At 33.5% G+C, this 72089-nt stretch overlaps 2 protein-coding genes and 1 long non-coding RNA gene across 13 annotated transcripts in view; 1 reads left to right on the plus strand and 2 right to left on the minus strand.

Annotated features, from left to right (window-relative positions):
• Positions 1-35859: 35859 nt before the first annotated feature.
• On the minus strand, positions 35860-55373 carry LOC112294524 (uncharacterized). 10 transcript variants are annotated; one of them, XM_024545058.2, is made up of 44 exons: positions 55231-55373; positions 54385-54547; positions 53398-53450; positions 53138-53204; positions 52818-52897; positions 52483-52619; positions 51591-51659; positions 51163-51237; positions 50678-50834; positions 50198-50312; positions 49788-49833; positions 49293-49415; positions 48970-49041; positions 48374-48499; positions 47880-48083; positions 47428-47478; positions 47050-47132; positions 46672-46768; positions 46238-46333; positions 45683-45796; positions 45435-45521; positions 45095-45193; positions 44763-44867; positions 44453-44598; positions 43893-44089; positions 43533-43636; positions 43277-43362; positions 42689-42908; positions 42118-42381; positions 41933-41990; positions 41295-41512; positions 40964-41032; positions 40470-40674; positions 39261-39910; positions 38889-39062; positions 38612-38657; positions 38348-38431; positions 37990-38036; positions 37724-37801; positions 37350-37411; positions 37092-37192; positions 36836-36945; positions 36577-36645; positions 35860-36354 (listed from the first exon to the last, which is right to left on the minus strand). In XM_024545058.2, the coding sequence occupies exons 2-44, from the start codon at positions 54513-54515 to the stop codon at positions 36271-36273; spliced, it is 5259 nt and encodes a 1752-aa protein (XP_024400826.1). In that variant the 5' UTR covers positions 54516-54547; positions 55231-55373; the 3' UTR covers positions 35860-36270. The 10 variants fall into 10 exon arrangements, with proteins under 10 accessions (XP_024400826.1, XP_024400824.1, XP_090100177.1 ...); XM_024545056.3 differs by lacking the exon at positions 55231-55373 and having other exon boundaries at positions 43563-43636; positions 54385-55187; XM_090244051.1 differs by lacking the exon at positions 55231-55373 and having other exon boundaries at positions 36577-36636; positions 43563-43636; positions 43893-44071; positions 54385-55185.
• Positions 55374-58548: 3175 nt separating this feature from the next.
• LOC112294392 (uncharacterized) lies at positions 58549-59022 on the plus strand. Its single transcript, XR_002973341.3, has 2 exons — positions 58549-58684; positions 58859-59022. It is a non-coding gene; the product is annotated as an uncharacterized LOC112294392 (long non-coding RNA).
• An 8663-nt stretch (positions 59023-67685) lies between these two features.
• The window catches only part of LOC112294496 (uncharacterized), a 7694-nt gene continuing 3290 nt past the window's right edge, over positions 67686-72089 (minus strand). For both annotated transcript variants that reach the window (XM_090244053.1, XM_024544989.3), the window contains exons 4-12: positions 72054-72089; positions 70815-71499; positions 70569-70664; positions 70205-70385; positions 70000-70095; positions 69830-69896; positions 69480-69651; positions 68828-69256; positions 67686-68712 (exon numbers count right to left, since the gene is read on the minus strand). The exon at positions 72054-72089 is cut by the window's right edge and continues 217 nt beyond it. In XM_090244053.1, coding sequence (XP_090100179.1) covers positions 68271-68712; positions 68828-69256; positions 69480-69651; positions 69830-69896; positions 70000-70095; positions 70205-70385; positions 70569-70664; positions 70815-71499; positions 72054-72089 — 2204 coding nt within the window. In that variant the 3' untranslated portion in view covers positions 67686-68270. The remainder of the gene's footprint in view (positions 68713-68827; positions 69257-69479; positions 69652-69829; positions 69897-69999; positions 70096-70204; positions 70386-70568; positions 70665-70814; positions 71500-72053) is intronic.

The raw sequence follows: 72089 nt of genomic DNA on the forward strand, positions 1-72089 counted from the left end.
GACATCTCTTACTGTCATTGGAATCTTTCAATCCATGATTGTTTGGACTTTCTTAGAATCCATCATGAGACCATCATTTGAAATGATGTATCCTAGAAAATCAACTTGAGTAGTATGAAATACACACTTTTCCATCTTGGCGTAGAATCCTGCATCTCTAAGTTTTTGTAATACTTGATGAACATATATTTCATGTTCTTCGATGTTCTTAGAATAGATCAAGATATCGTCTAGATAGCAGACGACAAAATTGTCTAAGAATTCATGAAATACATCATTCATGAGATGTTGAAAAGTAGCTAGTACATTCGTGAGTCCAAAGGGCATGACATTATATTCGAAATGTCCATACCTGGTTCGAAACGCAGTCTTCCATTCATCTCCTTCTTTGATCCGTACTAGATTATATGCTCCTCTTAGATCTATTTTTGTATAGATCTTAGCTTGATTCAACTGGTCAAGGAGTCCTGATATCAAAGGTAATGGATACCTGTTCTTGATTGTGATCTTGTTGAGTCCTCGATAATCAACACACATTCGTAAAGATCCATCTTTTTTCTTTACGAATAGAATTGGAGCTCCTGCTGGAGATTTTGAATGGCGTATGAAATTCTTCGCTAAATTCTCGTCAATATATGTCTTAAGTTCAGCCAACTCATCTTACGCTAAACTGTAGATTGGTCCAAAAGGTGGCTGAGTTCCTTCCTTGAGGTCGATTGAACAATCATATGGACGATGCTCAGGAAGATTATCTGCACTCTTTTTCTCAAAAATATCTTGATACTCCTGATATTAACTTGGAATGCCACTTGAAGTCTTTACGTTTTCAGAAATAGGTGTAGCATAAATAGCAAAAGTAGATCCTTCTTTTGCTGCGTGTATAAATGCTTTTGCACCTATCAGTACGGGTTTTACTATACTAGACTTATAATTTTTTACTTGGTTGGTAGAACTATTAATAATGCTCTGAGAAAAGTCAAGTTTATGCGAATTCCAATCTATTCGAGGGTTATATTTTTCTAGCCAGGATAAACCTAAAATAACTGGATTGGACGGGGATTTAATTATGTTAAAAGCTATGTAGCTACCATGACCATCTATTGTTACTTTTATAGGATGAGTTTCATGAGTGACATCTCCAGAAGACAAGGGACGACCATCTATGACTTCTACATGTACTTGTTTAGGTTTCTGTATAAAAGGTATTTTACGACTTTTAACAAATTGTTCATCTAAAAAACATGCTGAGGCTCCCGAATCTAATAAAGCAGAGGCTTTGTAATTCTTAGGTCCTAAATATAAGTCTATTATAAAACAAGAAGAGGGTTCTGAGGAGAGGATAGGACCTTCATTAGGAATTGTACAAGGTTCCAGCTGCACGATCCCTATTGTAGCTGGACGAATCCGTTTTCCGACATGTTGTCTTCTTTGACCGCCGTACCCTTCATTTTATAGTTGCGTCATTTCTTTGGACAATGTTGAGCAGTGTGCTTAGGTTCTCCGCAATATAAACATAATCCTTCTTGACGACGACGAATCTTTTCTTGCTCAATTAGGGGTTTAAAACGTACCGCGTCAATTTGCATGTCTTCTACTTCCGAATGTACGTTTGGTAAAGATGTTGATGTTGCCATTGAGTAATAACGTTGAGGTTCCCGTGAATGATTTTCGGATCAAAATTTGAAAAGTTGATTATCACATTTTACCGCAAAATTGATTGCTTGACTCAAAGTTTGAGGATCAGGTAAGTTGAGCATCAATTTCTTTACTTCGTATTGCAATCCATAAAAAAATTGACTGATGAGTGCAGCATCATCCCACTTGATGTCAATTGCAAGTTGTCGAAATTGTGAAGCATACACTGTTACTGAGCGATTTCCTTGTCGCAGAATTTGGATCTTATTTGTTGCAACACGAGTTGCATCGTGTTCACCATACATAGATCGAAACTTCGCCAAAAAAGCTTTCAAATTGTCCAATATTGGATTTCGTTGTTCAAGAAAAGACAAAAACCACGATAATGTAGAACCAGAAAGTAGAGTGCCAATAAACCTGACTTGTGATCCTAGAGTTGGATAGCTTTGCGGTTGAAGTTCAATTGCCAATTGTACTTGATTGATGAACCCTCGAAACTTAGATCTCGTACCATCAAATTTCTCGGGTAAGGCAATTCTTGGTTCTCTAGTGCTTACAGGGTGTTGTACAATTGAAGAAGGAACGTGATTTGTTGTAGATGTTGAAGCAGCTCCGATCATCTCTATATCCCCACTTTCTGCTATTCTTGTTCTTTCCTGTATTGGTGAATAGAGTTGATGCATCGCAAGCATTAACTCCCTCATTTGCTCTTGCATTTGTACCATTGCACTCTTCATTTCAACAAGCTCTGCCATAATGACACTAAGAAAAATTTGTTTGATACTGCTCAAGACAAAAGAAAAGAAAGACTTGATAACAAAGAAGATACTAAGAACAATATTAGTTTAGAAGTGGGTAATCCGCAAACTTCTAATACGCTTATGTCTTGTCAAGAGAAAGGGGTAATCCACTCTTACTTAAGAAAAACAAAGCTTTGATATTGTAAGTGCACTCTTGTCAATCTGTCAAGGACAAAGACTCGATGAAGGAAAATATACACAAAAAGGCTATCTCGATATAATAAGTCAAAATATAAACAAGTATGTATATTAAAAGGAAACTAGAATGGCTATTGCCACAAGACAAGAAACTAAAGACTCTTGAACCTGGACTAGGAGCAAGAAAGGAGTTGACAAGAGTGAAGAAGCCTTCACTCTTGTCTCTATATATACTATCTAATTAGGGGCTACGTGGCGACGTTCTATAGGACCTCCAATATGTGTTGACTTTGTAGGACACATGCCTTGACTTACAAGGCAAGTTTTTCTACGTGTGGGCCACATAGTTAGCTTGATCTTCAAGCTAACAACATGTGTGGCACCTGGCCAACTTGTTGACTACGTTTCTAATCCAAAAAGTCAATTAAAGACACCTATGAAGTCAAAGCAGCATCTAGAAAGTTTCTAGGAAGCTTTTATATTAAATATTATAGAATTAACTTATTTTTATCTACTTTTACTTACTTCTACATATTTCTATATGTAATTATTAGCTTACATGAATATGGCCGTGAATCTTACACAAGATCAACAAAAAGAAAAAGATCCAATTGAATAATTAGATGCACCAATTGTAAAGAACTACTTCATACCAATTATGGGAGCTCCAAATCCAATATCTGTATCAAAAATATTATCAATAATGGAACTTAGTTCCTTTGTACAACTTTTGGCAGTAGCCCAAAAATGTCATTGTACATTGAATTCTTCATTACTAAGATATAGGTCTAATAATAGAAAAATTTGTGAAGTTAGTTTAAATCCTGATTTGAGAGCACCAACTATTCATATATCCATTGATGGTGTTTTTATTTTCGGAATTCAAATGGATAGTGGCTCTAGTGTAAATCTAATAAACGTCAATAAAATAGAGGATTTGGACTTAAAATAATTACTATCCATGACATTGATATTGAGAATGACAAATCATAATTAGATAAAACTAATGGATATCTTACACAGTATTGATATTGTAATCGCTAGAATCATATACAAGATTGATTATATTATTTTTTAATTACAGAGTTTCACATTATCTTATCCAATCTTATTGGGTCGATCGTGGCTATATCAAGCCAAAGCTAGGAAGGATTGAGGCCATATAATCTAACAAATTAAAACTACATAATTAATGAAGTTAGTACATTGGAATTAGAATTAGGTAGTTTTAATTTGTTAGATTATATGAAAGATTATGCGCCAGAGAAAAAAATCAAACCGGATGTTATTGAGGAACATGTGTGCCAATTCCTCAACTTAGGCACCAATAAAATATCAAAGGTTATCCAAGTATATAATGAGATTAAGGATATCGAGTTGGAAAACTAGTAGGTTTTCTTCTTAAATCATAAATCTTCTTTTGCGTGGTCATATATGGATTTGAAAGGCATTCCTATAGAAGTTTGTGAGCATCAAATTATTTTGGAGGAGAATACTACACTAATTTGTCAAAGACAATATTGATTCAATCCAAAATATTTCCTTGTGGTAAAAGAGGAATTAGACAAACTTCTTGATGTGGGTTTTATTTATCCAATTTTATATAGTGACAGGGTTGTACCAATTGTTATGGTACTAAAGAAGAATGGAAAAATCCGAATCTGTTAAGATTTTTATAAATTAAATGCAACTACTAAGAAGGATTATTTTTTTTTTACCTTTTATACATAGTATCTTAGATGTGGTAGCCAAGCTTGAATGTTATTCTTTTTTGGATGGATTTTTGAGTTACAATCGAGTTAAAATTGTAGAAGAAGACCAATTAAAGACTACTTTCATTACGGATTGAGGGACCATTGCTTATAAAGTTATGCCATTTGGATTATGTAATGCCCCAGCTATATTTTAGAGGGTAATAATACAAGCTTTTCATGATCATTTATGAAATTTAATAGAGATATTTTTAGATATTTTTTGTACATTTAATATGAAGGTCGATTATTTGGAATACCTTGATAAGTATTTGGATCACTATGGCCATTATGAGATCTCATTGAATTCGAAGAAATGTCAATTTGGGATACTGTCTAATAAATTATTGGGAGACATTGTCTCATTGGCTGATATTGCTATTGACCTGAATAAATTTACTTGTATATTGGCTTTATAAAAGCTTGAATAGTATCAGGTATTTGTGATTTTATCAGCCATGTCAGTTATTATTGACAATTTATTCATTTATTTGTAGTCATATATTAGCCTTTAACTAATCCCTTAAAGAAATCTAAGTCGGATGGATCTAATTCAATTTGGATTGAGAAATATATAATTGCGTTTGAAGAATTGAAATAAAAATTGGTATCTACACTAGAACTTGTTGTTCCTTGTTTTATGTTTATGTTGATACATCCATTGTTTCTATTGAATCCGTGTTGAGTCAAAAAGATGAAAAGGATTTAGAACATCCAATATATTATGCTAGTCAATAATTAGTTGCAGCGGAACAAAATTAAACTAAAACTGAATGAGAAGCTTTGAAAATGATTTATTTTGTTCAAAAATTTTGGCATTATTTGCTTGATTATAACTTTGTGTTTCATGTCAATTATGATACTCTTAAATATATAGTTAAAATCCTCAATTGAATGGATGTATTGCTCAATGGATATTACTACTTCAAAAATTTAACTTTACTATTAATATCAGACCAAGAAAGAAACATACTAATGCAGACCACATGTTCCATATATCCAATATATTGGATAATGAGTCCATAAATGATATCTTACTTGATGTGGAATTATTTGCCGTCGACATAATTACATCCAAATATAATGAATTGATTCAATATCTAATATTTCAAACATTTCCACCTACTTATAGTGAGAAACTTAAGAAACACTCGATTTTAAAAAATGCTCCATATACAATGATTGGTGATGTCTTATATAAGCAATGGTACAATGGAATTTTATGCCGTTGTATCTTTGAAAGTGAAGTACGTACCATATTGAAAGGCTACCATTTATATAGCTGTGGTGGACATTTTTTCAGTGATAGTACTACTCGTAAAGCTTTAATAGCTGGATATTGGTGGCCAACAATGTTTTTAGATGCACACCAATATGTCCAATGTTGTGATTCTTATCAACAAATTGGTTGACCTATTGGAACTTCTACTATGCCATTGGTACCAATTTTGATACAAGTACCATTTGAAAAATGGGATATTGATTTTGTAGGACCAATTGCTCCAGCCTCTAGTAATGAACAAAAAAGATATATTTTGGTAGCGACCAATTATGTAACAAAATGGGCTGAGGCAGTGGCAACAAAAACTGATAATATCAATATAATAGCCACATTTTTATATGAGAATATTATCAATTGGTTTGAATGTTCCAAAGAATTGGTTAGTGATTGAGGAATCTATTTTATTAATTCTTTGATTGCACCCTTAATAGATAAATATGAGATCAAACATCAAAAAATAACTCCATATCATTCTTGGGCCAATAGGCAGATTGCAAAGACCAATAGTGTTCTATGCAAAATTTAATTAAGACAATGTCTAGTGCGGGAATGGATTGGGATACCAAATTATTTTCAGCTTTGTGGATTTATTGTACTTTGTATAGAATTACTACCAATTCCACACCATTCTAATTGATGTATGGGCAAGAGGTAATAATACCAATTGAATTAAAAGTTCAAAGTTTGACAATTGTGTTGGATGAATATCTTGGTCACAAAAAATCCCTCCAATATTGATTTATAGAATTAAAAAAATTGGATGAAGTTAAGACTATAACTCTTCTAACTATAGAAGCTACACAACATTGATGTAAGCTTTATTATGATAGTAAATTATATCTCAAATTGTTTTTATGCAATGATTTGATACTTCTTTATGATAGCCAATTTAACAATTTTTTGAAAATTTTTTAAGTCCATTGGCATGGACCGTATAGTGTAGTAGAAGATTTTCTTAATGATTCAATTCAATTGGAAGATTTTATGGATATCCAATTTACCACACATATCAACGAAAATTAATTATAACTTTATTGTACATAAATCAGGGACGGGTTTCAAAAAAATGAAACGAAGATGGTTTAGTTATTAATAATAGATTATCTATACTCATGTCACGGCCATAATCATGTAAGCTAATAATTACATATAGAAATACATAGAAGTAAGTAAAAGTAGATAAAAGTAAGTTAATTCTATAATATTTAATATAAAAGCTTCCTAGAAACTTCTTAGACGCTGCTTTGACTTCATAGGTGTCTTTAATTGACTTTTTGGATTAGAAACGTGGTCAACAAGTTGGCCATGTGCCACACATGTTGTTAGCTTGAAGATCAAGCTAACTATGTGGCCCACACGTAGAAAAACTTGCCTTGTAAGTCAAGGCATGTGTCTTACAAAGTCAACACATATTGCAGGTCCTATATAACGTCACCACGTAGCCCCTAGTTAGATAGTATATATAGAGACAAGAGTGAAGGCTTCTTCACTCTTGTCAACTCCTTTCTTGCTTCTAGTCCAGGTTCAAGAGTCTTTAGTTTCTTGTCTTGTAGCAATAGCCATTCCAGTTTCCTTTTAATATACCTACTTGTTTATATTTTGACTTATTATATCGAGATAGCCTTTTTGTGTATATTTTCCCTCATCGAGTCTTTGTCCTTGACAGATTGATAAGAGTACACTTACAATATCAGAGCTTTGTTTTTCTTGAGTGAGAGTGGATTACCCCTTTCTCTTGACAAGACATAAGCGTATTAGAAGTTTGCGGATTACCCACTTCTAAACTAATATTGTTCTTAGTATCTTCTTTGTTATCAAGTCTTTCTTTTCTTTTGTCTTGAGCAGTATCAAACAAATTTTTCTTAGTGTCATTATGGCAGAGCTTGTTGAAATGAAGAGTGCAATGGCATGAATGGAAGAGCAAATGAGGGAGTTAATGCTTGCAATGCATCAACTCAATTCACCAACACATGAAAGAACAAGAATACCAGAAAGTGGGGATATAGAGATGATCGGAGCTGCTTCAATATCTATAACAAATCACGTTCCTTCTTCAATTGTACAACACCCTGTAAGCACTAGAAAACCAAGAATTGCCTTACCCGAGAAATTTGATGGTACGAGATCTAAGTTTCGAGGGTTCATCAATCAAGTACAATTGGCAATTGAACTTCAACCGCAAAGCTATCCAACTCTAGGATCACAAGTCAGGTTTATTGGCACTCTACTTTCTGGTTCTACATTATCGTGGTTTTTGTCTTTTCTTGAACAACGAAATCCAATATTGGACAATTTGAAAGCTTTTTTGGCGAATTTTCGATCTATGTATGGTGAACACGATGCAACTCGTGTTGCAACAAATAAGATCCAAATTCTGCGACAAGGAAATCGCTCAGTAACAGTGTATGCTTCACAATTTCGACAACTTGCAATTGACATCAAGTGGGATGATGCTGCACTCATCAGTCAATTTTTTTATGGATTGCAATACGAAGTAAAGAAATTGATGCTCAACTTACCTGATCCTCAAACTTTGAGTCAAGCAATCAATTTTGCGGTAAAATGTGATAATCAACTTTTCAAATTTTGATCCGAAAATCATTCACGAGAACCTCAACGTTATTACTCAATGGCAACATCAACATCTTTACCAAACGTACATTCGGAAGTAGAAGACATGCAAATTGACGCGGTACGTTTTAAACCCCTAATTGAGCAAGAAAAGATTCGTCGTCGTCAAGAAGGATTATGTTTATATTGCGGAGAACCTAAGCACACTGCTCAACATTGTCCAAAGAAATGACGCAACTATAAAATGAAGGGTACGGCGGTCAAAGAAGACAACATGTCGGAAAACGGATTCGTCCAGCTACAATAGGGATCGTGCAGCTGGAACCTTGTACAATTCCTAATGAAGGTCCTATCCTCTCCTCAGAACCCTCTTCTTGTTTTATAATAGACTTATATTTAGGACCTAAGAATTACAAAGCCTCTGCTTTATTAGATTCGGGAGCCTCAGCATGTTTTTTAGATGAACAATTTGTTAAAAGTCGTAAAATACCCTTTGTACAGAAACCTAAACCAGTACATGTAGAAGTCATAGATGGTCGTCCCTTGTCTTCTGGAGATGTCACTCATGAAACTCATCCTATAAAAGTAACAATAGACGGTCATGATAGCTACATAGCGTTTAACATAATTAAATCCCCGTCCAATCTAGTTATTTTAGGTTTATCTTGGCTAGAAAAATATAACCCTCGAATAGATTGGAATTCGCATAAACTTGACTTTTCTCAGAGCGTTATTAATAGTTCTACCAACCAAGTAAAAAATTATAAGTCTAGTATAGTAAAACCCGTATTGATAGGTATAAAAGCATTTATACACGCTGTCGTATTACGTGCTTTCCTGCTCGAGAACACGCCAGGCGTCTGGCTGTAGAAGGTAGTATGGAGATTTGCCGATAGTCAAGCAGTCTATCAGTTTTTGACTGCTGGAATATAAACGACTGCAATAATGTATTGTAAATCTATACGGATGCTCTTCTACTGCTTGTTGAAGTCTTTTTTTTTTGCCCCAGCCAATAGGTCTCTAGACGTTACAGAGAACCCCGAACAACTCAAACTGTTAATCTTCAATACCCCTTTGTACTTACGATCTTGTATCCACTGACTGTCCTGTTAGATTAACCCAATAAATTTCATTCACTCCGCATACTCAATCCTATAGACACCCCTTTAATCCTTCAATCATAGACGTAACTCGATTTTACAAAACAGTCAAGAGTATTCAAACCCACTTCATTTAAAAATCTCGATTCACCATTTCAACACTGACTTCAGCAGCGATTGCCTCAGTCTTTCCAAAACTCTACGAAGAAGAAAAATCCAAATTCTATGTCTTTCCTTCCCCGACCCGAAGCATGAAGCTCCTCTCTCTAATTCCCTTGATCTTTAAAAACCTCTAATGAAACCGAACTAGTAACCTTGCAAAAGCTTGAAAACTAGCTCCCCCCGATTCCCCCAAAAGAAAACAAAACCTCCCATCCCTAAAACTATATTCTCCCCTAACCTTATCCTCTGAACTTCTTCAATCTTCCATCTTAGATCCGGAATTGGCTCCCGCCGTCAGAGCTTAGATCTAAAATTGGCTCACGTCATCAAGGCCTTTTCCTCCGTTTTTACCTTTAAGAGATCCATTTACCGTAAACAACGTTCCCTGAAACGACACAGAGAACAGGACAGCCCGAAAAAGAATCGAAACCCAGTAATCAGGATCACATTGAGTCGCCTGACCAATTCAGGTTCCATATTGGGTAAGATGCCCGTAGTAACCTGGATGCTCGCGTAATTGGGTCAAATTGGTCTTCGCGTCAGACTGGCTGAGGCCCGTAGTAAGACCTGGATTTTCCCATAACTAGACTACATTGGGTTGCCCCACCAATACAGGTCTCATATTGGGTAAGAGGACTCGGATTGGATTCTCGAAATTGGATCCAATTGGCTCTTCAAACCCGTCGTGTGAATTGGTCCTTCTCATCCTGCTAACTCCCGTTATTAGAATCGAATGGAGCATTTCAGTATGCCCCGGCTGACTGTAACGGGGTGACTGAACCTGACCACTCAGTATTTGCGTTGGAGTTGGTCGATGCTCCCAATATTCGAGGTAACTGAATATTAATAAAATTCTCCTTCTTCTTTTTTTTTTTTTTTATTTTCACTGTATACTCGTGTTACAACATGACATCCACCCCCTCTAAACCTGTGCATCCTCCGGTACGCACCAATTTACCCAATTGCTGTTTGATTCAGAATATATCCCCTACGTCTTTGTCCAGTTCGTCTTCGTCACCTTCATTATCTAAATCACTTTCATCTTCTTGCTGCAGAATCTCTGTACCTTCATTAAGGTCTTTCATATTCATCTCTGCGTGTCTTCGTTTAAATATTTTTACTCGCTTCCCTGCAATTGGTATTTTCAATTTTGTACCATCTAACTTCCGTAATGAGTAAGTCGCATTATCATGAACAGTTGTTACAACATATGGTCCAAACCAACGTTTTGAAAATTTCCGCAAAGTACTATGTTGATTATCCAGACTATTGTCATAAACAAGTACCCAATCACCTTCCTCGATTGCTTTTGGTCTCAATCGATGTTGCTTATCGAATCGCGCCTTGTTTTGTAACCTTGCTCTTTTTAACCTTTCCAATGCTATCTGGACATCTTCCGTTCTTTGCTCCAATTGTCGAATCCTAATAGCCAGAAGTTCTTCTCTTGTCAATCCATCTTCCCATGGTAGCATACTCCAAGTAAGTACCTTTTCTTCAATCGACATAATTGGTTTTTGACCTGTCATAAGTTCTACTGGCATATATCCTGTCACCGAACTATGTGTTGTTCGATCAGCCCATAATGCAAATGACAAAAGCCGTGGCCACTCTTTAACTTTCCCATTACAAGCTTTAACCAATGCTTTCACAATCGGCGGGTGACCGCGTTCGCTTTTCGCATTCCCTTCCGGATTATAAGCAGTAGTCAGTGATAGTTTAATTCCACATTTTTCAAAGAACTTACGAGCTTCTTGTGCATTTAATTCTCCACGATCTGCAGTGATTTTTCCTACGCACCCGTAACGGCAAATGACATCTTCAAGCAAAAACCTACAAATTCCCTCTGTAGATTTTGTCCTCAATGCTCTTCCTTCTACTAGATTTGATAAATCTTCACGAGCTAAAACCAAATATCTCATCTGCCATAACCCAACCGGCATAATAACCAAATCAACAACCCATTTAAAATGAATAGCCAGAGGATACGTAGGATGAAGACCATCTCGATGTTGGATATTAGAATATGATTGACAGATTTCACATGACTCTACAAATGAGAGCACATCTCGATACATATTTTTCCACCAATATCGTTCCTTGAGTTTAGCAAAAGTAGCCCAGATTCCTCTATGCCCTGCCCACAAACTATCATGGAACTCCTTTAATAATTTTAGTTTTTCTTCTCTTTTGCCTATCACTTGTTGTGGCATCCCAATTCCTTTCTTCGGTCTCTTCCATAAGAATCCATCTCGAAGTAAAAATCCATATGCTTTTTTTCTTATTTGTTTGAATTTTTCTGTAGACCAATTCCCCTGCTTAGTCAAGGTATTCAAATAATGACCAATATCCAATAATTCTCCTTCATAAGATTCTTCAAGAAATAGCTTGTCTTCTCTGTTGAGATTCGATATTGAATAGAATTTCAATCCGACATCATCAATGTCTTCAACCATTTTGTCCTCCCTCTCGTATCTTGCTCGAGATAGCATGTCTGCTACTAAATTATCCTTTCGAGTGATATGCTTAAATTCTGGATTTAGTGACTTAATATAAGCAATCCATCTCAACATTGTAATATCTGGCGCTGAACAGTTAATAATCATTCCAAGCAATGGCAAGCAATCTGTTTCAATTACTACTACTGCTCCAATCAAATAGTCCTTTTCAGCTTTCATAGCCGAAACGACTCCCCAAAGTTCTCTTTTGACTTGCGAATATGCACGCTGACGAATACTTAAAACTTAAGCTCCAAATCGAACTGCAAATCTACTCCTATTCGAATCATCTTGACCCACAGCCCATCCAACGGCAATTGGACTAGCGTCTACAGTAAGAATCACTGGTCTATTGCACTTATAATCAACCTTCCTCAATATTGGAGGTGACATCAATAATTTCTTCAATCTTTGCATTGCCTGAATATGCCTTTCTTCCCATTCAAATCGGTAACCCTTGCATAACAGTTCATATAATGGATCCGCTATGTGAGCATAATGAGGGATCCAGATTCGATAAAATACACATGCACCTAAAAACCTGCGAACCTCTGTTAAAGAATCACAATCCTCTTTCATCCTTCCAATTACATCAACTTTAGTTGGATCTGGTTTTCTTCCGTAAGATCCACATAAAGTCTAACAATCACAACCTCTCCTACTCCAAATACGGACTTCATACCCGATAATGTAAGATGAACTTCTCCAAGCCGAGTTAAAATCTTTTCACAATCTTGTATATGATCAACAACATATTTGCGACACCCCCTCGTATCTAAAGTTTCATCCTTGTCTCCTTCTCTGCACCCTTTTATAGGAACATCATCCAGAAAAGGCATAGTCTTTTTCGGAATAAAATCTCTCAATACCTTATTCATTCCATTCATCATATGCGCAACTGAGTTGGTCGTGTCTTGAGGAAGAGTGCACATTCTAACCAATCCAATTGGTGTCCTCATTGTTGTCATATCTCTACTTCCTTTGGCAAGTTGAAATTGATCATAACCTGAATACAAGTCACCCATTGAATAGATCACCCTTCCAGCTAACGCCTCAATAAATTCATCCACAATAGGTCCAATTCCTGCATTCCTGCATTCCTGACAGTTACTGCATTTATTGGTTGCATATCTTGAATAAACCGTAGTGACCCATTCTTCTTAGGTACCGTAAATCATTGACTAGAATATGGCGCAAACGAGGGTTCTAATATTTTCATCTTTATCTTTTCTTTTAATAGCTCAACTAATTTAGGTAAATGTGCCCTCGGTACTGGAATCGGTCTTAGATTCCAAGGTACATGCGGTACACTGAAAATAACCATAGGTGTTATAATATTTGGATCCACACACCCAATTTCATGAGATTTGAAGGCAAACGATCTACCTTGTTTAGCCAACATCTTTTTGAAGCAAGTAATTTCCTCCGGCAATAAAGAACCATCAGAACCAATCTTCAATTCTTCAAGAGTCTCTTCAGTAAACTGATGTCCAATACTCATTGGATCTCTTAAACTTGCTTCTTTTGATGCTTCTCCTATTTGTTCTTTAGAATCTTTTGGTAATGGTCCGGCAACAGGCTTTACCTTCTTATCTGCCATTTTATATCTTGTCTCTACTGTGACTTTTGGTGCTTGAAAAGATTCAAGCATGGTATAAACCTCTCTCGAATGAATCTCAACAATCTTATCATTATCCCCTAACCCAATAGATGTAATCAATTCCAATGAATCTTCCAGTCCATTTTCTTCATAAACATCCAAAATCCTCTCATCATCTTGCAATGTACCTATCTTGCGTAACTGTCCTTCAATATTATATAATCTTTTTCTTTCTTTTCTTTTAAAATCATCAACTTTCTTATACATAATATTTCCATTCTCCAATATACCAATAAAACTCGCATCAAAGGCACCTTCATCTCGCGAGAGTACCTCCTCTTTTGTACCTCCATAATCTCGCTTTACTGTGGTACCTCTCCAAAATCCTTAAATCCTTCAACAATCTTTGGCAATGGTTTCTCCCTCAACCTATCTCGATTCTGTTCATGGTTAGGAGGTACTGTTAGAAATTGTACAGCTTTCCTCTCATCTTCGCTCCGTACCCTTGCATAAGTAGAACCATCGTCAAGTACTTTTGTTTCCATCCGTGTTGCCGTGATATAAGGTTGTCCTAAAATCAACGGATAAGACGTTGTATCTTGAACGAAGAAATGTTGCTCCGTCGCAACATCCCCAATCTGAATTTTGACATCTGGACAAGCTCCATATAATTCGCCTCGTGTGTTATTAGCTGCTCGTATTGCCCATCCATGTTCCATATCAATTGGCCATTTTTGCTTCTTATAAAGATCTTTAGACATGAGATTTATTTCAGAACCATGGTCCACCAAGGCAACTATTGGTTCTTCTATATCTCCTACCTTCACCAATACCTCAGTAGTTGTCCTTGCCCAATGCTTTCGAGTATAATGGCTCAAAGTTTCTATTTCCTTGTGACTAGAATCTTCGAAATGTACTCGTTGATTATACCCATTCTTTTCATTTGTTGGTTGCTTGTAACCAATATCAACCTCTTCTTCATCTCTACATATTCTTGCATCAATAGCATGACTCATTCCAGTTTCGCTCATTAATTGCCTCTTTCGCTTAATGCTGTCAATGATAACATCATGAAACTCCTTCTTTGCAATTCCCAAGACTTCTTTCAATGTGAATTCCACCTTATCGTTTAATATACGTTCTTCCAACACCCCTTTCAAATTTGTTGCCGCTTCAATGTCAGAAAGTAGCTTATAAGCAATTGATTTGTCCTTATCTTTTGTCTCCCTTGTTTTTTCTCCCAATGATGCTGAGGTATCCTTTACAGGCAATTCTTGTGAAGCTGCCTCCCGAGCCTTGTCTCCTCGAGTTTGCCTCTTAGAAGAATTTCCTTCTCTAGTATCATCAAAATTTCCTCGTCTTTTTTCTTCCATCAAAGCTTCATGTTGGCTCTTAGCAATATATGCATGAACTGAAAGAGACTCAACAGGATCCTCCGAACCTGTTCTTCCTCGTATTGTAGCTGCAGTTCTCAGGTAATTTCCCTTCTTGCATTGTAGAAACGGCAAAAGCCCAAAACTCACTAGTTTCCGTACTTCCACCAATTTCATCATCTACTCTAGCACCATAACTTGCACTTTCTCCTGCTGCTGTTTCATGCTCTTTTAGGTAATCTTGAACCAATGTTCTCATTCTTCCCTTGCCAAAATTGGTTTGAAGAAGATCCTCCCTATCTTTCAATGCTATCTTCCCATCTTTCCAGCAAATAATTCCCTGCCGTATCATATTATTAAATTCATTGCAATCTTTTCTAGTGTGTGAAGCATCATCACACCAAATGCATCTTTGTACATATCCTTGTTTTGAAACATTCTTCGAATTGTTTATAGAAGTATTCTCTTCAAGTCTTGCCAATTTGATTTGAAGATCTCGCATTCCTCGTATAATTTCTTCCATCCCCATATTTGCTTTCTTTGATAAGGATGTCGAAGGTTGAACTGTAGGCATTGTCGGTGGTGTTGTACGTACTGGAGCTTTGGGTGCTTGTACTGTTTTCGGAATATTGCTCCTATCCTTCCTCCTTTTTCTTTTTGTAAACAACCCCACCGCATCTTCAACGTTCTTCCACTTCGTTGTCAATCCTTCATCTTCTTCTTTGTCTTCAAGAAGGGGTTCTAATTTCTCTTGCAATTCTCCATCAGCAGCTTGAAGAAATAGATCAACTTTGTTCGGCTCCAATGTCAATTTTTCTACCTTCAATAATTGAGAGTACTGCCTCTCAAATTCCCTTAGTAGCTCTGTTGCTTGCAAATTCTTATTGGGCCGTTCAATCCATCCCAGAAACAACTTCTTAGTAGCGCGATCAGCATCTTCCAAGAAATATTCGTCTTTCAATGCATGTGAAAAATCCTCCCATGAATTCCCACAACGATCCGTAATCGATGTAATGTGGTCCCTTATCTCCGGTATCGTGGCAAGTCCAAATAGTGCAACCATTTTCTTCTCAAAAATCCGATTTAATTCCATTTCACGAACATAACATCTTAAATACCTTGAAATATTCCTCCCATCAAATTGATCAATTTTATTGACCATTGCTTGCAATGCTTTGGTTGCCAAAGCTTCCCTTCGATCATTGCTTTGCTGTTGCTCAATTGACAATGAGAAGGCTTGAAACAAACTAGCAATAGACGGATCCATGTGCATACCTTGTCCTTTAGAAGACTCCCCAACAGAAACTTCTCCCAAAAATCCTTCAAAATTTTTATTTTCGTTTACCATAAAAATAAAGATAAAATCAACCAAAATCCGATACCTTCCACCTCAAGCTTTCACGTCGGGTTCACCACTTATGTCGTATTACATGCTTTCCTGCTCGAGAACGCGCCAGACGTCTGGCTGTAGAAGGTAGTATGGAGATTCGCCGATAGTCAAGCAGTCTATCAGTTTTTGACTGCTGGAATGTAAACGACTGCAACAATGTACCGTAAATCTATACGGATGCTCTTCGACTGCTTGTCAAAGTCTTTTTATTTTGCCCCAGCCGATAGGTCTCTAGACGTTACAGAGAACCCCGAACAATCCAAACTGTTAATCTTCAATACCCCTTTGTACTTACGATCTTGTATCCACTGACTGTCCTGTTAGATTAATCCAATAAATTTCATTCACTCCGCATATTCAATCCTATAGACACCCCTTTAATCCTTCAATCACAGACGTAACTCGATTTTACAAAACAATCAAGAGTATTCAAACCCACTTCATTTAAAAATCCCGATTCACCATTACAACACTGACTTCAGCAGCGATTGCCTCAGTCTTTCCAAAACTCTACGAAGAAGAAAAATCCAAATTCTATGTCTTTCCTTCCCCGACCCGAAGCATGAAGCTCCTCTCTCTAATTCCCTTGATCTTCAAAAACCTCCAATGAAATCGAACTGGTAACCTTGCAAAAGCTTGAAAACTAGCTCCCCCCTGATTCCCTGAGAGAAAAAAAAAAAAAAAAAAAAAAAAAAAAAAAAAAAAACTCCCCTCCCTAAAACTATATTCTCCCCTAACCTTATCCTCTGAACTTCTTCAATCTTCCATCTTAGATCCGGAATTGACTCCCACCGTCAGAGCTTAGATCTAAAATTGGCTCACGTCATCAAGGCCTTCTCCTCCGTTTTTACCTTTAAGAGATCCATTTACCGTAAACAACGTTCCCTGAAACGACACAGAGAACAGAACAGCCCGAAACAGAATCGAAACCCCGTAATCGGGATCACATTGAGTCGCCTGACCAATTCAGGTTCCATATTAGGTAAGATGCCCGTAGTAACCTGGATGCTTGCGTAATTGGGTCAAATTGGTCTTCGCGTCAGACTGGCTGAGGCCCGTAGTAAGACCTGGATTTTCCCGTAACTAGACTGCATTGGGTTGCCCCACCAATACAGGTCTCATATTGGGTAAGAGGACCCGGATTGGATTCTCAAAATTGGATCCAATTGGCTCTTCAAACCCGTCGTGTGAATTGGTCCTTCTCATCCTGCTAACTCCCGTTATTAGAATCGAACGGAGCATTTCAGTATGCCCTGGCTGACTGTAACGATGTGACTGAACCTGACCACTCAGTATTTGCGCTGGAGTTGGTCGATGCTCCCAATATTCGAGGTAACTGAATATTAATAAAATTCTCCTTCTTCTTTTTTTTTTTTTATTTTTATTGTATACTCGTGTTATAACACGACAACGCAACAAAAGAAGGATCAACTTTTGCTATTTATATTGCACCTATTTCTGAAAACGTAAAGACTTCAAGTGGCATTCCAAGTCAATATCAAGAGTATCAAGACGTTTTTGAGAAAAAGAATGCAGATATTCTTCCTGAGCATCGTCCATATGATTGTTCAATCGACCTCAAGGAAGGAACTCAGCCACCATTTGGACCAATTTACAGTTTATCGCAAGATGAGATGGCTGAACTCAAGACATATATTGACGAGAATTTAGCGAAGAATTTCATACGCCATTCAAAATCTCCAGCAGGAGCTCCAATTCTATTCGTAAAGAAAAAAGATGGATCTTTACGAATGTGTGTTGATTATTGAGGACTCAACAAGATTACAATCAAGAACAGGTATCCATTACCTTTGATATCAGGACTCCTTGACCAGTTGAATCAAGCTAAGATCTATACAAAAATAGATCTAAGAGGAGCATATAATCTAGTACGGATCAAAGAAGGAGATGACTGGAAGACTGCGTTTCGAACCAGGTATGGACATTTCGAATATAATGTCATGCCCTTTGGACTCACGAATGCACCAGCTACTTTTCAACATCTCATGAATGATGTATTTCATGAATTCTTAGACAATTTTGTCGTCTGCTATCTAGACGATATCTTGATCTATTCTAAGAACGTCGAAGAACATGAAATACATGTTCATCAAGTATTACAAAAACTTAGAGATGCAGGATTGTACGCCAAGATGGAAAAGTGTGTATTTCACACTACTCAAGTTGACTTTTTAGGATACATCATTTCAAATGATGGTCTCATGATGGATTCTAAGAAAGTCCAAACAATCATGGATTGGAAGATTCCAAGGACTGTAAGAGATGTCCAATGTTTCTTGGGATTTGCCAATTACTATCGGATCTTCATCAAAGATTTCTCACGAGTTGCAGCTCCACTTACATGCTTGACTAGTAAAGATAAATTTCAATGGAATCAAGAAGCAGAAGCAGCATTTGAAGCCTTGAAGACATCGTTTGTCTCTGCACCAGTCTTATATCGTGTTGACTTTTCCAAGGCATTTTTTATGGAAACAGATGCATCAAATTTTGCCTTGGATGCAGTTTTATCACAAATGGGAACAGATGACAAACTCCATCCGATAGCTTTTCATTCAAGAAAATTCTCAGCAGCCGAGATCAATTATGAGATCCATGATAAAGAACTTCTTGCGATCGTGGATTCCTTTCAAGAATGGCATCATTATCTAGAAGGCGCTTCTAGTCCAGTCACTGTGTATACAGATCACAAGAACCTCGAGTATTTCATGTCAGCATGCATATTGAATCGTCGTCAAGCTCGTTGGAGTATGTCTTTGTCAAGATTCGCGTTCATTATCACTTATCGGCCAGAAAAACAACAAGGTTTGTCCGATGCCTTATCTAGACGTTCTTATTTTGCACCAAAAGAAGGAGATGCAGCTTTTGAGCAACAAAAAATGGTCCTCTTGAAACCAGAGCAATTTCATCTCCGAGCAATGAAATCAACATTGACTGTTGATTCAACTTTTCTCAAGCAAATCCAGTCCAGTATGTCCTCAGACCCTCTTGTTCATGATATCGAGAATAATTCTTCCAAGTCTCATGATCCTTCTAAGTTCGAGTTCAAGAATAATCTATTATATTTTGAAGGACGCCTATATGTTCCAGAAGGAGAAGCACGTTTATGTGTTCTTCAAGCACGTCATGACTTTCCAGCAGCAGGGCACTTTGGATATAATAAGACTTTGGAACTCATATCAAGAGATTTTTGGTGGCCACAAATGTGGAATTCAGTCAAAGACTTTGTACAATCATGTGATATTTGTTCAAGATCAAAAATTCCTCGTCATCGACCTTACGAACTTCTTCAGCCATTACCTATACCAGAACAACCATGGTCTTCTGTTTCTATGGATTTCATCACAGATCTTCCAAACTCAAGATCTTATGATTCTATATTTGTGATAGTAGATCGTTTCACCAAGATGGCACATTTTGTGCTATGTACAAAATCTATCACAGGTGAAGAAACAGCTAAGCTTTTCATCGATAATATCTATCGCTATCATGGATTACCTAAAGATATCATATCCGATAGGGGAACTCAATTTGTGTCAAGATTCTGGAGGACCCTTTTCAAGATTTTAAAAGTGGACATAAAGCTATCTTCGGCTTTCCATCCTCAAACTGATGGACAAACAGAGTGCGTAAACTAAGTCTTGAAGCAATATTTAAGGTGTACTATCAACTACCAACAAGATGATTGGACAACCCTTCTGTCATTGGCAGAGTTTGCTTATAATAATACGGTACATTCTTCCACGCAACAAATACCTTTCTTTGCCAATTATGGCTATCATCCACGACTTGATACTTTTGATTTTTTAAAAGTTGATAATCCTGCAGCAGAAGATATGGCAAATCGGTTGTCAGAGTTACATACAATAATGAAGACGCAATTGAAGGAAGCTCAAGAATGACAAAAGATAGACGCAGATCTATATCGTAAGGAGCAACCACAACTCAATGTGGGTGATAAGGTATGGCTACTTCGTCGCAATATCAAGACTACTCGACCTTGTGACAAGTTGGACTATCATTGGCTTGGTCCCTTTTCTGTTTCTGAACAGATCAACCCAGTTGCATATCGGTTACATCTACCGGAGTCAATGAAGATCCATCCTGTATTCCACGTGTCTCTTCTTGAACCATATAAGACAGTGGATATACAAGGAAGAAGACAAATGTCACTGCCTCCCATAGAAGTAGATAATAATGAAGAATTTGAGGTGGAAGAGATATTAGACTCAAGGCGGCACCGAAATAAGCTGGAATATCTTGTTCATTGGCGCGGATATGATATTAGTGAACGCACATGGGAGCCATCCAAGAATCTAGCAAATGCATCAGCTAAAGTCAAAGTTTTTCATCAATAACATCCATCGAAACTAAGATGAAAATCTCTCTTATAAAAGAGACAAGATTGAGGCAAGATAACATTCAATTTCCTATCCTTGTTTGTAACTTCTTTGCATTTGTGATGCTAATTAGATGGAGAGCCAACAACCAACGGATTCAACTCAAGAACCTTTGTTTGCTGACCTGCCGGACGAGACATTACGATTGTCACAACCTTCAAGACGACGCAATCGAGATGAACATCTTCAAGAACGACATGTTCTTCCTCAAATAGATGGTGAGATACAATGCGTTTGGTATCACGATTTGGGAAGGGACTCCCGATGTTTGGTGATTTTGCTAGAGGTAGGAACAACTCCTGATGGTGTTCCAAATATTCTATTCGAAGGAAGTTACGAAGGCCTCAACAATGATCAAATAACTGGGTGGTCTTCCCGCCCTGGTATGGGACAGTACCGATGGTTGAGAGGCCCTATCAATCATCTTCGAAGAGTACAGAGATCAGAGTATGTGGCGAATACAATTTGTCGCATCATAGATTTCCTCAACATATGATGACCGCTCCTCGTGGAACTCGTCTCTAGAAGGGGGGGTAATGTCACGGCCATAATCATGTAAGCTAATAATTACATATAGAAATAGGTAGAAGTAAATAAAAGTAGATAAAAGTAAGTTAATTCTATAATATTTAATATAAAAGCTTCCTAGAAACTTCCTAGATGCTGCTTTGACTTCATAGGTGTCTTTAATTGACTTTTTGGATTAGAAACGTGGTCAACAAGTTGGCCATGTGCCACACATGTTGTTAGCTTGAAGATCAAGCTAACTATGTGGCCCACACATAGAAAAACTTGCCTTGTAAGTCAAGGCATGTGTCCTATAAAGTCAACATATATTGGAGGTCCTATATAACGTCGCCACGTAGCCCCTAGTTAGATAGTATATATAGAGACAAGAGTGAAGGCTTCTTCACTCTTGTCAACTCCTTTCTTGCTTCTAGTCCAGGTTCAAGAGTCTTTAGTTTCTTGTCTTGTGGCAATAGCCATTCCAGTTTCCTTTTAATATACCTACTTATTTATATTTTGACTTATTATATCGAGATAGCCTTTTTGTGTATATTTTCCCTTATCGAGTCTTTGTCCTTGACAACTCATAGGTGTATGATGGATATTAAAGATGGTTGGTAGTTGGTTTTAGGTCCTAATATCAATTAATCAAGAAAATATAAAGTGAGATTTTGATTAACAAGATTAAGGATTTTTGATCCATACTTCAAATTAAAGATTAGAAGCGGGGCATTTAGTAGAAGTTGTTTTCAGCATTTCAAACATTGTTGTTTGGAGTATAATTATTGGAGTGTAGGATTTACTTTAGTAAGTAAGAAAGTAATGTTAGTACAAGCAAGGAGTGAGAAGCAAGTATTTCACAATATCAATGGAAAGAATGAAGAGAGCTATGGACAAAGAAGAAAGCTGCCAAAATAAAAGAGCTAAGAACAATTTGAGGTCACCGTTCCAAGTGGTTGTTACCAATATGGAACCAATGAAGTTGGAAATGTGCTAATCTCCAAAAAGGCAAAGAGATTTTAGAAATGCATAGTTATATCAGTTTCTACAAATGTCAGATAACTTGCCACCAAATGATGTGGAATTGGTAGAGGAGTATATTACAAATTATGACCTGGAGGATGATTCGAGTATTGTTAAGGGGAGCATTATTGGGATTAATGAGACTACATTACAAAAGATACTGCACCTCTCAATTGGTGAGCTTGTAGTAGATATTGAAGTGTCTAGTGATTTTAGACTGGTAAGTTATTTCAAAGGTGGCATGTCGTCATTTGAAAAGAGTCAAGATTGATAAATGGCAAAAGCACTTACGCTAGAGCTTATGGAGTAGATGCATTTTGTTTAGAAGCAGTTAAGCTTGAATCAATACACCACATACATGTCGAAATAGCCATTGTTTGCTGCGGTAGGGTTGTGGTGTAGAAAATTGGGGAATCAAGTAACTCGTTGGAATGAGAGGCTATACCAAAGATTACATGAGAGTGGATTTTAATTCATTTGTTGATCAAAGTGGAGACTGAAGTTCTAGTTTTGATGGACATAAATCAGTTAATATTTCCACAAAGTAGAACAATGGAAAGAGTGAATCTCAAGGATGTCATATTGGCTCAGATTTCTCAATTACAGCTCACGATGAATAAACTGGATGGAGAGAAAAATTTAAGGCAGCAATTAAAGGCGAGCTAGAAAGAGATATTGGAGCAAAGCCACCAAATTAAGAAACAAGATCAAATTATCTAGAAAATAATTTAAACATTATAAAAAAAGAATTTTATGATATTATTATTGATACTATTGAATAAAAAAAATAATTAATAAAAAAATTTGTAGTATCTAATGCTTTAGATATAATATTGATAGAAAAAGAAGAAGTACAATTGATTGAATTTTTTACCAATCAAAAGACTCAATTTTCTTTAGATGAAGAGAAGGTTAATAACAAGGCCCTAGTCACTATACTAGAGGTGATTGAGCCAATGCCACTATAAAAAATTTGGTGAAGATAAGAGACTTAGTAGATCTAGTAATTGCTCTCATTGACTATGAATCTAAAATTAATATTATGTCAAAAAAAATTTACAAATACAAGAGATGGCTCATTGGTATTAAACACAATTGGCTGATTCAAGCAATAAATAATTTAGAAGAAGACCTCTATAGTACTTGTCTTAATGTAAAGATAAAAATTAGAGATGTAACTATTAAATAAAATTTATTTATTCAAGATACTATTTTATATCTAGTTATTTTTAGACAACCATATATTACAACCATGAAGATAGAAATTAAGGTGTTAAATGATGGATTAATAAATGTCCATTGTTGTACTAGAAAGTAGCATAATAAGTAAAAATAATATAAAATATTAAAATATTTTGGATTATAGTTATAAATAATAAATAATAAATAATAAAATATTTATTTAATTTATTTAAATTTATAATTTAAATTTTATAATTAAAGATAAAAATTATAGGATTTATTGATTAAGAGTGTAGAAAGGCTTTGATGTCATAGGTATAATTTTTTGACTCTTAGGTCATTTCATGTGGATAGATAATGTGAGTAATAAAGGAATTCATTTCCATTGATTGAAGGTTATGCCTAATGGACTTTGAAATGTTATCTGGAATCACATTGGGATTTGAAGCCAATTTAGTTGACTTGAAGAACCATATTTTATATAAAGAATTAATAAATTTTGATTTTAAATAAAGAAGAAAGAACTATTGAAAGTTAGTGCTTCAAAATTAGAGTTTCTAAGTTCTTTTCATAGAGGTTTTGATTTAAATCATATCTTAAGTTTTTGGACGAATTTTGGATCAAAATTTCTACAAATAAAGATGAATATGTTAAAAAGTTGTATATAAAATTTGATGGCATTTAAATAATGGATTTTTGAGATATAGTGGATTTAAAGCATAGGTACTTGAAAATTGGCATTTTTAGTACTTGCTAGAAATTAAATAGTATCTAAAGATTTGAAACAAATCTATAATTTATTTTTTGCAAGAAAATAGTCAAGGATATAAATTGACTTATATAAAATTTTGAATTTAATTGAATAGTAAGATTTGAAGTTATTATTTATATATATTTGGAAGGAATCTCTAAAAGAATAGAAGTGATTTAAGGATATTTGGTCACATCTTAAGAACTCTTGTGCATCCTAGACTTATTTATTTGATGTAATTGTCTTCATGAATATAAGCTATAAATAAGATTTTTGTTTTATGAACTTACAACTTGTTTAAGTAACTAACAATAACCAAAGGCCCGATTTGATACTTTTTGAAGTAACTTTCTTTACTATGATATTGTATCAAAAGCTTGGATAACAAGAGAGTTATATAATTCCTAAATGTACTTGTTAACTACAAGTATAATCGGGATTATCTATGAAAAGACTCATTATCAATGATTAATAAAGAATTTATGGATTTTTATAGAGTACCACTATAGAATAAAAATATAGTAGTATATCAAAGAAAGTATACTTGTATAAAAAAGAATGTACCTTTTATACAAGTATTATAAAATTATCTAATAATAGATTTGTTGTATATAAAAATTTAATAATTTATAAAAATAGAAGCAAAAAAGTATAAAAAAATATAAAAAAAAGACCTAAAAAGAGTAGGTATACTTAATAAGAATGATAAGGTAGTATATGTGTATATAGAAATAGGTTAAGAAGATTTTTTATAAAAACTTAGTAAATTAAACAAAAAAATGAAGATGAAGTGATGCAAATACATTCAAGAAAGCTCTATTCAACCATACATGTATTTCAAGATTATGAAGTTAAAATAGAGACTAGATACAAGACTATGGAGAGAAAAATAAAGCCTATAGCTATACCATTGCCTAATGATTCCAAGTCCAATATGCTTGAAAAGAAAAGAGTTTAAAAAATTCTAATTAGATTGGCTAAAAGTTTATTAAAATTATACTCAAGAAATTAAAAACAAGATTTAAAATTTTTCTTTTACCTATTGAAGTAGAATAATTTGAAAAGATGTTAAGTAGGCATAAAAAAGGCTTTTGCTTTTGAATCTTTAGAAATTAATTATGTGGATCTAAGTATTGTAGTATTAATGATTATATTTATAATTTTGCATGTTCTTTAGAAATTAAGGCTAATTTCAATACTTCAAGTGCATCTATCCAAAATTATTAAAATTTGGCTAATAAATTACATAATAGCTGAATTATTTATTTTGACTCAAAATTTGTAAAATTTGTAACAACTAAGTTAGCAAAATACACAAAAGAATATTTCACATAGAAATTACAAGAAAAGCTCTTCAAACCTCTTGGTTGTTGGTTATTGTCCTTCTCTAATTTAAATGTTGATCTTTCAACAAAGATTTTTCTTTGTTGAATTATTAAACTGCTCCAAAATTTGGATTATGTATAGATATTCAAGTCTAAATTAGTTTTATTAATTTTTTTTCTTCAATCAAACTAGTAAATATTATTAGATTGCAAAATCCCTCATTGATCCAAAATCTTAATTATTTGAGACCATAATCCACAAAAACTCTTGTATTCTTTAATTTAACCACTTAATTGAGGAATAAAATAAAAGAAAAATCCACTTGATTTTGAGAAATAAAAATACATTTACAAATTTGAAGTTTTTTTTTTATTAAAATAAATTTCTAACTCTTTCTTATATAAGCATATATTCTTTATTTTTCTAATATACCATGTTTTTTTTTATTTATATCTATTCAAAGTAAATAGAATCTATTTGTATAAAAGACAATTCTAACACTATAAGATTTTATTACCTGCCTATCTTTTATTTATATTCTTCTATTATATTTTTTTAATTAGGCTTATCTGTAATAAAATAATTTTTTACTGCTTTCATCTAAAGATCATGTTTACTATTTTAAGACATTTTAGGATTTTTTTAGATTTATATTAGAATTTGATTAAAATTACATTATGATATCTATTTTTTGATATTTTAAATATTTACATATTATATTTATTTTATTAAGATTAATTTATTATTTTTTTATGTTTTTTTTGTAAGTTCTTGAGACTTTTTTGGATTTATTTAAAGATTGATTAGCATTTTTATAATTTAATTTGATTTTATTTAGGATTCTATTAGAGTTGTTAAAATCATCTTATTGTAAGTTCTATTTTTCCTTCCACAGTCAGGTATCTAGTATATTCTTAAGTAAACTTCACATAATATGATACTGCATAATTTTTAACTTTTGTGAAGTCAAAAGTATCATATTGTAGATAATAATCATAATTAGTATAAAATTATATATGGATTAGAAAAATATATCATATTATTATAAACAAACTTTACCAATAATAAAAGAATTATCAAATCATCTTGATAGAAGTTGATGGTATATTTCAAATATTATTTGAAACCTTGATTTATTCATTTTATTTATCTATTACTTTGAAGATGGAAAGCTAAAGATAGTCTTATATCTATCTTCAATATTTTAAAAAAGATTATTTCAAACCTTGATAAAAATTGAGTTCTTCTATGTAATATAATATTCTTTAATAATTCATAAAAGCGGAAAATATTATCAAAAAAGAATTTAGTTGATTCATTATATGTGATAGTTTTTGTACATGGTACAAAATATGCCATTTAGGTGAAACAATCTACTATCATGAACATAGAGCTATAAGAACTTGAAATCAAATAATATGTGATAAAATCCATAGAAAGAGAAGACTATAATTATTCTAATATAATTAATAGTTAAAGAAATCCATAAATCAATGATATAGAGTTTTTTTTTATTTTAAACAAACATCAAGTGATTGTACAAAGTTTTTAACTGCCTTTTATATATGAGGCCATCAAAAGTTTCTTGATATTAACTATAAAGTCTTATTGTATTCAAAATATCTTACAAGTAGAAAGTTGTAACAAGCTTAAAAAGCACATAATTATACTTTATATTTTAGAATATACAAGCATCTTTCAAAATAGAGTAGATTGTTTTTAAATTTGAATTTTAAAGTATCATGAGATTTAAAAAAATTGTAATTAATATTATAAATAAGATTATTTAAATACATAATTAATTAAACTTACATAATAAAAGAATAATTAAAAATTAATATTTATTTTATTATCTTAAGTTCAAATTATTCTAATTTCATCAAAAATATTTATTTTTTTATCAAAATTTTCATTTCATTCTTTTAGTACAAGATTAGAATGTCTAAAAAAGATGTTTGACAAATCTTGTTGTTTTTTCTAATCAATAAGTAATTATAAATTTAAATCTTATCAAAGACAAACTCAAGTAAACTTAGCAATAATTTAAAATGCATATTGACAAAAAATACTTAAAGTTCTTATGATTTTTATATAAGATAACTAGACTTGAAGCACCTTTTAAATAATGGTACTATTTTTAAAATGAACCTATAATTACAAGAAGCTTATAATTAATCTCAATTATTAAAAAATATTCAAATAAAAATCTATTAAATAAAATTTGTCATCTACTTCTATTTTTGATAATATTACACTTAAAATAAAGTCTAATATATTTTTTCTATAAAAAAATACCTTAGAAAAGTCAATCGAATATAAAATTGGTGGTATTATAAAAAAAATAATTTAAAGCTTTAAATGATCTTATTACTTCTTTATTTTATTCAAGTTAATCTTTATAAGTAAAATGCATAAGTGGAATTGTAACTTGAACAAAGTTCTTGATATACATGCAATAATAATTGACAAATCTCAAAAAATATTACATTTTTTTTAATTATTTTTAAAATATTTTAATCAATGATAGTTTAAATTTTTTAAGGACCCATTCCAAGAATATCATTTAAAATGATCTATCTTAAAAAGTCAACTTGAATTGTGTGAAATTTACATTTTTCAATCCTAGCATTTAATCTTGTATCTCTGAGTTTTTGTAACATATGACAAACATGAATTTCATGTTTTTTTATGTTTTTAGAATAGATTAAAATATTTTTTAGATAATAGATAATAAAATCATCTAAAAATTATTTAAAAATATCATTCATAAAATTTAAAAAATTAATGGATGCATTTGTGAGTCCAAAGGCATAACATTATATTCAAAATATTCATACTTAGTTTGAAATAAAGTCATTTATTTATCTTTTTCTTTAATGTATATCAAGTTATATACTTTTTATAGATATATTATACTAAAGATCTTTATTTGATTCAATCAATCAAGAAGTTTTGATATCAAAGATAGTGGATATCAATTCTTGATGGTAATCTTGTTGAATCATTGATAATCCATACACATTTGCAATAATTTGTGATATTTCTTTAGAAATAAGATAAGAGCTTATATTCAAGAACTTGAATGGCTTATGAAATTCTTAGTGAAGTTCTTGTTAATGTATTTTTCAAGTGCATCCAACTTATTTTTTGATAAGCTATAGATTGGTGCAAATGGCATTAAGTTCCAACTTAAAAATCAATTGAATAATTATATAAAGATTTTTTTAGAAGAATATTTACATATTTTTTCTTTAAAATATCTTAATAATCTTGACACTTACTTGGAATATAACTTAAAGACTTTCCACCATAAAAAATGATTGTGATGTAAATAAATAAAAAAATGATATTTCTTTTGTAATATGTATGAAAGCTCTTGTACATACTATTAAAGGTTTGATTATATTATAGAGATTTGGATTATGCTAAAAAATATATATGTATATATATATATATATATATATATATATATAATATTTTTAATTTATGTAAATTTTATATTTTTTAGTAATAATAAACCTAAAATAATTTAATTAAAAAAATATAATAATATTAAATATTATTAAACTATTATAAAAATTATTATTATATTTAAAGAAATATTTTTAAAGATAACATCTCCAATAGATAACAAATAATCATCTATGACTTCTACATACTTATGTTTAGTTTTCTTAATTAAAAATATTTTCTATTTTTTTATAAAATCTTTATTTATAAAACAAGTTGAAGCTTTTAAATCTAATAAGGCAAAGGCTCTATATTTTTTTTGTTCCAAATAAACATCTATCATGATGTAAGATGAAGCATGTGAGATATGAATAAGAAATTTACTAGATGTTACATAAGATTCCAATATAATGATCTTTATTACAGTTTGACATATTTGTTTTTAAATATATTATCTTCATTGGCAACCATATTCCTTATTTTGTGATTTCATTGCTTCTTTGGATAATATTGAATGGTATGCTTAGATTCTCCATAATATAAGCACAATTCTTTTTAATTACATCAAATCTTTTTTTATTTAGTAAAATATTTGAAATATATTATATTAATTTTTATACATTTTAATCTTGATAAATAATTTTCTAAAAAATTAGGAATTGTTATCATGACTTAATATATTCTTCTCTACCAAAATCTTTATTCTTTGTATCGTTCAAAAAGCTAATTGTTATATATAATGGCTTTAAAAATAAATTATTGGAATAAATATGCTTTCAATATTATCAATAATAAATCTTTGACATTCTTTCTTAATCAATATTAAAATTGATTATTAAAGGCTTTGAAATTTCAATCTATGTCACAAATAAGGTTTTGGAATTTAATAGCATATATAATAGCTGAATGTGATTTTTTTTGTAAAGATAAGAGTTAAGTCTCTATTACTCTTTCTTAATCATTTTTTCTAAAATTTGCCATAAATACTTCTAAGAATGAATTTAGATCATATAAGACTTATAAATGCTTTTCTATCAAATATATGAAATAAAAGATGTATGCTTTTTAGATGAAGGAATAATGAGATTTGATAGAGCATCTTAATGTTTTCAAATATATTATCTGTAAATAAAATAGTATTAATATGAAGATTGAAAATATATATATATTAATGTTGATAATATTATTACTACCTTCTTTTGAAAATCTTATTATAATTTTATTGCATAGAAAAAAAACTATTAAGAGAGATGATAATACTTTAATTTTTCTATTAAAATAATTTTAAAAAATATTAATTAATAAAGAGCAACATTCTAAAGCTTTGTTAATTAGAGGCAGATAACATAATAGTGGTCAAAATACTAATAGAGATATGTCAAGATCAAAATCTAGACTAAGCAGCAATTATGTGAATTAAAATATATATATATATATATATATATATATATATATTACATTAATAAAGACTATACATAGAGAAGATCTATAGATCAAAGAAGAGACCTTAAAGGTGGTCAAATAAAAGAGGTGTATAGAGATTAATATAGAAATAATACTCAAGCATCTAAAAAAATTAGTATAGTAGAATTGGATAGAAAGAACTACATTTTAAATTTAATTGGTACATTTGACAATTGCCATGATACATAGATTTTGGATTTTGATTGATTTTAACACATGTATTTTTATAAAGAATATTTTATCATCTATCACTCTTTTTTCAATAATATTATATTAATGGATAATAATATGCATTGTAAAGTAGTAGGAATAGGTTCAATTCAAATAAAAATAGATGATAGAAATGAAAGAATTATAATAGATGGTAGACATATCTCTAATTTGTAAAAGAAATTAATTTTTTAAGAACCTTAGATAAAAATAGCTATATCTGGGATATAAAAAAGATATTCTCAAAGTTTAAAAAAGAACTTTGATTTTGATGAAGGTGAAGAAGCTTAGAAATATGTATCATCTTAGAGTAGACTACTATATAAGTAGAATTGTTGCTATTGCTATATATATCTTAAATAAAAGTGCTAAAAATCAAGATTTATTATCACACATGTAATTAGACTACATGAATAAATGGTTGATAATGAAAGCTACAAAAATATGAATTGTTGAAACATGTAAAGGATTGTAAGATTGATTTTTGCAAGCATCATATATTTAGCTAGTAATATAGAGTAAGTTTCAATACTCTTGTTTATTTTATATTAGATATTTTGGATTATATATACTTAGATGTTTGAAAACCTACACCAATTCTTTTGATTTCTTTTTTTATAGTTTATTTTTTTTTATAGATGATTTTTTCAAAAAAATATGGATATTCTTCATAAAAGCAAAGTTGGAAGTATGTAGTTTATTTAAAGAATAAAAGACTATGATAGAAAAAAAATTAAAGAAGAAGTTAAAATCCTCCAAGTCTAATAATATTAGAGAGTATAAATCTAAAGAATTCAAGCATTTTTTCAAGAAGTATAGAAATGTGCATCACTCTAAAATCCTTAGAAATCCACAATAAAATAGAATAGTGAAATAAATGAACTATATTTTATTGAAGAGAGAATGGAGCATGTTGAGCAATGTTAGTTTGAAAACGAGTTTTTAGGTAAAAGTTATAAATACTTTATATTTCTTGATAAATTTATCTTTTGCTACTACTATTGGTTATAAGATACCTAAATAAATATGGAATAGTAGACTTGTACATTATTTTGTATTTAAATTTTTTGAATGTCCTATGTATGTTTATGTATTACAAATAAAGAAGTCAAAGTTAGAACTAATAGTTATAAAATATATTTTTTTAAGATATCAAAAAAATGCAAAGAAATATAGATTATTGGATCTTAATGCATATAAGAAGATTGTGAAAAAAATGTAACATTTGATGAATCTTCTATATATAAAAGAAATTTTAGAATAGGACCTCAATTTAAAGATGATATATCTCTTGTTGAATTTGTTTAGATAGAGTTAAATGTCTTAGACATTATAGATAATGAACAAAAAGTAAATAAAAGTCAAGATATTAAATAAAATCCTATAATTTAGGGTGTCATATTTTGTAGGTCTATAAAAACTTGTAGACAACTTGATAGGTATTATTTTTTATGTATTAGCATAGATATTATTTCTTATATTTTAATTACAAAGAATAATAAAGCAACTTGCTACTTAGAAATGTTGCAAGGTCTATCACAAAAAGAATGACAAGTTGCTATAGAAGCAAAGTTAGATTCTCTTCAATATAATTGTGTATATAAATTGGTGTAATTACATAAGGATAATAAGACAATTGGATGAGGATGGATGTTTAATAAGAAGTAAAGAACTCCAAAGACTAGTAGTGATTGCTATAAGACTAGACTTTTAGCTTAAAGTTACTTACAAAGATTAGGTCTTGACTTCAAGAAGATTTTTTTGCAATTGATAAAGATCAATTACATTTGTATATTCTTAACTATTATTAAAAATAATAATAATAATTTAGAGTTAAAGCAAATGATTCTTATTATTATTTTTTTACATGGCAAGATTAAAAAAATCTATATATAATAACTTGAGGTTTTTTAAATATTAAATAAAGATATACTCATTATTATTGATAACATATCAAATATTTATAAATTAAATAAAAAAAAAATGAATAGAAAGTTTAACATAAAGGAGTTAGGTCCTTCTAAGAAGATTTTTAAAATATACATTTATAAAGTTTGTAGACAAAGGTAATTGTGGATGTCTTAAAGATTGTACTTGAAAAAAGTACTTATGAATATTGGCATAGAAAATGCCAAACTAGTGAGTACACCTCTAAGTGCTCACTTTAGACTATCTTTAGATAATATTCCATATCAAAGAATGAATGGACTTCTATGTCCAATGTATCATTTAGTATAGTTAGAAGCTTGATGTATGCTATGATATGCACCAAATCAAACATCTCACATACACTAAGTGTGATTAATAGATATATAGTTAACCAAATAATAGAGCATTGAAATATAGTGAAGTAGATACTTTGCTACCTGAGAGGCAATGTGGACATAGGTATTATATATGATGGTACTATAAATAATGCAAGAGTACTCATTTGTTTTATAGATGATAATTATGTTAGGAACTTAGAAAAGAGAAGATCTACTACAAATTACTTATTTATGTTGGTTGGTGGACTTATAAGTTGGAAATTGACACTCCAACCTTATATTGGTCTTTCTACTAAAGAAGTTGAATGTATAAGTGCATTAGTTATAATAAAGGATGCTATTTGGTTGCAGATACTTGTTAGAGATCTAAGTTTGATATATGATAGAACTATGCTATATTATAATAATTAGAATATAATAAATTTAGCCACAATCAAATATATCATATTAAAATAAAGCATATTGATATTAAATAATATTTTATTAAAGAAGTAATAAATAAACAAGGACTTTGCTTGGAAGAGATTCATGTAAAAGAAAATATTGTCGATATGTTGACAAAGCTAGTGACTATAGAGAAGTTCAAGTATTATTAAAAACTCTTATATGTTGGATGTTGTTGATGTATATTGGTTATTCTTAGTTACTTTACTTATATAAAATGTGAAACTAAATATATATTATTATATATGTATATCTTATTCTATCTAAAAGGAGCAATGCCACAAAAATATGCAAACAAAGGGATTCTTAGAAAGAGCAACAAAGCATTATGTGAGCCATTATAAGGCAAGTTGTAAAGCAATATTCTACAATACAAATTTTGTTTTATTTTTTGTGACTTTGAGGTATTATTTTTGTATGTATAATTATGAATTTTCATGAGTCTTATTACAAGTCTTAGAAGTTTTTTTTTAAGGATTAATTATGAGTGACACATTATAATCTTGACACAATTTGTAGTACAATAATTATCTAAGTATTGATACAATTTTTCTAAATGTTTGATTTTATGTTGTCTTAATTTTCAAAAAATTATATTTGAATTGCAACAAATCTTTACAAGGTTTTTAATATTTTTTAAGTAAAAAAATTATGTATTAAAAATTTTAAATATAAAAATACTATTTCTATACATATATAAGAATTCAACAATAAGATTGCATATTAATGCCAAAAAGTTGTACAATTGAGAGAAGCAAGTATAAGAAGATCAACTTTGCAAGTAAATCCTATAAGTATTGCTACTACAAGTATGAAAGAACCAAAAATTAGTATATAGAAGAATTTTGATGGAAAAATATCAAAATTTTTTAATTTTTTAAAAAAAGTCAAGTTCTTTTGAAAATTATATCTTTTTTAATATCTTAATAGAATCACTCAAATAGAATATATAAATCATATTATAACTACAAATATTCTTTCTTGGTTTATACCCTTGATATAAAAAGATTCATTATTTTTATACAATTTAAATTCATATTTGAATGAGATTTTGGACATATTTAGATTGAAAAATTAAAAAATAATAAAATAAATAAAATTATGATCTTTGCAGCAAAGATCACTTTTAGCTACTATCTATGCTACCTAATTATAACAACTTGTTAAGGCTTTAAAAATAAATAAATAAACTATAAAATATAAGAATTATTTTTAATAAAATATATAAAAACTAATCATTTGGCACATTTCAAAATCAATGTATTTTATTCAAAATTTGATAAACTAAATTTATACATATATAGAATATTATTAATGCTACAAAAATTTTGACTATTGCTTCCATAATTTGCCATCCACCACATGTCACCATAGCTTTAGCTATTGCTACTACAACTTGCTATCCACTCTATATATTTGTTTAGTTTTTTTTATTCCAATAAAAAAAATTATTAATATTTCTAATTACATTAAATTTTAATTGAATTTTAATTTTAAAAAATAATAATTGATAAAAATGAGTTTTAGAGGCAATTGCAAAAATTAAGGTAGTATTAGCAATACTCATATATATATATATATATATATATAGATAGATAGATAGATATGAGCTAAAAATTTTATCATTAGATATTGGGATCTTTGGCACATCCATCCATTTTTTTGCTCATCCATGCTCTTTTATTTCTATATTGTTTTGTTTCTATATTCTCTAGTTCTTGTATTCTTACATTCCTTTAGTTTTATACTCATTGATTCATATATTCCCTCACTTCCATGTTTCTTAGTTCCTATGTTTTTTAAGTTTTATGTGTTCCCTTCTTCACGGCCAATCAAAAGACTTCTTTTTTTCTTTGTGTTATATCCAAGATGTCTTACATAATAGATATATATATATAAATTCAAATACAAAAACTAAATAATTTAATGGATATAATTAATACTTAATTGTTGTATTATTATATTAGAATTTTAAAAAATAATTATCAAATATTTAACATATATATATATATATATATATATAGAAAAAAATGTTAAATTGATCCACCTATTTATTAAATCAATCCATCCTATTGTAACTATTATTAAAAAAATGGATCATCTCTAGAAACCATCATTACAGTCATAATCTTCATCTAACCATCCTGCTTCCTTTGTTTCTTGCCTTCTCCATCCCAACCCCAATCATTCTCCTTCTCATGTTTCTAACTTTCATTCCAACCCCTCATTCCTTTCATTCTTCACAATAGGGTGGATCAATTTAGTAAATGGGTGGGCCATTCTAGCATTTTTTCATATATATATATATATATATATATATATTTATTATTTTTGTCATATTCATTAAGATTTTGAATTATGATTTTTTTTTACTTTCTATATGTAGGCTTTGTAATTATTTCCCAGTTAAAGTGATGACCATACTTTAAAAGATTTGTTAGCATGGGAATTAGGTTTATTGAAAACCTAACTCTTATTTCATATTTCGGGTGTTTATATATCACTTTTATACAGACAACATGAACCCAAAAAAATTACATTAAAAATGTAAAAAGAAGTAATCAGGACAGAGATTGGTTCGAGGTTCAAAATTGTTAAGCCAATTACGAAACCGTCCTCACCACAAGGGTTGACTCTGCTCACACTTGCCTACGCCTTAGTAGCAAGTCCTGATTACTGAGGCTTGAGAAACTTTGATTACAAATTCTGATATGTGCTAAAAGAATGTAACCACCTATTCGACGAGACTTTCTGTTGGAAAAACAGTTGCCTCTTACAAGGCGAACAGGAAACAGTGCCGTAAAATCCGCTAACGGGGACATCTCTGTGTATTAGTTCTCGCCAAATTTATGGACTCATGGTATCAAAACCTGACATTCTCTAGTGTAGATAACATGTATGGAATCGATAAGTAATAAGAACAGATGGAGCTCAATAGACTTTAGGTCTTGATTGAGAGTTGCGAAGTATGTACGAGTCGTAGTCGAAAGCTGCTGTCATCCAAAGTCGTTGCACCTGCAAATGATAGGTCTTTAAAATGGTGTAGGGGTAACTTAAATTTGCACAAGTAAAGAAGTAGAGAGAAAATCCTGCAGTATTTACAAACGATGGTAAAATATAGGGAGGTTTATGTGTCTTCGAGACGAAGTGCCACGCGTCTTTCAAGCACAATTATAAAAGAAGTTGAGAGTGCCACGACTCTAAATTCTGCTCAGGATGCACCCATTGAACGGTTACCTCATTCAACCGTAGATCGCTGAGGAACAGTAATTGGCTTCTCCTTAAGTAAAGGTCTTCCTGCGCAGGCTTGAACACACCACCATCAGCACATTTCAGTACCAGAAAAGTAGACATTCGGGTAAAATATAAACTGACAAGACTGAAAAATGACGGTCAAAGTAGAAGACAACGAAGAAAGAATTGATAACTTTATTCTAAGTTTATTTTAATCAACAAAGAAATAAAAAAGACAAGAACACAGAGCTCGGTTTCTAACCTCGCCATGGATGTCCAAGTACAGCGAGAGTCCCATGCAGGATCGATTGTTGCGAAGCAGTAGAAGTTGAGTGGAACGAAGCAACAGAAATATTCCGACACCAGCTGATTCTATATCATGAACTCGAAACGAGGTATTAATGTTAGCAGGTCATCTAGAAAAATAATTTGACCATAATAATTCTGACGCCATTCACAAATATTAAAAGTTAATTTGTCTAATGAACCATGATCTCAAGAGGTCCGTAAGGAAACACCTTTAGCTGCATGTGCAGAACATTCTCCCATTCCATTTTCTCTGCAGCACTCAGTCCCACAACATAATAGCATTCCACAAATAAGGCATATTGCAGGATCCCTGCATAGACAACACGCGATTGTTTGGCTGGTGGATTGGAGGCGAAGAGGTGCATCCAATCTAAAAAGATACATAATCGCAATCGACCGAAGACGTTTCGAAAACGTGCTCTGGAGTACACAGTACTAACAGAAGAAAAGTTTGCGAAAAGACTCACGCAGGCATTTCCCCACAATGGTCGCATATTCTCTTGTTGTGAATGTTCACCAGTAGTAACTCCTGAACAAATTGATAGCGACAACTGTAGCCTCAGTACAAAGATAATTGGTTTCAACACACCTGCTGTAATCCAACTACATTCAAACACTTCACATTCGTCATTAGCTATTTTCTAACATGCATCAATTGTCTTCAGGACTTCCAAAATATCACATGCAGCAGATTGAAAGCTAGGCGTATATTCTCAAACCTTCTCTGTACGTAAATCGAAAAAACAAACAAAATCTTGAAGACTGTGGTTAAATCTTTGTTGGCATATAGCATAAATTGGAGTACCCTCACAATGCTTGATGTTTTAGTTCAATCAAGTACCTGAAATACGCTGGGCAGTTTGTGAAGCAGTGCCTGAAGAGGAACTTTTCGCAGCTTAAAGGTGAACGTTTTAGAAACCTGTAGGAAACAGAAAGATCCAAACCACTAAACTATATTTCAGAGAACTGATGACCATTTTGAGGTAGTATTCTACACCTTTCGTCTATATTAATTTTGAAGAGAATAATTGGTCACATTCCTCCTTAAGAAAGACTTCACGTCAGGTAGATGCAACTTCCACAGATGTAATACAAATTCCAACTTACACGATTATGGAGGAAAGGCAAATAAGTCGCCAACGTGTTCCATGATCCTGTATTTTTTTTCACAATAATGTTTTGATCACCCAACAGGTTTACCAATAGCTAGTAAAACAATCATCAATAAATGTACATAAGTACCCATGGTCTCAACTGTAATCAACTTCTACTGATATTCTTAAACGGAGAGAAGTGGAAAATAGTTAACCGTAAATATCACAAAAGGAATCAGAATACGCGAGAATAGCTGGTTGGAATCAACATCAGTTCCATGTGTTCGCATCTCATATATAATTTTTTTAAAGTAAAAGTAAAGGAAAAACATATAAACAAATAAATAAAAGCTGGTGGTACTGCTAGTTACCATTCCCGTGAGGTTGCAAAATTTCAGAGCAGTCTGGAAGTTGCAAGGCCAATTGCAAACTGCGAAAATCCATGACTTTTGTCCCTGAAAAACGTAAAAACTTCGTAATTTAGATTCGCCTCTGTTAACCACGCCATAACAAAAATACACCTTCAAATTACAATCAGAATGAGAAGCTTTCAATTCGGATGATGAGCACGCATCAGACCACAATAACTGACTACCCCATTGTAGCATATTTTGAAAGTCAGCAATGGTGCATACCGGATAATCCATGTCCTTTAAGATCCTCTCGCACGATTACTTGTACCTTGTAGTTAAACACAACTTATCAGAAGCCGTCCTCAGATCTGGATGTATTTCGCGTGATAACATGTGTGTATGTTGCGATCATGATGCAAAAACTAATACCAGCAAAATCAAATTTCGCGACCAGTTTGAACTAAAATATTCACACGAGCAACTTCTGCTCCCGATGATTTTAGACCGAGCACTTCATTCTGGACAAAAGCGCCACATAGGAAGGGGTGAGATAGAATACCAGTATGGCAGCTCTCCGCAAAAATGGGAGACAAGCCCTTTGTACAAGGCTCTCCATCTCAGGACCTTCAGCATCTAGCTCAGTGACTGCCATTTGTGTCTGCAGAATCGCAACAGTGTATGCAAACTTCACCATGGAAAGCAAGGCACTCCTACCAAGCTGTCCATTAAAGATCTGAATATCACAGATTTAAGATTCGATTAGACGTTATCAAGATGAGCATTTAAACATGTTTCGAACAAGTGACTCAGGAAATAATTAATGTAATAGTTTCATAAAACAAAACGTCAGTTTCCACAAGAATTTCAGTTAAAATAAAATGTACGAAATAATTCTAAACAGACAAAAAGTGTTGGTAAGGAGGTTGCTCACAATCAACATTATGGTAAGGAGTTTGAAGGGATCGGCTGTGAGAACACCATATTTCAGGACATCAGGTATCCATGTGCTTTGCTTCTCCTGAGCTAGGCCGTTGCCTTGGTCCTGCTCTGAATAACATAGCTGGCCAGAACTGTTCATGGTTTCTTCTCTGAGTCTACTCTCAAGTTTTGCATCCTCAAATCTAATCTCATGCTTTTGTTGAAGATCAAGGGAAAGAGGATCCGGAGCACTTAACCCACTATGATGCATACAACCAGTTTTATGATCGACAAAGTTGCTGTCTTCGTTCCCCTCATGGAGCGCACTGCGAATTGGAGGTATATTTCTACATGCTTTCGATTCCGTTTCTTGCTTAGATACAAGACGTGAAGTAAGAGAAGACCCTGAATTTTCCTTTGAAATGATACCCACATCCCGGCAGTCTTGAACATCGGATGACAGATCCTCCAGTAGTAGAGGATAAGACGGTTCTTCGAAATCGAGTGAATTCCGGGGAAATATTTCTTGGAGAATTTTCTCAAGGTCATTCCTCCAAACGAGTGAAGACTCTGTGCATGTATCTGACTCGGGCAACGACGCTCTACGGGCAGGTAATCCAAGGCTTTCCCTTAGCTTCCGCAACACAAGACCTCGCTCTACCACTGGCAAAACAGATCATGGTCAGTTTCCCACATATACCATGTTCGGTCGTGGATAACGGTTGGACAGAACTTGAAACACTGGTAAAAAGTGCGACAGTATGCGACATCGAATATAGAACCTAAGAGCGATCCAGTGAAGTTCCACTAATGAAAGACAGAGTGGAGAATGAAAAGTCACAGATTGTACAATACTTGGGAAGAAATTATCTAACCCAGTAAAATGCTTCGGAAAGATTAGCATCTACATACAACTTAGGACTAAAAATGTTACATCCGGCGAATCTTACTACTCCTCTAATATGTTATTTCAGTGCAGAAGCCGAATGAATCAAAAAAGAAAAATTGATCTCTTGTCAGAATCACACACTAAACGAGTTAACATTTTAGAGATTCACCAAAACGAGCAAACTTACAAAATGATATGTTGAAATAAAAAACAATGCACAAATTATCAAAACAAAAGAATCGAAACACTGAGGTGCAACATAGTCGCTAATGCAGTTCCATGGTATTCAAACGCTAAATCGGCAGCACAAAGCTCCGTTTGTAAACTTCTTACCTGCACCAGGCAAGGTGTTGGAGAGTATGGCTAGTCTTCCCAAATCACGCAGAGCTATCCAATGAGCAGGATCTCCTCCCCAAGTAAATACACAGGGAAGCTTGATTGGTGCTGAAGACGATGACGCTGTTTGGCCATTCAAATTACCATCTCGAGTTCCCACTTCGCAATGAACAACATTTAGAGCGAACCTTTCCCATAGAGCCTTCATGCAACAAAAGTTTCCAAGTTTATGGCATTAAATTAGAGAAGTCCAACAGGTAATGAAGTTCAATAATCAATTCTCAAGGTTTAAATTACCAATTCTTAAAAAAGCCCCATTAATCAGCTCGAAGCTCTAAAAGACCACGAAAAAAAAGAGCCTTGAATGTGCCTCAAAATCTAAATGACTAACAATCGCTAAGGCAGATCTGGCATCTGAATGGCGCAATCTTTTTACAACAATAGAATTTGCACTAAAACATTTCAAACAAAAAAGAACTCTTCGAGCTTACCTGAGATAGTTTGAACCTACTTGGCGAATTGGAGTTTGAGTATGGAGAGTTCTTTTGTATTCTCAACACCTAAATCCCAAGGCCAACACAATCTCAATAAATACCTATAGAGTTCCATCAGAATTGCCCAAACAGTGGGGCTTGCGAACTATTCGATTCATTCCTAAGAACATCTTAACCCAATACAAATTCAACACCTACAACTCCTCTTGTTAAGTTTGCAGATGCAATTATTTAGTGATCGAGGATGAAGATAATGAAAATGCCAAAAGTACATATTAATTAAGCTGTCTATGCACAAACAATAAAAAAACGAATTTTATCAGCATACCGGACAACAGAAATTCTCAACAGCGAGTTTTAGATTCTCGTTGGATTCCCAGAACCAGCTCCAATACTTTTCTGTATCATCAGCACTTTTTCCGTCCTCGTGCATTTCAAGTTTTCTGGTTGAAAGGGATGCATCCACATCTGGTAGAAGTACATTTGCTAAGCGCCGGCATGTAGGACAGGAGAATTCTCCCATTAAAGGGTCTACAACACCATTTCCTGAGATTACAAGTCATTGACACATCAATGTGTACGGATCGTATGCACCCTAGACAAAACATTCTGTGCTAAAAGGCTTATTACATGCACCACAGAATATTTAATCGGCTGTTCGCATCAAGAGTTGAGTAGTAATGCCTGCATATATGATGAGTTTACAGACACAGCACTGATTCTGAGCAATTGCCCATTAGAGACCAAGAACGAAGGCTAATAACTATGATCAAACATTTTGATTCCACCACAAACAAAAACTCATTGCGTGGTGACACAAAGTGCAAGGGTTCATTTGTGAATAGACACGTAAGAACGCATGCACTTATTGTTATTCCAATATGAGCTAAAAACAAGCTTCAGTTCTATCTTGTGTTGTTTATGAGTTCGACAAGGGTACTTAATAGAGCATCTCAGATAACACACCTTGATGATGATTTAAGCGAAGAGTCTTCATGTGGCCTTGGAAGCAATCAAAATGCATCTGGTTTGTGAAAGGAAGCTTTAAATGACTTAATAGTATGGTATAACCAAAGGTATTACCTATCCAGTACCCTGGTTACAAAAAGATTTGAATGAAAAGTGTGAAATGAGGAGGAGGTCATCAGTACCTTGTGTCCGCAGCATTGAACATGCTCATAAGTAGAAAAATCGATTGTGGTAGCTTCATTTGTAATGCCATCAAGACACCCTATAGTAACCAGCTGATCCTGGCCTACATCACTTAATTTAACTCCGTGTAATTGATGGGAAGTAGGAACAGGACTAGTTTCGCTGTCTTTCACAACGGTCAGCCCTCTTTCCAACATCTGGCATGGGAAATTATAATGCTGAACTAAAGCAATCCAGCACGTTGAAGAATTCTGGTCATCTTTCTGAAATACCATTCAAAATTTTCTGTCAAACTGTTCACAAATTCTCTGTCAAATTTAATTTTTTATGACTTTCGTTTAGAGTAACCGAACATTGTTACCTCTTGAGTTTTGACTATGTGTTAAGTTTCTGTGTTAGTTAACCCCGCATGTTAGTTTCTCATTGTGCTTACAATTAACGAAGATCTGTACGTAGAAAAGAACCGAAATCCTTAGGTCTAAAAAGTAATAATCATATCCAGAATTCTCAATAGACGCTTTATGAACAAATTTTGATGAAACTTAAGGCCACATGGTGAGCATCACATACCTTCCTTTTGCAAAGCACACATTCACTGGTCTCAAAAGACGCGTCCATTGCCATGTAGGCAACATTAGAATCAGTTTCTGTGATTGTTTCAAAGGTAGAAATACCGTTGATTTCACAAGCGGAGGATTTCCCAGCTGTGTTGGAGAATTCCAGCTCGGCTTCATCTTCAGACCCATCATCGTCACCGCTGTTATCGTGAAGTTCCATGAAAGCCTTCCGCCTGCATGAGGTATCCGTCATTAGCCACATGAGCGGGAAGTAAGGCAACCCCAGACGGTAGACAGATACTAAAATGGCTGTTCAGACTGCTATGATTAATCAGATGAGTTTGATTGCCACCGAAAAAATGACACGCCAAAAATAAAATAAAATAAAATAAAATAAAAAAATGTAGTGATATAATTAACCTTTCAAAGAAATTGGTTACTTTCATGGTTGTAATTTGTCCATTAGCAATTTAAGCTGCACACTTACTTTGATGCTTAAAGACTATTCAACTTGTTATGACCCAAACTATTCACCGATGAACATATCAGAAATGAAATGGAGTATAACAGATAAAGTTGAATTTCCAGACTAAGTACTCACTTCGCAGCAAACTCCTCCAAAATTTGTTTTTGACGCTGTCCTTTCCGTAGTTTTCGCTGCATATCCTCTGCGCCTTGGGAGTCGATCTGCAGGGGACAGAACCATTCACAACTTCAACCACAACCTTTAGCCTCCAGGTACTCACCGAACGAACATTCAGAAGTAGTTACTCAGCAAAACAAATGCTATGGATCAAAATGTATTTAGATGTATCGAGAAAAAGTTCAACCAGAGGTTATAGTGCAAAGTAACTCACAAAATTCGTCAGGTTTTGCGAGCGAATTACCTCTGCAGCAAGTGTCTTTTCACCGGTCGAAAGACAAAGGAGTTCAAGAACATGATTGACAGAGTCCACCAAGCCTGCCACATGCCACGAAGTCATGATCAGGGTTGAATATATCGAGGCAACTGAGGGTGAAAACAGCTGAACATCCAACTAACAAAGAATACAAATTTAAATTAAAATATTAAAATATATTAAAAATATTATAATTAATTAATTAATTAAACGCATCTGATTAAATAAACTTGACATCATACAAGTTATGGTTGCAAGACAAATGAGTAAATTAGAAAAATAGTTACTGTTCCAGTACTTGACTTAGGAATTACGTACGTGAGCAATGATTAGCTTGGATTAAATCCTGTAACATCTCATGGATGCTCAAAGGCATTCCATCTGGAGCTCGATTACCACAATCCTTTCGAATCTGAACATGAACGTTTGTAGCAATGTCCTGTGAAGGAAAATCCTCCTGTATTCCCTCTGGTGATTGAACCTTTGAAGCATCATTCCTGCAACCCGAGTCACATCTATCTGAATCAAATTATTAAGGTGTTATGTTGGCACCTTCTTCAATACTACCTGCAAGGCCTTGAAAGATATGACTTTGCTACAAGAGCGGCCCTGCTTGTGTTCAAGACCTCCATTTACGTGCGTGGATTTACAATGGAATCTCAAAATTGGATACAATCCTTCAATAATATAGCTCTTTGTGCTACCTATTTGAAAGCGGAATGTCCTTGAGCGAGTGAAGGTAAGGCTAGAAGTATCTCTGAAAATTCTACCTCATGCACAGGTTTATGCTATTACATCAGCCTACTCTTCCCATAACGGTAATAACAATGTAGCAATAAGAGCAGACGAATCATGTGAAATAAATCACTATCACTAACCTCATGTTGCCCCGTGAATCGGACACTAAAACTGACATCATTTGCAACGAAGTTACACCCAAAGATTCACCAGCCGTCGCTGTGATGTCCCGTTGAACTAAAGATCTCACCTCGTCTAATACATTCAGCAGAAACAGATGACAGGCCTGACATATAATCCCCACTCAATCGATTGTCAATAAGACGAACATCGTGAATGCCGCATGCTATGCGAATTCATCCAAACCAAAGTCATGGAATCAAGACACTGCAAACATGCAAGTAGTTCAAAATATTAAAATTTGAGGAAGATATTTAAAACATCTGATACCTTTGTGTGGAGGAGACTAGAAAGGCGGTCAAATGGTGCTTCAGCAACTGGTGGTGCTTTAATCCGCCAGTAATGCTCAAGCTTCCCAACTTTCACCGCTCGATCCTGAAAGTTACAAGAACTCGCGTGATGTCAGTGCTTTCTTTTCGCACTAAAACTGCGTTTTTACATAAATTTTATCATTAAACCTTAAAATCACATCGCAAAGACGCCCTTCACGCTGATGCTCAACTCTCTGCTGATAGCGAGAACTAGAAAAATGGTCAAATCCTACAATTCTTCCATGATTGCTTTTCTGACTGTAATAATCATCAGAAGGAAAAGCCATCCACCTCGGCATCCTCCAACTCGCTGTGATAGTAGTGAGCAAACAAAGGATCAAACTCATGCCAATATTCGGATTTCAGTTGATAATACCCTCGATCAGCAACCTGTCATCCCGAAGGTTTTTGTAAGACACCTTTTTGTGCAGAAGTATCCCTGTGTAGAATGTACATTCTGATGTTGAACATGCTCTATGTCATAAAGTAGATTGTTATCAATCCTACCTAAATTGTTGCGAAGACATAGAAAATCTCAAATATGTTGAACACTAGCACAGAATCAAGTATTTATTTATTGTCCATATCCACTTATTTGCATACAGTAAATATCAAGCGAATAGAAATATACCTTAGGCTCATGATAGATAGCTACTCTTTCCAACACAGTTGTCAGTCTGCGATGGTCCACGGGGATCGCGCTCAGAGCACGACAAATCTGAAACCACGTATTGGAAATCGTAGCAGTTGTACAAAATAACAGTTTGAAGAAAAGATAAAATTAATAGTATACCATGGTAAATTTTACAATCATCCAAAATTCAGCCCGACAAATATTACAAGATCTTTTTAAATGTATGAAACTCATAGATGACCTACCTGAGAGTAAGTTTGGTCACGAACACACAGCCATTGTATAACATCATACTGCAGACATTTATCTTGCACAATGTCTGAGTGTGTCTTCCCCAAGTTGCGGCGCTCACGCACAATCTACAGATTCAAAGAGCAATAACGAGGATGGTTTAATGCATTTTCCACAAACGAAGCAGCAAGGCACACTACTGTGACGATAATTTAGTATATACGGACTTAATAAAATGGCAGCATTGCTTGAACTTAACCAAAACGCCTAAAAGAGCGAGTGGTTGACTAAAATTATACCTGTGCAATAATACCTGAGCAATTTAGGAATGAATAAAGGGAAAATTCTTGTGAAAATAAAGAAAGAGAGACGACAATCATACAAACTCAACTAACACAAAAGCAATAATTAATCAACCAGAAATTTCAGTGTTAAAGACTTTAAATGACGTACAAGAGTTCAATATAGGCGAAAATAAGTTCCAAGAAAACAAAAAAAAAAATCTGAGAAGAGGCAAGAACAAAAGAACAATTGCTGGCTACAGATATTCACAATTGTAGAAAAAATACCAGCAAAATTAATCGCATGAAATCCTGCAAGAGAGAATAGTCTGCCGGTCGACGGTCCCCTGTGGGAGTCAAACGCGTTGTGGCCATTTCCTTGAACTGTTTCATTTAGACAAACGTGCCAAAATAAATCAATTTGGAGAATTTCTAACCAGTCTTCAAATTACACATGCGACTAAATCAATAGTAGCTGCTCCAAGGTCTACTAATCAGAGATAATCCTTTCAATATTAATGAGGTTTACCACCGCATTAGAGGAAAAGCCACAATCAGGAACTTTCTTGTAGATGTTTTTTCCGTCAGTAAAAAAAAAAATTAATATCCTAGAAGCATTTCTGGCAAAGTTGTTGCTCTACTCTACGACATGACAGTGTATGAATAGTCTTCTGCATGGTCAGCCCAGAACTCAGCGACAAGATGGGTATTCCATTCAGTACATTGAACTGCTCAGCTATCTTTATGAAGATTGTCTCTTCCATGTTGTCGAGAGCAACAGTGCAAAATTGTAAAAGTAATACGTCCATGTCCATTGACCTGAAGCACGAATTCATTGCTTCAGTTAGAGAAGATGTGAATTTGTATTACAAAATAATCAGTTTTAGCTACTGAACACCAGTTTAAGTGCAGTAATCAGCATGACAACAGACAGACTGACCCGTATTAGAGACGTTAATGTTCGATGCACCTAAGATTATCGTGCGGTAGCATTTTTACCAGAAGTCCAAAAAGTTCAGTAATAATTATAATGAGAAGAAGAAGAAGAAGAAGAAGAAGCAGATTTGAACATTTATAAAAATAAAATAAAATCCTCTTACTGATCATGCCAAAAACTCCCCCTATAAATAAGCTCAAGTCGGGAAAACTCCTCCGACGTTTTTCGCCACTTGTCCGCACGAATCTACATACATATGTTCCGTTAAGGTTAAAAACTGTTAAGAGACATACAACATTCGAGTACTGAATAAACTTACAGAAAAGGAAATTTTATCGACTTTCAAATCCCGAAGTTGTCACAGAACAACGATCAACATTCAATTGTGAAACACCTTTAACTTCAGGATCAGTATCGAAATATAAAAAAATTTGCAGAAATTTACACATAGCAGATGTATAGAAGTATGATTTGTGCCTATCAATGCTGTCCATCACTGACGACAAACAAGAAACAATAGGCTAAAATGTAGCCACCAAACCTGTGCCATCCAAACTAATATGCGTAGAGGATGCTCCATGAGGCGCAGCACCTGCAGAATGGACATTAGAAAAGGCTTGTTGCCGAAGTTGCAACAATGTTATGAGTTCACACCCTACCTTACATACAAACAAACATCTTAGGGCTGCATATAGACAATCTGATTAATCGATATATGGAACCACCAATCCGTGTTTTGTACATAATGGGGCAGGAAAGCTAGCACAGAGGCCTTCGAATTATTTATGAGACCAACTCATCAGATTCCATGTGTAGACGTGTGTTTATGATACATCCACGCACGGGGATAAAAGTCTTATATAGGACGAAGCAAGTAACAGTCAATGCTTTGCAATAACAACAAAGAAAACTCTCAACGCAATTAGCTTAGCTAAAGACGAAAAGATATGAAAACTTCCAGGCTCAAAAAATAAGAGGAAATAATAGCGTTACCTCATCCTTCGTGAGTTTGTCTCTTTCATAACAATCAAGAGGCAAGAGCACAGAAAGAAAGCCCCTATCATGATCACTCCAAGGTAAGAGCACAATTTTCTGAAGAATTGCACTTAACGTCCTGTGGAGCGGTATATGAATTGAAACCGTATCATTATAACTGGGTGGCCAAGTGTAAAATTGCTCTTCGAAAATGCTCTTATCCTGCAGACAATTCACACATGCCATTTTAATATTGTATTCCAACACAAGCGTAGCGGAAGGTAAAGTTACGTTCCACTTTGCCACCACAACAATAAGTATCCTACAAAACCATGACAGGGCTCGAACATGGTTATCACTAAACGCTCACGTAGTATAGATACGTTAAGAAGGTAACTGGGACAACCCTTGTAAAGCTAATGTGTATTATTCCTATCCACACTGACAAAAACACAGAATGAGATTAGACAAACAATGAAGTCTTCAAAGACGCACCCGTGCAAGCGACGTACCTGATTCAGATACTGCTTCAGGGCGTTTAGTGTATATTGAGCTGCTGTCACAAGAGTATTTTTAGAGGTTGAGGGATCTTGATAGCAGCGTGAGATGAGCTGAAAAATAATTGCCATACTGTTCATCTGCAATAGGAATGAAATCCCAAGATTCGGCTTGAGATAGTATCATATGATCAAAAGATTTAGGACATGCACACCTACAGTTTAGAGAAGCCTAAAATATATTATAAATAAATAAATAAATAAATAAAACTATACACAAACCATAGCTCAGCTAATTTGTAAAATCTCACGCTTGTTCCGACCAAGGCGACTGGTAGGTGTCAAGACCAGAACCTTAAACTAACAGGGTCTAGACATATCTATCATACCACATTTACATATAAAAACACACATTAACGCCAGGTAGATGTAATTGAAGTCAGTATGAACTTCAATAATGCAGTGGCGTAAGTAAAACCGACACAAATGAAATTGTCACATTATTTTCAAAAACAAATCTTCTGCTACAGGACAAAGAGTTCAAAGATTGCAGAAGGAACATAAACATCCAACAGAGACAAGTAGTTTTGAAGACTCCATAAGTTGCTAACCTCGAGTTGGATAGCAAGAGTCCAAGAATTTTCAAACACGTCGTCTCCCTCATAACAATATGAATTCATCCACTGCAAACATGAACCAATATTCTAGTGAGCAAACGCAAAATTCTGCAAGGCTTTTAACAAAGCATCGAATTACTGAATCCTCCACAAACACTTAACTGCGGAGGTTGCTCAAGAATCGTTTCCTTTTTCTGATGTTCCAACATTAGAAAATGAGACTAATATTATTTGTAAATGTCTCACAGAAGACACTTATGTAACTTAAAAATAAGCAGCATAAACCGCTTCAACTTATGTTATTTCCACTTGCAAACCTGCAACTTGGCTATCATGTCAAGAAGAATTCGAAAAAGTTGAGGTTGATCTTTTAGCAAATGGATAGCAGTATTTCCATGTGAAACGATCAACCGCAAATCACCCTGTGGTCGGAGGTAGACCTGATCAAATTGACAAGTACAAAAAGAAAGATCAGATTCTTCAACAATGCAGTGTATAAATTACAGAATATTTTCAAACATTCTACGACTCGAGGATCAGTTTCCAAAACTCCAGTCTACACCACTTCTAATTAAACCCACAACAAGAAACGCTCCAAATAAGAAAATTGTGATTCTTTTAATAGCCGAAAACTGCTATACCTTTCCGTTGAATAATGCTAGAAGCAACAAATCAACAAATTAGTGTTGTTAGTCAGATAGTTACATAGAATCTGGCTAACAACACTGTTCTGCTTGCTCTTTAAAGGACCTATTCAAGAGCAACATTTGACCATTCAAAAGCTACACTTTTGAGTGGATAATAGTGCACACCTTGCATTTGATAGCATCATGCTTAACACTGACAATTTCTTCGTCACTGGATTAAATTGCAAAGCAACAAAAAAAAGAAAGTACAGATTAGAGTTATTTTCAAAATAAACTGCATAAAAGGAACAATATTTAATTCCTGTCAGAACTTTAATTGAAAGAAAAATCTGCAATGCAGTGAAGATTATAATTCCATCAAGTTCCATTGAATACATCTCTGAAGTGCATAATTCATGAAGAAAATAATAGTTTCAACAAATTTCAAAGCAAATGCCTCTTCTACATCAAATTCCTTCCTTAAAATGGTAGGCAATCATGTTTTCTTAGCGCTGCAACTGACAGTTCTCACGTCCAGTGCGGTTAAATATATATAAAAGAAAATCAAATTAAACAAATTTAAGTGGAATAAGTACTTTTGGGCAGCAAAATTGATAACTTTGGAGAAGACTCCAATAAATAACTCGAGTAAATTATAATCGTTAATAAGATTAGGGGTTATTTTTGGATCATTAAATAACTGCACCATTACTGCAAGACATCCAACTTGCACCAGTCAATACTTCCCAATATAAAAGTTGGAATACAAGTGCACTAACAGATAGATTCAACATCAAATCGATGCATGTCATATCCAATTGAATCAGCTGACCCAACCAAGGGCTTAGTGTGTTTCGCATTTTATGACAGACCTGAAAAATAGAAAAACATTCAAGAAATAAATACCGCATTTGACTGTAAGTCCTAGCCTATTCCATACAGATTTCGAGCTACGGCAGTTGAGGACTTAAGTAAACTCCGCATTACTCTTGGGAGGCCCTAACTGTATATACATGGTCTTTGCAGAACACAATACCCGTCAGCCTCATGTAACAGTAAAGGAGTGAATCGCATACCTCTGTCTAAGTTGGAATCAAGGTGCTTGTAATTCTTCATATAGGCTTGGTTTTCGATAGCAAGAATAACCATTTCCTCGTATTTCCCTCTAAAATGATTTAAGAAATTGTACTTAAATTCATTTTGGTACAATAGTTGTAAAATCAAAGTAGTCTCCTGCAAATTGATACACAACATAGCTGAATTAGAACAACAATGAGAAACTGTTGCTTTTGGGTCCCACCAGACGCGAGTACTACAATTATCTTAGAACAGATTTTGCTGGAGAATGATCAAAGCCTCTCCAACATAACAAGTAGTGACAAATCCACCGAATGAGGTTCTTAACAAAAGAACTGCTGATTGCAGCTTTCAGCGGAATTAATATCTAAACCAGATGCATTTGAAGTATGAACACAAGAGACAATTCTATGAAACTATGTTATGCTTCTGTGCTCTTATAAAAAGTTCTAAGGTGCCAGTACTCAAGTTTACGCAACCGTACCGCTTCAATAAGTTTCTCAGGCATCCACCCTAAGCAGTCCAACAAGATGTTCAGTGGCGATGATAGATTATTGTTCTGCAATCAGTAGGCAAACTTCAGATGAGAGTTAACATCAGTGATGTCAAAATTGCGACCATCCCTCAGAACATGCGAGATCCTCTGCACTGCAGATAGCACACTAACAAATACCACCTGCTTACTGACCAAATTTCATGCGATTCCAGATGATACTTAATTTCCCTTTCAGAACAAATCTGTACTGGACCGGCAGAATAATTGAAAACTGCCCTTGGGCTCTGATAATGACAAGTTATCACCCATATATATTCTCCTGTAGAATGACTTACAATGCTGTTTTCAAGGACCAACGAAAGCATACACGCTTCCCAAAGTGAACAAAAAACGAAAGGATAAACAAACTTACATACCTGATATGGTAATTTATACTCAATTATGTCATTGCAAATTATGCCCCGCAACGCATCTACAGTACAGACCTGTCGTGCAGCAAGGATACCACAGTTGTTCTTAGGAACTGAAATAAACCATTTATCCCCCTCTATTAAAACAATTTATAATCTGGTGTAGTTTTGAAAACTACATTTCACATGCATCCTTGAAATTCTTGATGCTATTACAAATAATAATTCTCTAAAAAATACAGTAAGCAACGCAACTCCTTTTTTTTCCTTCATGAGGAATGGATATAATTGCATTACCTAGATGTATAAAGTCCCAGAAGTACATCGTTTATCTTAGTTTCTCAATTACTGTAAGAGCCATAACCTTCCAAGTTACCCTCAGATTGATATTTTAAGGGGTCAATCAATGTGAGAATATTACATTTATAACTGAAACTATTATTTAAACCCAATCAGTTTTACAAACATATTTTCACGTTTTAAAATGCATGATTCTTTTTATTTCGCATTTTTTAATCATGGATTACACAAATATAGGTATGCAATTTTTTGTTCAGTAACATGTTATCACTGATCCACCCTGGCCTTGACTAATTAGTATGCCTTGCAAATTGCTTAAATTAAATTTAGTCAAGTTCTTATTATTCGTGCCACTGTCATTAACGCAAAGAAATTTATTTATTCAAATTGACTGTCGTTGTAATGATTTTCAAAACAAATCTTCGGAAAAAAAATGTCTTAGATACTTTTTGGCCTAATACAACATCGGGGGATAAAGCCTATGCAGTAAGCAGTAAAACTGAAATTGCTACCGGCAGATGACAAGTCATTATTGAAATTAGAAAATGAGTATGTGTACTGGTTATTAAAGTGTGCGGAATAAGCAACACAGACTAACCTGATGTGACCACTCCAAGTAAGTCATGGCCATTGATACCTCCAAGGACGTTCCTTTCGCACATGGACTTTGCAGATCACGCTGTTTGCCGTTGAGTTTCAAAACCCAAGCTAGTAGCTCCTTCAGCACATAATGCACTGCAAATAAATAGCCTCAAAATCATATAAAGTACTGTGAAAGGTCATTAGACCAGCAGGCCTACACAGTCCATACCCAACATGTTCACCATAAGATCGAAAGAATGACACCAACCAAACAATTTCTGAAATTTTCTGTCTCGTCACATGTAGGACGAAATTAGCAGCATGGAAATCGGCGAATGAATCTACACCTACCAACATCATGTGTTGCATCCAAGAGCTCTTCTTTCACTTTTGCCTCGAGCACACGCACACGTTGATGGTTCGTACAAAACCTGCAATAGCTTACGGTGCACACATATGGAACTTGCAAATTTTCCAATTCATCTTGTGCTCTTTGAACTGCTGAATTCCGTGAAGAGGATTGGCAGCAGGATCCAGCCGGTCAGAGTAATGCCAACTACCAGAATAGATTTGTGGAGCTATCAATACTACTAACAAATGATGTAATACACTGGACTGCCTCAACCTAAGTCACAAAACTATTAAAGATCATCAATGCTATCTGAACATACCCTGATTCTTTCCATGCAGCCTGATCTCCGCAGTCACAGCATCCACCAGATTCACTGTGGTACATAACTGCACACATCCCGTTATCACCAAAGAAAGAAAGAAGAGAAGAGAAGATGAAGAGAAGATGAATAACTAATAAATAATTTTAGTTATATTTAACTCAACTCATGTGAGTCAGGATTGTAATAGACAGAAATAGAAGATCTCGGATAACTCATATAGTCCACAACATGGCAAGATGGATGATGGAGTAGAGTACCATAGTCGTGATCCCGATGCCGGCCGTTCTGGAAACACTCGACACATATCGCACTACATTCCAATACACCAAGACAGAAAACATTATCATTATATCAGCAGTCGTTGCGCCTGAGAAATCATAAATCACGTGGTGTCATTAAGATTCATTGATGGCTGATACACAGCTATAATTTTAATCATCATATGTAATAATTGTAAAAGGTTCAAGAAGAGGCCGAAGGCAATGATGAATCCTCAGACATTGAACTAAAGGCTAAAAACGATACTCACGTTAGCCCTAATTGACACACAAACTAAGGTATCAGGAGTGTAGTGGACATCCCTTTCCTCGAAAAACACCGCACGACGCAGTGTCGGTCTGATGTCTATGAAATCAATGTCAGCTGCCAGTCGCAGAACAAATGTGGAATAGTGACCATGAATCTCTCAACAAGGTCACAGATTGAATTCACTTTACCACGCTATTGAACTCCCATGCACTTGAGCAATCGACCGCATTGATTTCTTAAAAAAGAGCAACTGGGCAAGAAAGGACCTAAATGCCACCCACATCGGCAGAAATCGAAATTCGAATAAAAAAGGTCAACACTGATGGTTACTGGCAAAAGTAATGGCAGGTTTCGGTTCATTTTCGAGGAGAATTATTGAACAGGAGATGTATGGACCTTTCGATACAACTAAATGGTTAGGAGGACACCAGAAATTTCACCAATGGCCACGTAGGAAGACAGAGCAAAATAGGAGTCAAACAAATGATCGCCTGATAGTTTTCCAAGTTGTGCGCATTGTCTAACCTTACATAATATCCGAAATTGAAATAGTGCGCTGGAGGATATCCATTACGAGCTAATCAGATCCCGAAGATTAGCGAAATCGCCAATTTGTCCAGATGTACGATAAGCATTCTCTATGGGTTCCCACGGACGACAGACACCTTAATGAATTCACGAGGGTTGAGGTCCAAAAACGAGATGGACAACCATACCTAGAATCATTCAATTGACAAGTGCGGCACCGATACGCAATGACACCCTTGAACCATATATTCGTGCATTGTGACTGCCCTTGAGCTCGTAATTCGTTGAGGTAGGATCCTAGGTCATGTCCACCACTCATGACCGCATTGAGATTCTCGAGCCGTCTCCCCGCTTCATGAACATCACAACAAGAAGGTTGAAGCGCACACATATTGCAGGCGGACCACTCCCACAGCGTGTCTTAATCACAGCAACGAATTCAGAGACAAAGAGAGGGAGGGGGAGAGAGAGAGAGAGGGAGAGAGAGAGAGAGAGAGGGGGGAGGGGGGGGGGGTGAGAGGCAAACAACGTCCCAACTGACTCCTCAATGATCTCTTGTCGTCGAACCCTCAAGAGCAATTTATGAGTGTAAACGATTTTGCTTCATCGTAGCCTCTTCACTTCTATGAGACATCCTCCAGCATTCTTGTAACTTCACCTTCACCTCATTTGCAACTATCAACCTCATTTGCAACTATCAACCTCATTTGCAACTATCAACCTCATTCCCATATTATCAAACGACACCAAAATTGCAATGCCCTCGCTATCATCATTTCCTGAATCCTTATACAAGCTCATCCATCTCCGTCACCAATATTTGCGCATATCATCATCGCGCCTCTCTTTCCAAAATCCGACATACTCACACAGTGACAAAGTCACATCTCACAGTCGTGAACAACGACGAGGATGGAGATCTAGTCAAGCAAGTTCAGCCGACTGCTTCAATCTGCACCAGTCCACAACTCCACACTCACACCTCCTCTCACGGCATCCAACAGCTCAGTCATGGCAGGGAGCTTGCCATTTACCTTGCCGATTGACGCACCTCTCGTCCTAGATGTGAGATGCCTGATGTAATTGGCACGAGTGGGGCCTCACACACTTGGCAACTTTTGGGAGCAACCGGTAATTGCTGTTCAGCGTGAGGAAGAATAGACCTGCTCAAGTCAAAAAACGGTGATGCGCCACGTCGCCGAGCAAACACAACAACGGAGGGTGGGGTCGGGGGTAAGCTCAAGCGGATCCACAGAAGAGCCGTTGCTTTAGCAGCATGGTCTGGCTGTTCCAAATAAGCCTTAGATTTGACTGCATATTGAAAGGAAATGGAAAAGAACGAAAAAAAAAAAACAAAACAAAAAGCAGGGAGGGACATTTCGTGCGGGGTAAGACTTGCCTAGGGGGGCGCAGTTTGAATTAGTAAATTATGGAATTCGCAATGCCGATTTTGGCACGAGAAAAGCTGCGACTGCGGCTGCTGCTAGGCCCGTCGCGTGCAACGGTGCCGACAGGATTGCACAGACCCGTCAGTCAGTGAGTCCTTCAGCCAGGCTGAGCATCGCCACCAGCCTGGCCATGGAGCCCCACTCACTCACTCAACCCCACTCAAAATCACTTTACCCCCATCCCCTTTAGTCCTGCCGCAGCAGCACTTGTGATTTGCTGAACTTGTCTGCATCTACGCGATCACCCCGCCCCCGCACTCGATTCTTATTATTTAATATTATTATTATTATAATTCTTCTGCATACCGACTGGGGGTGCATCATCAGAAGGTGTGGGCTCGGGTTTGACCTGTCTCCACTTTACCGGACTAGTCTGTCTGCATTGGCTCTCTCTCTCTCTCTACAACTGTTCCTAACACTGTGCCTGGCAATGGTGGTAATGGTGGTTCCCCGCCCGCCCTCTACTGTCTCCCCCATATTAGTGGGGCCCACTTCGGCACAGGGGATGAAGTCCATCCATTCTGCACTTGTCTCTAGTACTAGATTTTAGATTTGTAGAAATATATATATATATATATATATATGGCATGATTATGAAATCCACGATTATGTAATATAATACATTTCCTTCATTACTTCTTGGCATTTAGAATCTTTTTTCTATCTTTCCATTCAATTTGAGTCTTGTGCATCCACATCCGCACTGTTCACCTATTTACACACAATCTATTCTTTTCACTCACTATGTGTCTGCACTCAACATCGTTGAATCCAATCCATGAATAAAATTCATATCTGTGTTAAAAACCCAAAATTAATAAATTAATAATAAAATATAGATGTTTGTATAAATCGTCTGACGTTCATCCACACTGTTAGTTTTTGTGTGGTAGAACTATACAATGATCCGAGTTCTTATTGAATTTTGAAAACTCTAGTCTCTTCCTATAAAATTACTCATAATTCTTCACAGAAGTAAGATGGTAAACAATTCAATTTAATAAATTATAACAAATAATATCCAAGAAATGCATGAATGTAGTTTTTCTAAACTAGTAGAGTATGCTGAAAAAATATAACCAAATATCATATTTAATAAATATTTTGGTAAATATTGTCTGAATTCTCCATCATTCTTTCACTGTTGCTTATATTAGTAATTATGTGAATGGTATGCATTCAAAGTTTTGCAACAGACTATGCAGGCCAACAGTAGAACACTATTTGCACAAAGACCTTTCCCTTACAAACACTGTGGGTTTAGTGGTGAATTTTTGGACATTTAGAATTGGTCAAGAGTCAGTTTTGCTAGAAATTAACCAATGTTTGTTTGCCCCACAAAGAACTCGCCAATAAAATTTATTCTAAAATTAATCATTTTCTTGATTAAAAAATATAAATTTTATCAAAGAATATGCATGAGTAGATAATATTCACAGCAATACATATATACTTCTATGCATTAAAAAAAAGGTTGTGTATTTATATATTTTTTGAATATATGGTTTTATTTATGAGTGTATCTATATATGTATATATGCATGCATATTATGGGTGGTAGAGTGGTTTCAATCATGACTAACAGTCAAAGTCATTCATACATTACCATCACAGTAATGAAAATAAAACAAAAATAAGAATGTGGTAGGATGATTGTGTGTGTACTCACACTGTCAGGAAATATATTATATTTTGAGTGTAAATATCCCAAACATAAAGCAGTGTATGAATATAATATGCAGACACCCAAGAAGGGTCTCGTACTCAGAGTCCAATATTTATATTATGTATCTCTAAAATCATGGTAAGAATGAAATGTGATTGGATGAGTTTATATTGAAAGGTGGAGTGCCCACATGATGCTTGACTGTGAATGTAGTTTATTAACATGTCACACTCAGTGGGGCTCAAAAGGTAGACAAATCTCTTTATTCTCCCATCTTCCCAGTAATATCTGTTTATATATGTCTGTAGATGTTGTATTTGTTATTAAAACGAGTCTGACAGAAAGGACCTTGAAATGTGCATTCTTACATGGACCATTATGCATATGGTATATGGAACCCAGACATTCTGTTTGGTTGCATCCTTTGGGTGGCATATTCTACCAATTTCCTTAATTAAGCATTTCCTTAAATCTCATGATCTCTGAAGGTTCTCTTCACAACCATTCATGTTTGACTGCAAGAAACCCAAACCTCACCATATTTAATTATCTTTGCCATGTTTCTTGTTCCATACCATTTATGTACCCACAAGCAACCCAACATTTATTTTTTTTAAACAAAACAGGGTGGATCACATGGAGTACTTTGAATGATAGAGTACATGATATAGTCCTAAATAATTTGGCTTACTTCTTGCAAATTTACAAAAATCAATTCAACAGTTGTGCAGAATCTGTATAGGTTGAGGAATAAAGCAACTATTAATTATATTCACATTTATTCTTAAAATAACATTGGATGGTATGCATTCTGGACAAATTTAAATAAATCAAGCACTTGATTGCTCCTTTGCCTTCAAAGTGTCTTCCACAACTGTTTTTTTTTTTTTTTTTACGAAAACTCAAGTTCCACTTCATTAAAAAAATATCTTGTTTTCCAATGATGTTGACAACAGGTTTACCCAAAATTGTTTCTTTCTCAATTGAAGTGTAATTTTACCATACAATGAAGAAATTCAAATATGGTGGTGATTCTCATTACAACAGTGTAGAAAAAATCAAACTTACCACATAAGCATACAAAAATTCAAAGTGGGGCATTATATGATTTACTCAACTGTCTAAAAAGTATGGAGGAAATACAAAGTAAATAATAATGTGGTTGTAATGGGGTTTCTTAAATGGTGGCTACAATATGTTTGCAGTATTGTGTGCATAACACATTTTATGTGAAGCCACAGCATTTAAACCCCAAAAAATCAATATTGCTTGGTTGTTAACTTACTATGCATGACTAGAATATGAAAAATTAGAATATGAGATAAGTGATCACTTTTGCGAATGATAATTATAGCTCATCCTTTTGGGCATTGGGTAATAAACAATGCAAAATAAAAATATCTCACAGTATGTATATATATATATATATATATATATAAATAAACACAACCTGATGTCATTAAACATGACATTCTATTAACATGTACACAAACTTTATATCAATTTCAAATGATCAATACTTTGTTTTTATTTTTGTTTTTTATGCAGAGTTTTCATGATTAGATGGCAAAAATTTATGCTTTTCTGCGTCAAATAATTTTATATTTCAATAATAAATTACCAAGAATACACAGAAATGCTCTTACATTATACTTGAAGTAATGAATAAACAAAATAAAAAATCAGAAGCATAATAAGTATCTAGAAATATTCAGATTCATTCCAGTTTTTTTGAAATTTTGAAATTTTGTTGATTCATTCATTTCAATATTTCAATTATTAAAATGAAAATTCCTTTGTGTGTGTAAAATACACACGATTATATAAAATGTGTTAAACCTTGGAGGTTGGCTGTCGAGAAGAAAAATAATTATTACATTTATTACTGAAATCGTTGTGTAATTACAAATACAAATAAATAAATCTTGTCATAATCATAAATTGGTGTCATTTTCTTAAATAAGTTCATATATTTTTAATAAAAAAAAAATCCAAATAATGAAACTGTGAAACTTAAGCTTACATATGTTATCACAATAAAGTTCCCTTTATACATTAATAATTCTATTGCTTGTAATTAATCTTAGCAATCTTCTACAAACCAAGTAAAATATAATTCAAACTAAATAGTAGATGAATGATTTTTTTTTTTTTTTTTAAATGTTAATTTCAAATTCTTTGACAATTATCATAGTAATCCAGAATTTTAACAAAATCACACACCACAACTATTATAAGTATTTCACAAATTAATATAAATGTTAAATTAGTGATATTTTTTCGAGATTTATGAATATTGAATTACATACTTACTAGAGTGCTATCTAATGTGAAGTTTTATTTTTCAGTAAGAAATCATATTAGAGGAGGATACAAGAAGCCAATCAAGTTTTCTTTTACATCAATTGATATTGTCAAATGTTTCATAATTTCATTTTAATCTATCCAACGATAAATAAAAATACACACAGTAACAAGTATATATACAAATTTAAAATTAGATTCTTGTGCTTGCATTTATTTCAGTGTTATATTTATTTTAGTTTGCTTTTGGAGGCTAGTGATTCATTCAAACCAAGAGAATAATAATGACTGTGTTTGATAAATATATATATATATATATATTTACACACACTAAAAAGTTTATGTTATACAGCCACGGTGGTTGTGCACCCTACTTTTGAGCATGATGTGGACAAGTGGAGTTCTGAACTGATGCCAAAACCAAAACTTGAGGTATTTTGGAAAAGAAAGACATAGAATTTATTGGTTTTAACAACTTGATATTAGAATAGTAAAGATTTATTATTTTAATTCTATTGTTAAAGATCACTTAAAGTAGTGGTAGATTACCAAGAAAGCATGATGCTTTCAACCATACCATGTCAGACTTGAAATGTTTTTGGTACAATAATTTGATGAGTATTGAAAAGAGGAGTCAAACTTATCATAAAAAATAAAAAAATAAAAAAATAATAATTAATGGGTTGTTTGCAAAATAGTTGTTGATAGGAACTTTAGGAAGATTAGATTTAGTTTTTATATATATAAAAAAATCATTTTTAAAAATCATAAAATTACCAAAACGAACTGCAATTCTCTTACATCTTAATGCCAAAAAAGGTTAGACATATTGAGTATCAAAATTTTCTATAGTTGCATAAATACAGTTTACTTTTAATTTTGAATTTCGAATATTTATTCCATGGAATTCAGGTTTTCAAAGTAAGTTAACAAAAAAAATTATTTATAAATGAATTATCAAATCCAATATACATTTTCACATTTTTTAAAATTTTAAAAATAAATAAATATAGATATATATATATATATATATAATTTTAAATAAATAATTCTAATGAATATTTGTAATATATAAATATATTCAAATATTAATTTAAAATTATTTGATAGAAAATTACTTGAATATAATTTTAATATCAAGAAATAGATGATTTTTGACATGAATGAAAAAACTTTATTTAAAAATTTTCAGTCGATAGTAAGTCTTCAATTAATACCTTATTATTTATTTATTTATTTATTTATACTTATTTTGATTTTTTAAATTTATTATTTTTTTGTTTGTTTTTGTTCTTGTTTCTGTTTTTTTTCCAAAACAATTATTTTTTTATTGATTAATTTGTCATATGTTCTTTGTTTGATTTAATATAGAAGCATTTAAATAGGACATTTAATAAAACTTATTTTTTCAATGACAATATGTAGTATTGATTATAAATCATCACAAATACCTGCTTGAATGAGCTTGGCCATAATTAATGACTTGTGTTGTAATGATATATTTGAAGTTTTAAAAATTAGTTCAAATTATTAGAAGAATAAAATAATTTTCTTAAACATGACACTATGCTGAAAATAAATTTATGATAGCAAAAAGATATTTTTTAGATCTTATGGTTAATCTTGATTTTTTTTTAAAAAAAATCTTAAATAAAAAATAATAAGATTCAATTTATAATTTTTTCTAATTTTTAATAAAATTCTATTCAATGCAAAGTTTTATATCTTTTCCTCTATAAAGCATATGTTTGCAATTTTTTGACATTATGAAATAAAGCCTTAACAAAAATATCAAAGCTTGGTGTTGATTAAACCTTCAAAGTATCATCTTTAAATATGTCAACAGTTTTAAGTACAAGCTTTGCTTGCAACTTGGCCAAATTCTTTTCTATTCAAGTCTTTGTGGCTGCTTCAGATATCTCTAAAGATGGCATTGGCACCTTATTTTATAACATCTTATTAGCTAGCTGGAAAATTTCTACTAATTTAAATTTAGGAGTAACAAATCAACACTACAAAAAATACACAAATTTAGTATATCATAAGCCAATAAATGTACTATATCTTAAATATTAATTTTCTATCCTATGTTGATGTTAAAATAAAAGCTTTAGTTGCAAAACTAATATCTCTAAAATCAAATAATAATAGCCATTGAACATAACTATTAAAATCTCTACAATTGTTTTGACGGCCACGCATGATTTTTAGTGCCTTACTTATGGTAGGTAACATATTCTTAGACATTATTTGGGCATGTATAGCAACTACAACTACAATTTGTTTTGAGGCACCAAACATAGAGATATCTAGAATATAAAAAATTACTATAGCCTTAGAATTTATATGAGATCTTGTGACGGTCTAATGAGGCCAGAGTATTAAATTTCTTATCTAGTTTGGTAATTTAAGCTTCCAAATTTCTTTTCTTATTCAAAGAAAGCTCTTTGTTTGAATGAAAAATGAAACAATTATTCTCATTGTAGTTAAATTTATCACAACGAATACACTTCAATTGCTTCTTTTAAGTTTTATCTCATATCTTAGGCATTTTGTTTTGCTTTGGCTTTCTTCTTTTTAAGATAATTGGAATCATTTTTAATGTGGCCAAATTTACTACACCTTCAACTATACATAGTCATTTTAGGTTGAATTTTTATCAAGCTAGTCATGGCAATTGCGACCTTTTTAGACCTAGAAATATTTGTCATTGGAGTAACCATGTCAATAATATGAAATTGACAAAAGACCTTGTTATAATTTTTAACTTTAAGAAATGTTTGTGCTATCATTGTCTTTCCATCATAATTGATAATAATTTCAGATGTAGCTAATTTCAAAAGCTGCTTATTAATCACAAATAAAAATATCTTGATAGGTTGGATTTTAGTAAAAATACCTCTTATTTCTATTGCATATCAAATCAAATGAGTATACAAAGTACATATGATGTCTTTTTTTATGCATTAGAAGTCTTAGATGCATTGCATTTAATTTCATATAAAGCCCCCATATTCATTCTATAAATATTTAATAAACATCCAAAGTGGCTCAAATAATGGTGGCTCTCTTATTACAAACAAAGCTCCAATCATAGTTTGAGCCATTTGTGATAAGGTGAGTGGAGTATAAATTTGAGGCGACTACTATTACTTTTCATTTGGTGTCTTTTAAATTTGTCTCAACTTTTACTTTTAGTAGATATTTCTCCCTCATTATAGGCATTAAGTTAACAATATCATTTCTTTAAGAAAAAAAATAAATTCTATTCTTGCCTCACAATAATTCTTCACATCTTACAATTGAAGTGAATGCTCTTCATTCCATTTTCTATAGGTTTGGACTAACTCATGCTCCAAATGTTATGGTAATAGCTCAAAGACATACTATTCATTATATATTTATATATATATATATATATATACATATCTTTGATTTTTGTATCTATATTTTGAATTAGAGCTTCCAATTTGATAAAAAAAAATGTGTTTAACTTATCATAAGAACTGATATCTTACCATACAATAAAAATCATCTTCTATCTTGTAAAATACATCCATACTTGAGAGTCAAAGCGTCCTCATGCTGAAACATGCTGAAAAGCCTTATTAGTATCTACTATTGGTTTAAAGTCTTCAATGTGGTCAAATAATTTAGTCAAGTAGATTGATGATATCAACTCCTAATATGTACTATAAAATGACTCTTTCCATACTTGCACCTATCTAAAGGCTTAAGGACAACCTTTGCCTACAACCACCACTATCTTTGCAATTCATTAGTAAATTCTTTAGATCACTATAAGACTAACAAGCCAACAAAAGAATTTCTATCAACATGACATCATTTTTACAATATATCTATTAACATTGACTAATATAATACAAAATGAAAGAAGACCAAAAAACCTTTGAAAATATTATCTATAAGTAAGAAAAGATATTAAAGATAAAAATCAAAAATCCATACTAAATCATCATTTCCAACAATACAAAAGTAGAAATCACAAGAGAACCAAGTGATTAATATATGCTTATAGTTGAAGATTACAAATCACAAGTGAATCAAAACAATTGGCATTTGTTTGCAATTCATGGTCACAAATCAGAAAACTTATGACAATCAAAGAAGATTCTAACAAAACAATCTAAAATGTGAGAAGTGAAAAAAAAAAAAAAAAAAACAAAACGAAATAAATTAAAATTTATTTGAAAATAAAATAGTATTAAATAAATGCCACTTAAGTGCTCTAAATGACTCCAACTTATAAATTATAAATACCATTGGCTTCTTTGAGTAAATTCTATATAAAAACAACTCAAAATTAAATCAAGTTTAGACTTTTTATACTCCTAAAAAGAATTAAATTTGTGACACTTCAAAATTTTAGTTTATAGTTTTTATTTTTATTTTTTTGTGTTTATATGTGTGAAAGTCATATGACCACATATTATTGTCTATTATTGCACATTGCCATCTATCACTACACTTAGACCTATCATTGCAATAGATTTTAGAATTGTGTGGGTCTTATGAACATGACATCTCTTTTCATTATATGCCATAAGATACCAAAAGTTGATGTAAGACACCACTATAATCTGCCAATTATTGTTGATTGCTTCACCTCCCTACACATCTATAAATAATATTATTTTAGATTTCAATGCCAATCAAGATTTATTGTTCATACTATCCATCAAAGACTTTTAATTTTAAATAAATGATATAAAATTAAATCACAAAATGGATAATTACTCCTTGAGATCTTTAAAACAAAACTTAATACAAGCTTTTTGCTTATTCCAATCACATCTATATATACAATTGCTTATTTTTTAATATAAAATAAAAATACAAGGCAAAACCATCTTTGATGCCTACTTAGTATAGGTCTCAACAATAGATTTGAATTCATAGAATTATTAAAAATATAGTTTTAATTTATTTAAATATAAAAATATTAGGATTATAATTTTTTAATCTTTAGAATACAGATGGTTTTATTAGTCACAAGAATTTTATTATATATTTTTAAATTAAAATAGAGTCTTACAAATCTTGAAGGTAATTATTTTAGTTGATTAAGTAATTTTGTGTTGTATTAAAAATTAATATTTGATTATTGAGATCCATGTCTATATTGGTCTTCTATTGATATGAATTATTTATTAAAAAAAACCTATAAATATTAGTTATTAATTAGAAGAAGCAAAAGAAAGAATTTCATGTCATTTTAATTGACTTAAAATTATTTTATTATTTTAAAATATGATTAATTTATTAAAATATATATTTAATTTTTTTTTGAAATTACAAAAATATCATAATAATTTTTATAATTTATTTTAAATTATTTAAGAATTTTTAGTATAATTTTAAAGAATTTGATAAATATAAAATTTTATCACCTTAGGAGCCATTATGAAATAATGGAGCAAAACTTTAAAGGACACATTAGATTCATAAGTTAATTAGGTATTTTTGAATACCACGACGAGATTAAAAATACAAAAATGTTAATTTTATTAGTAGAAATTAAAAAGACCAACACCTAGTCTAATCTTTATAGAAAGGGAGGTCAATAAGTCTCATATAGGTTGTAGTACCTTGGATATAGGTCAAAGGATAAGTCTAATTCCTTGTGACCTCTTTAAAATACTCATATATAGTAATTTTGAGCCTTAATGAGGTTTGAACCTTTGATCTTTAAAGTATTTTTTTTTAATATTTACATCCAATCTTTAAATTATTATAATTTATTTATAGAAATTTAGATTTATAAATTTTTTATGTCATCAAAAAGATAAAAAATTACTTAGCTAAAAATTTATTTTTTATTTTTTATTTTTTGATTATTACTTTATATTAGATGAAAATCCAATAAACAAGTAGTAATAAGTACAATAATTTCACTTGTTGTAGAATAAAAAAATTATTTTAAAAATATCACATTATATATATATTTTTAAAATTTTATCAAACTATTAAAGATATTAATTATTGTATAACCTCAAAGAAAATAATACATTCATGTAATACTAAAAAAAAAAAAAAAAAAAAAAATCAAAATTAAAATTATTATTATCAAATACAAATTGACTAAAGAGTCTTGAACATTGATTAGGAAAGAATATAAAAAAGGTGTTAGCAAGTTTGCAAATGGCCTTGATACCATCTCCATATATACTAGCTACTAAAAAGACCTTGTACAAACTTTTTAGAAGCCATAATGCTTGTAGCTTAAGTATCAAGTTGCAGATTGCTTCCAATGCACCTTTCTAAAAGGAAGAAATTTGTGGTACAAATATCAATAGCCATGTGGCATATCTATAATAGTTTAATTATCTATTCTATATCTATGAAACTTTCTTGAAGCTTTTTAAAGAATATTTTATTTTTAAAACATGTTTCTACCTATTTTTACTTACTTCTATGTATTTCTATTTATTTAAGTAATATAGATATCTAATACAATATGTATAAATTAATTATTTTTTAATATCTTATGAAAATTAACAAATTTTTATCAAGAAAATAAATTAAACTTTTAAAACTAAATTATGCAAGGATTTAATTGTGTACCTTTTGGATCTCAAAAATGTTTGTACTTTCAAAAAATAAAAGATTTAGAAAATAGTATATGACTATTTCAAAACATATAGTATCTATTATAAAAAGATAGATTTATTTTGTAACATAATATATTTAATTAGAATCATAAATTATATATATGTATATATATATATATTTATTTATTTAATTAGTACTATTGAACAAGATACTTTTATTTATAAATTCATTCAATTAACTAATTTTGATAGCAATTTAGTTAGTGATTAGAATTACTACATTATTAAGATCGATTAATTTATTTATTTTTATTTATATAATAGTAATCTTTAATTATACTAATTTTTTTATAATCAAAATATTTAAAGTTTCTACAAAAAGAAAAAAATTTGAAAAATATTAAGTTTTAAAATTATGTGAGTTTTAGTTTTTGAATTATCAAAAAAATAAATCTAACCAAACTTTTGAAAAAAATACAAGCTGTTTTTTTTTTTTTTTTTTTTTTTTTAATTATTCATTAATACTATAATAGATTAGTGTAGCCATTGCTAAATACAAAGAAACAAGAGAGTCCTGAACCAAGATTAGAATATAAACAAAAACTTGAAAACAAATTCAAAAAATAAAAAATTCAATGAAAATAATCATATATTCAAATCTCCTAAGAAATTTGAAGTTATGGCTTTAAACTTTTTATAAAAATTAGATTTAGCTGAGATATGTGTATATGTTTAAATATGTGTGTGACAACATATCTATATATATATATATATATATATATGTTGTATGTGTTATTTTTTTTTTTTATATTAAGATACACAATGTTGAGCTCCTCTCTTAATTCCTTTGGCTTTTTACAATATTCTTAGACAATGCTAAAAGAACCAGAATTGAACCTTGGCAATAACTTCATGCCATGGAATTTTTACATTCATTAAATTGTCTAGAATTACAACAATTTACAATCATTTTGGATCTCATTCAATCAAAGTCACCTTGCCTAGTTCCTCATTAAACATTTATGTATATATCTAAAACCCAAATAAACAACATTCTGTTACTTGGTATTTGTTAGGGTTTCAGGATTTACGTTTGCATTTTTCACACAAGGCACTCCTGCTGTACACTCACATTGAAGAACTACTATTTGGACTGTATTGTGATTTGCCTCTTTTTTTAAAGGATCTAGGAGTGACGTGTTAAATTCAGGCGCACTCCAACTCCTGCAAACTGATGCATGTTTCACACCACATTGGGCAGTAATGGCATCTAGTCAACATAAATGCTTCGTGGTTACAGTTATTGGTTTGATGCAACTATGAACTCTTTCAGTGAGAGACGGGCCAACTCATGGAATATACCAATATATACCAATGCATAAGTCGGCAGGGCGATGAACCTTTTTTGGGAAATTTTCTATACTACAAATGATGCGTACGAGGGTGGATTGGAATGGCTTCACATAATGCAAGGAAATACCAACTGCACACAGCAACCATATTGTTCATGGGTTCCTCAATCTTATTCATCATCCGTGGCATGAAGAAACTTCTTAAAATTGTCTTCACACCGTAACCTAGGAGACTGGTACTACTTAGGTCCCTCTGGATAGTATTGTCAATCTAATCCTTTGCATCAGTAGGGACAACTTAAAGCTGCAACTACTAGAGAACTGGACACAAAACAAGGTCGAAAAAATAGGCAAGTGTGATAATACTTGTGACACTCCACCGAAAAGTCGGAGCCTAGTGTTATCTTCGCCTCTCCAACAGGAGAATGGAAACTACACGCAGTTCAATGACACTCGTATCACAGTTTTTTGAATTAAAATCGAATCGTGTTCTAAAGTGGGTCATTGAGGCAACTAATGATCTACCATGCTGTGAAATAAAAGATTTGTTATTTTTTACTGTCAGGCATCAGGAAAGAGTTCATGGCAGAGAAATGACCCCCGCTAAGTTTCATAAGTCCCAGAGTTTGTACAGCCAGCAGAGGCAAAAGTGGAGAGTCGTAGTCGTTTTGTTCCACGGCTTAGTAAAGTAAAGATGGAAAGCAGGTAAGCCAGTTGCAAAAGAAACAGTCATCAGCCATTGGAGAAAGAAGAGGGAGCAGCAGACGGCAGGGATGGCAGAGCCTGCAGGATGAACTTTTTCGTGTTCCGAAGCCCTGGCGGAGAAGCCAAAGAATTTCCACAACCACCAGATGATGCTTGATCTCTGCTGTCTGCGTAACGGGGTGGAGTGACGCGCTTCTGTTTCGGGGAGTTCGACTTCGTCACGGTGCTTCGGGTTGGGGAGCTGAAATCGTCTCCATACTTCAAAAAGTACGGGGTGCCATCGTCATCGGCCGCTGTCTTCACCGACTCTAATTCATTGTGGAGGTTCTTTCCTGGGTGAACGGTGGACGTGCGAGTCGTTGAATCAAGATCGTCGGTGCTGGACAACTGTGCTTGATGAGGCGTGTCGAATCGATTAGGGGATTGCGGATCTGGATGCCTGAACTCTGGTATTTGTGACGACCAAATTCTGCAAAAGGAGTATGAATATTAATAAGACTTCTCCATTGTGGAAACCGTGTATATACAATATGCGGGTTTTGGACCTGAAATCTGAATATAGGGTTTCAGAGATGTAGAAGTACCTAGAAGATGCGTGATGATGGGCACTGGTGGCAGAAGCCGAGTGAAATGAAGTTTCAGTCATCTGGCTAGTGAAAGCCGGAGAAGTATCAGGTCGTTCAGTTGTCACACAAGACCCTGGGGTTGGTTGCAAGGTGGTCATAGATAGAGGCGTGAGGGTGCTTAAGTCACTTAAACCTTCCCACCGAGAGATGTGTGCAATGCGCGCAAACGTCGGAGTTGTCATGGGAGAATCTCCAGCTCCACATATGGAGAAGTCTGTGTCCTCTTGAGGATAGGGTACAAGGTCGAAAGCATCCAAGGTACTCGAGAATCTAGTCGGAGACTTAGGGGGCCTCGACGCTGGTTGGGCTAGGGGAGATCCACATTGATCGTCCGAAGAAGCTCGTTTTCGGCCTGTAGACCTCAGTCGGGACATGGGTTCTCCAAGTCTAAAAAGTGCAACCAACAACACAAAAGTATGTAAAATGGACACAGTCAAGAAAATAACCAAGTCTAAAAGGAACATGAAGGAATAACACAATAAAGGGCACGAGTGAAAGGAGAAAGAAACTAAGCTATGTCGCAACAGCCTCTGGGCGATACACATCTACAGCTAGTAGCTATGTTTTGAAACAAATGTATACCACATAAACTTGGTACAAGCTCAAATACCCGTCATATTCAAAGGTTGGGGTTATCGGAGACGGATTTGACTTTCCGTGGTCACGAAGTCGGTCAGGTTTTCCGCTCATACTGTTGAACAACTCTATGGGATCTTCAGCCTGAGACTTATCGACAGTAAGATTGACTTGATCTTTCTCCTTCGCTTCACCCTCTTCCGGTCCTACGTTTCACCCAATGTCAAGTGAAACACATGTCACTGAGTTGTTATTTTAGGAAGAAAGATCATTGGGCGAGGTTGGGGGGGGGGAGAGGAGGAGTAGGAGGGAGTATTCAGATATGAATACAAATAGATAAAAAAAAAAAAAAAAAAAAAGCGCCTAGCATGGTAAAATAAGGACCTTCTTTCCTGCCGTACATATTTCTGCAACCTTCGCACCGACACCCTTCTGAACACCCAACACCAGCCTGCCCACCACAATAACAATCCATTCAATGCCGTTGTCAAATTGATAAAAGGATTTACACAACAGAAAACGATAAAAACAGAACAATAAAAATGAGTGATTACCTGGTAACACTCGCAGTACTTTTTAAGACAAAGTGATTTTTTGCAGTTGCAACCACGCTTGTGCCTGGCTGAGGCAGGAGTGTCCAAAGCTTCGTCCTTCGCAACCAGTACACAATACATTTAAAAGAACGCTCACATGCTTATCAACAAGATCATAGTTGATATCCCACCGTTAGGAGACAACTTGGGTTTTGTTTACACTTACCCCAGGGATGGGAGAGGATTCAGGAGCCTGAACAATCTTCGGAGCAAATGCTAATGGGTTGCGTGATTCAATTTGTTGTCTGGTGTTCAAGACTGTCGCTTCGTATTCGGGTTTATTGAAACAATTGCGGCAAGCACAGGATCCAACGCAGAACTCGCGCGCAGCAAAACACTCACAGTACCTGCCAAAAGCAGATAGGTTACCATGTCACGAACCAGCAGCGGTAAGATGCCTCATGCTAACGGGAAATTCGTCAAATATTACGTCTGTAGATTGATGTCCGTACTAAATCATCAAAATGAAACATAATAAAACTCGGAGCAAAAAACTAGATACAAAAATACCCAACCAAGTGAACACTTACAATTTGAGGCACTTAGATTTCTTGCAGTTACAGCGCTTGCAGCCATCCCCTGGTTTTTCACCCTGAGATGACGCAGTAGATTTCCGTCTAGACAACCTGTACGGAAAATCATGTTAGACAGCATATGCATAAACATAATGCGGTGTTGTTTCGTTCACGGGTATTCTTGAACGTCCGTGCGTCGATTTAAAAAGTCTAATTTTCACGCGCCTAAGTATGAACCTGTTCAACCAATGTGCCACTTACCGTCTGTTTTTGGAGCTCTGCGGACTGTCTAGAAGCTCGTGAGTAACTTCTCCCTCTGCTTGCCATGTTAACTCCTGTTGATAAGGTTGAGATCGTTCTTGATCTCGAGGGCTTGTGGTAACTGGAGTTAATGGTAACGAATCTTCCAAAGGAGCCAAGTTCTCAATGTTAAGGCCCGTGAAATCAGGAGTAGGAATGACGACTTTCTTGTCAGAAGAGAATGCGGCATCAGCACTATTCGTCTCAATCTCAATTCTCCTCTCTAACGAAGACCCCATTCCTGAATTAAAACTTTGGTTCAAGTTTGCAGGGTAACCCGCGCTGCTCAACCCTTCACCACCAGAATCTTCTCTAGGACTTGGCGACGTCAGAGGTTGTAGTCCCAAAACTGTTGCCAGGACTCCTTTGGAACTTTCTCCTTCTGTAGATGGGGGATTGCGTTTGAAGGACATGGAGCTCGTCAGGGAATTCAAGTGAAGCCCAATACCTGACTTGTGAACGCGAGGACTACGCCTCACACCATCAGGTGAGTTAACTCCAGGTGTCACTCCAGAATATTGCGAATTCCGAGCATGTGATTCACCCGTCTTTGCGTACATGATATCCATTTTATTTTGGTACGTGCTGTTTGTGAGCTGTTGCATCCTTGTCATAGTTCCAAGATTGTCTTCACGCGCAAGGACCCCTGATCATGATGTGATTACAAAATAAAGAAAAAAGAACAGTTATGCTTCCAATGGCTTGGCACATTTTAAGTCATGTACAATCCAAGGGCTGATTCGCTGAGCACTCTGGTCTATCGTGGCTGATCACTCCGCAAGGCACTACACAATCTTCACCTGATATGGTAAAGATAGGAGTTACTAGTCATCTTTGCCATTTGTTGGACAAAATATGAACTGTCTGATGGGCATGAGGAATTAATTGATAAGACTGCCCAAGACTTCTAGCGTAATTAACTATTGGGGGTTGGTACACCGCTCAAGTCTCTCCGTGAACACGGAGCTAGAGAGCTCTAATGTCTTGTTACATACCGTGGCCCAATAGTCAAGTTAGTTGAAACTCTAAAATAAATTCTGTAGTGTGTGATCCATGATCACCACAAGCAATGTACAAGCATCTCTATGCATTGAAAATACACCACATATACTTGCATATACATCGGAGGCATTCAAAATTGCAATCACAGAATTTGAAGACAACTTGTGCGATTATAGGTAAATATCGTGCAAGACTCACCCCCCGTATGCATAACAGAATCAGTTGCTGTCCTCG

This window comes from Physcomitrium patens, chromosome 17 (assembly GCF_059467195.1).
Source record: "Physcomitrium patens ecotype Gransden chromosome 17, ASM5946719v1, whole genome shotgun sequence".
NCBI lineage: Eukaryota > Viridiplantae > Streptophyta > Bryopsida > Funariales > Funariaceae > Physcomitrium > Physcomitrium patens.

What these genes read in the sequence shown, in the direction of transcription:
- LOC112294524 (XM_024545053.3), bottom strand. Translation starts at nt 54,587, where the DNA reads ATGTGTGCGCTTCAACCTTCTTGTTGTGATGTTCATGAAGCGGGGAGA. An exon ending in CGCAAAACCTGACGAATTTT is followed by an intron (nt 43,363 to 43,532) that starts GTGAGTTACTTT and finishes TGTCCCCTGCAG; the next exon opens with ATCGACTCCCAAGGCGCAGA. An exon ending in TTCAATGCTGCGGACACAAG is followed by an intron (nt 41,991 to 42,117) that starts GTACTGATGACC and finishes TTCACAAACCAG; the next exon opens with ATGCATTTTGATTGCTTCCA.